We start from the raw sequence: 72,089 nt of genomic DNA, 5'->3' as shown, positions 1-72,089 counted from the left end.
GTGACCATAATATGGTTGAGTTCTTCATTAGGATGGAGAGTGACATAATTAATTCAGAAACAAGGGTCCTGAACTTAAAGAAAGGTAACTTTGAGGGTATGAGACGTGAATTGGCCAAGATAGACTGGCAATTGATTCTTAAAGGGTTGACGGTGGATATGCAATGGAAGGCATTTAAAGGCTGCATGGATGAACTACAACAATTGTTCATCCCAGTTTGGCAAAAGAATAAATCAGGGAAGGTAGTGCATCTGTGGATAACAAGGGAAATAAGGGATAGTATCAAAACAAAAGATGAAATAAAAATTAGCCAGAAAAAGCAGCCTACCAGAGGACTGGGAGAAATTCAGAGTCCAGCAGAGGAGGACAAAGGGCTTAATAAGGAAAGGGAAAATAGATTATGAAAGAAAACTGGCAGGGAACATAAAAACTGACTGCAAAAGTTTTTATAGATATGTGAAGAGAAAAAGATTAATTAAAACAAATGTAGGTCCGTTGCAGTCAGAAACAGGTGAATTGATCATGGGGAACAAGGACATGGCAGACCAATTGAATAACTACTTTGGTTCTGTCTTCACTATGGAAGACATGAATAATCTGCCGGAAATAGCAGGGGACCGGGGCTCAAATGAGATGGTGGAACTGATGGAAATCCAGGTTAGCCGGGAAGTGGTGTTAGCTAAATTGAATGGATTAAAAGCCAATAAATCCCCAGGGCCAGATAGGCTCCATCCCTGCATACTTAAGGAAGTAGCCCCAGAAATAGTGGATGCATTAGTGATAATCTTTCAAAACTCTTTATATTCTGGAGTAATTCCTGAGGATTGGAGGGTAGCTAATGTAACCCCACTTTATAAAAAGGGAGGGAGAGAGAAAACGGGGAATTACAGATCAGTTAGTCTAACATCGGTAGTGGGGAAAATGCTAGAATCAGTTATTAAAGATGGGATAGCAGCACATTTGGAAAGTGGTGAAATCATTGGACAAAGTCAGCATGGATTTATGAAAGATAAATCATGTCTGACGAATCTTATAGAATTTTTCGAGGATGTAACTAGTAGAGTGGATAAGTGAGAACCAGTGGTTGTGATATATCTGTACTTTCAGAAGGCTTTTGACAAGGTCCCACTAAAGAGATTAGTACACAAACTTAAAAAACAAAACGAGTCATGGTATACCAGTCATTGAAAGTAGGCATGCAGGTGCAGCAGGCAGGGAAGAAAGCGAATGGTATGTTAGCATTCATAGCAAAAGGATTTGAGTATAGGAGCAGGGAGGTTCTACTGCAGTTGTACAGGGTCTTGGTGAGACCACACCTGGAGTATTGCGTACAGTTTTGGTCTCCAAATCTGAGGAAGGACATTCTTGCCATAGAGGGAGTACAGAGAAGGTTCACCAGACTGATTCCTGGGATGTCAGGACTTTCATATGAAGAAAGACTGGATAGACTCGGCTTGTTCTCGCTAGAATTTAGCAGATTGAGGTGGGATCTTATAGAAACCTACAAAATTCTTAAGGGGTTGGACAGGCTAGATGCAGGAAGAATGTTCCCGATGTTGGGGAAGTCCAGAACAAGGGGTCACAGTTTAAGGATAAAGGGGAAATCTTTTAGGACTGAGTTGAGAAAAACATTTTTCACACAGAGAGTGGTGAATCTCTGGAATTCTCTGCCACAGAATGTAGTTGAGGCCAGTTCATTGGCTATATTTAAGAGGGAGATAGATGTGGCCCTTGTGGCTAAAGGGATCAGGGGGTATGGAGAAAAATCAGGTACAGGATACTGAGTTGGATGATCAGCCATGATCATATTGAATGGCAGTGCAGGCTCGAAGGGCCGAATGGCCTACTCCTGCACCTATTTTTTATGTTTCTATGTTTCCATGTTTCTATGCAAGCAAGGGGTACTTGAAGTTAGCGAAGTCAATGTTCATACCACTGGGGTGTAAGCTGCCGAAGCAAAATATGAGGTGCTGTTCCTCCAATTTGCACTGGGCCTCACTCTGGCAATGGTGGATGCTCAGGCAGGAAGGTCAGTGTGGGAATGGGAAGGGGAGTTAAAGTGTTTAGCAACCGGGAGATCAGGTAGGTTAAGGTGGACTGAGTGGAGGTGTTCAACAAAACGATCGCCGAGCCTGCGCTTGGTCTCACCGATGTACAGGAGTCCACACCTGGAACAGCAGATACAGTAGATGAGGTTGGAGGAGGTGAGAGTGAACCTCTGCCTCACCTGATAAACCTGTCACGGACCTTGGACGGAGTTGAGGGGGAGGTATAGGGGACAGGTGTTGCATCTTCTGCGGTTGCAGGGGAAAGTACCTGGGGAGGGGGTGGTTTGGGTGGGAAACGGTGAGTTGATTACTAGGTTACTAGGGAAATTGATGAGGGTAAAGTGGTGGATGTTGTCTACATGGACTTCAGTAAGGCCTTTGACAAGGTTCTGCATGGAAGGTTGGTTAAGAAGGTTCAATTGTTGGGTATTAATGGTGGTTAGCAAGATGGATTCAACAGTGGCTGAATGGGAGATACTAGAGAGTAATGGTGGGTAACTGTTTGTCAGGTTGGAGGCTGGTGACTAGTGGGGTGCCTCAGTGATCTGTGTTGGGTCCACTGTTGTTTGTCATATACATCAATGATCTGGATGATGGTGTGGTAAATTGGATTTGTAAGTATGCAGATGATACTAAGATAGCTGGTGTTGTGGATAATGAAGTAGATTTTCAAAGTCTACAGAGAGATTTAGGCTATTTGGAAGTGTGAGCTGAAAGATGGCAGATGGAGTTTAATGCTGATAAGTATGAGGTGCTACATCTTGGCAGGACAAATCAAAATAGGGCGTACATGGTAAATGGTAGCGAATTGAGGAATGCAGTTGAACAGAGGGATCTGGGAATAACTGTGCACAGTTCCCTGAAGGTGGAATCTCATGTAGATAGGGTGGTAAGGAAAGCTTTTGGTGTGCTGGCCTTTATAAATCAGAACATTGAGTATAGAAGTTGGGATGTAATGTTAAAATTGTACAAGGCATTGGTGAGGCCAATTCTGGAATATGGTGTACAATTTTGGTCGCCAAATTATAGGAAAGATGTCAACAAAATAGAGAGAGTACAGAGGAGATTTACTAGAATGTTGCCTGGGTTTCAGCAACTAAGTTACAGAGAAAGGTTGACCAAAGTAGGTCTTTATTCTTTGGAGCGCAGAAGGTTAAAGGGGGAATTGATAGAGGTCTTTAAAATTATGAGAGGGATAGGCAGATTTGACGTGGATAAGCTTTTTCCATTGAGAGTAGGGAAGATTCAAACAGGAGGACATGATTTGAGAATTAAGGGACAAACGTTTAGGGGTAACATGAGGGGGAACTTCATTACTCAGAGAGTGGTGGCTGTGTGGAATGAGCTTCCAGTGGAAGTAGTGGAGGCAGGTTCAATTTTATCATTTAAAAATAAATTGGATAGTTATATGGAGGGGAAAGGAATGGAGGGTTATGGTCTGAGTGCAAGTAGATGGGACTAGAGGAGAATAAGTGTTCGGCACGGACTAGAAGGGCCGAGATGGCCTGTTTCCGTGCTGTAATTGGTATATTGTTATATGGTTGATCAGGGAGTTGCGGAGGTAACGGTCTCTGCGGAAAGCGGAAAGGGGTGCAGATGGCAACATGTGACTAGTGGTGAGATCCTGTGTGTGGTGGTGATTATGTGCTGTATGCGATGGATGATGGGGTGAAAGGGGGGACAGTCCCTGTAGCGGCTGGGGGAGTGGGAGCAAGGGCAGAGCTGCAGGGTACCGAGGGGTTCCTAATGAGGGCCTCATCTTGGGCTCAGATGTGGCGTAGACGGAGGAATTAGGAGTAGGGGATAGAGCAGGGGTGGGGAACCACGGCCTTAAGGCTGAATGCGGCCTTCTAGGCCTTTAAGTGAGGCCTTTTGAATGAATCCAAATTATGTAGAACAAATCCTTTTATTTTTATTAATATTTTTATTCATCTTTTATTATTTTTATTTTAATCTTAAAATGAATGTGTTTAAAATACCAAAGAATAAAAGAAGATTCACCAAAATAATCCTCCCCGACTAGTGAGTGTATGTACAGACGGTGCACCTTCCATGACAGGAAAACGTGAAGGGTTTATTGCACAGATAAAAAAGGTATTATCAGATCCTGCTGATCTCATTTCATTTCATTGTATCTTACATCAGCAAAATCTCTGTGCTAAATCTACTATTTTAAGTGACACTTTGCAACAAGTTATGTATTGTTAACTCTATTCGTGCAAATGCAACCCGGCATGGTCAGTTTCATAATATGCTAAAGTTGGACGATGAGGCATTTGTGTGGATTTGTCGTATCATTGTAAAGTGCGTTGGATATCGCTGGGACAGGTGTTAGCAAAATGGTTATCTTAGCGAGAACAGATAGTTACATTTCATGAAGAACAGAATCAGCAATGTGAATTATTGAAAGAAGATTTCTATAGAAATACTGCATTTCTGTGTGATATCATGTCAAAGCAAAATGACTTGAATGTTTCTTTGCAAAATAAAACTAAGTATATTTATATGTGGCAAAAAATCCAAGCATTTTAAAAAAAAAACCTGTTTTCAAAACTCTTCTTCTTCAAGATGAAATTTCGGATGAACTTTTTCCACCGTTAGCGAAGGTCATTGATGAGCAGGAGGTTTCATGCGAATCATGTGAAGAATATGCAGCTGTTATAGACTTATTAATTAAAGAAATACAATGAAAGATTTACTGACTTTGAGAATCATGACCACACTCAAATTGGCATTTCAACCTCACCTAGTTGATGTCTCCAAGGCTCCTAAAGAACTACAGATGGAATTGATTGAGCTCTCTGAAGATGACATTTTAAAGTCCTTATTTGACGCTAAGAAAGATCTAGGAAAAAATGCAATAGAATACCCACGTCTTCGGCAACATGCATGAAAAATGCTTTCTTGAATGCAACATGAAAAGGTTCCCCACCGCTGGGATAGAGTGTTTACAAGAAAAAGCAGGGTGGGGAGAAGTGTAGTCTAGATAGTTGTGGGGGTCAGTGGGTTTATAATAGATGTCAGTCGATACTCTATCTCCTGTGATGGAGACGGTGTGATCAAGAAACGGTATGTGTGTGTGTGAAGTGTGTGTTTGTGTGAAGTGTGTGATGTGTGAAGCATGTGAAGTGTGCAAGTGTGATATGTGAATGTGTGTGTGTTTGCGTGAAGTGTGCGTGTGGTCACCGGCAATGGAATAAATACATCACGGGGGGGGGGGGGCAAATTTGGGCACGTTTCTAATTGCGATGTTCCCGCCTTTTGTTCCAGATAAACTGCAACGTTTGACGGGGGGGGGTGGGGGGGGTTGGACACGGGAGGGGTTTGGACACGTTTCTAAATGCGAGATCTGTTTCACATAAACTGCGACTTCGGAGCGGAAACGAAACTGCAGCCGAGAAAACAAATATTTCCGAGAAAGGGAGGGTGTTCCCTGTACAGACAAGCAAGGTTTAGCAAGATAGCAACACACCAACACACACACACACCCCCCACCGTCAACCCCCCCCCCAACCCACACACACCCACACACACAAACACAAACACACCCACACCCCCCCCCCCCAACCCCCCCCCCACACACACACACACACACATAGAAACATAGAAAATTGGTGCAGGAGTAGGCCATTCGGCCCTTCGAGATCAATGTGATCATGGCTGATCATCCAACTCAGTATCCTGTACCTGCCTTCTCTCCATACCCCCTGATCCCTTTAGCCACAAGGGTCACATCTAAATCCCTCTTAAATATAGCCACCCAGAAATTTGCCTAGGTCCTGGACTTTCTCACCGCCAGGCCCCAGGTAGTCAAGATGGGAGGAAATACATCAAAGTCCCTCACCCTAAGCACAGGATCGCCCCAGGGTTGCGTCCTCAGCCCCCTATTGTACTCCCTGTACACACATGACTGTGTGGCTAGGTTCAGCTCCAACTCAATAATTAAGTTTGCTGATGACACTGTGGTGGTGGGCCTGGTCTCAGACAACGATGAGAAGACCTACCGGGAGGAGGTGGCTGATCTAGCACTCTGGTGCCAGGATAACAGCCTCCTCTTGAACATCAAAAAAACGAAGGAGCTGATCATGGACTTTAGGAGGGCACATCATCCGAGGACGTACACTCCATTGAGGATAAATGGGGATACTGTGGATAGGGTGAACTGTTTTAAATATCTGGGAGTCCACATCTCCGAGGATATGACATGGGCATCACATGCCTCAGCACTCGTGAGTAAGGCGAGGCAGCACCTTTACCACCTCAGGCAATTGAGGAAATTCAGAGTGTCTCCGAGGATCCTCCAGTGCTTCTACGCAGCGGCGGTGGAAAGCATCTTGTCCGGGAACATTACCATCTGGTTTGGGAATTGCTCTGCCAAGGACAAGAAGGCTCTGCAGAGAGTAGTGTGTTCGGCCGAACGCACTATGGGAACTTCACTCACCCCCCGGCAGGAATTATACATCAGGAGGTGCAACTCCAGAGCCAACAATATCATGAGAGACCCCTTCCACCCCTGCAACGGACTGTTCCAGCTGCTACGGTCAGGCAAACGCCTCCGTTGCCATGCGGTGAGACTGGAGAGGTTGAGGAGTTTCTTCCCAGAGGCCATTCGGACTGTAAACGCCTTTCTCACCAGGGACTAACTCTACTGAACGTTTTTCCTTCCATTATTTATTATGTATAAGAATATGTGTGTTATGATTGTGTTTATAGTTTGTTTGGTTGTTTGGATGTTTGTCTTTTTGCACAAAAGTCCGCGAGCATTGCCACTTTCATTTCACTGCACATCTCGTATGTGTATGTGACAAATAAACTTGACTTGACTTGAACTGGCCTCAACTACCTTCTGTGGCAGAGAATTCCACAAATTCACCACTCTCTGTGTGAAAAATGTTCTTCTCCTCTCGGTCCTAAAATACTTCCTCATTATCCTTAAACTGTGACCCCTTGTTCTGGACTTCCCCAACATCGGGAACAATCTTCCTGCATCTAGCCTGTCCAACCCCTTAAGAATTTTGTAAGTTTCTATAAGATCCCCCATCAATGTTCTAAATTCTAGTGAGTACAAGCCGAGTCTACCCAGATTTATCTTCATAAGAATGACCTGCCATCCCAGGAAACAGCCTGGTGAACCTTCTCTGTACTCCCTCTATGGCAAGAATGTCTTTCCTCAGATTAGGAGACCAAAACTGTACGCAATACTCCAGGTGTGGTCTCACCAAGATCCTGTACAACTGCAGTGGAACCTCCCTGCTCCTTTCTCAAATCATTTTTCTATGAATGCTAACATACCATTCGCTTTCTTCACTGCCTGCTGCACCTGCATGCCTACTTTCAATGACTGGTGTATCATGACACCCGGGTCTCGTTGCATCTCCCCTTTTCCTAATCGGCTACCATTCAGATAATAGTCTACTTTCCTGTTCATGCCACCAAAGTGGATAACCTCACATTTATCCACATTATACTGCATCTGCCATGCATTTGCCCACACACCCAGCCTATCCAAGTCACCTTGCAGCCTCGTAGCACCCTCCTCACAGCTAACACTGCCCCCCAGCTTCGTGTCATCCGCAAACTTGGAGATGTTGCATTCAATTCCCTCGTCCAAATCATTAATATATATTGTAAATGGTTGGGGTCCCAGCACTGAGCCTTGTGGTACCACACTAGTCACTGCCTGCCATTCTGAAAAGGACCCGTTTACTCCTACACTTTGCTTCCTGTCTGCCAGCAAGTTCTCTATCCACATCAATACTGAACCCCAATAACGTGTGCTTGAAGTTCGTATACTAATCTCTCAGGTGGGACCTTGTCGAAAGCCTTCTGTAAGTCCAGATATAACAACCACTGGTTCTCCCTTATCTCACACACACACACACACACACACACACACACACACACACACACACACACACACACACACACACACACACACACACACACACACACACACACACACACACACACACACACACACACACATACACACACACACACACACACACACACACACACACAAAACTGCTGCCCTGGTCGATCAAACCCAGTGAACACTTTTGCCAACTCTCACTTCAATTCATCCCGTTAATGAAAACCAAGTGCACTGGAGATCTGAAATAAAAATCACATCAAACGCTGGAAACGTTCAGCAGCCCAGGCAGCCAATGGATCCTCGAGCTGAAACACTTCACTCACATTTGATAACTTAGAGATAGACACAAAAAGCTGGAGTAACTCAGCGGGACAGGCAGCATCTCTGGAGAGAGATAACTCAGAAACTGATAACTGATTCTCTCCGCGGCTGCTGCCTGCCTCACTGAGTGTTTTGAACAGTTTCCAGTGCCGCTGCTCCGATTCTGCTCCTTACCTACTTCGGTTCAGGAGGAGACTCCGTCAGTGAACGTCCGCTGTGTGTCTGGACTTTCCCTCTCCGCGTGTCAAGTACTTGGATGGATTGCTGCACGTTATCCAATAAGGTTCAAGATGTGTGTGAGCTCACTTGTTGCAGGGTGACTTTACTCTTTACCCGCCGGCGTGTTCGCTGATGGACAGTTGTGAAAACCCACGCAGGTCACAGGGAGAACTCCGTGCGGACAGCACCCGTAGTCGGGATCGAACCCAGGTCTCTGGTGCTGCGCCGAGTGACTCTACTCTTTACCCGGGAGCTGTGAGGCTGAGACAGCGCGGAAACATAAAGCGCCAGGGGACAGTTCTACAATGGTATATATTGGTTGGATTTGAGGTAATTAACTACAGGGTGAGGCTGCACAACATGGATTGTTTACTCCGGAATTTTGGATGTTGAGCTGGATGGGAATGTCAAATACTAGATGTCATAGCTTAAAGGTGAATGAGAAGGTGAAAGTTTAAAGGAGACGTGTAGAGAACGTGGTGAATGTGTAGAACATGCTGCCTGGGGTGGTGATTGGGGTAGATAACAGCAGTGAGACGTTTAGATAGGCACGTGGATATCAGGGAGTGAAGGGAGATGGGATATAAGGGAAATAAGTGTTGGTCTTGGCAACATAATTGGCCAAAGGGCCTGTTCTAGTGCTGTACTGTTTTCTGTTCTATGTTGTATAAACTGTTTTCACTGACTGGTGACTCCTGGCATGCGGCCATTTTCCTGCAGTAGACCTTGGTTGCCAGGAGGTCGTGCTGTGTGGCAGTGGTGGGTTGGTACAATGGTCCATGGCCAACCAGATATTTGGTGTGATGCCCGGTCTTTCATATCTTTCAGTGAAAGCGTATCGACTGCACCTCCACCCTTGTATAGTATACACCTTGCTCCAGGAGTGAAAGTCAGATTCAGATGAGGTTATTGCCAAACACACATGGGATCATGATGTTGCTGGTATTTGTGAAGCTTATGGAGTAACCAACAAATATTGCAAACTGAAACAATACAACACATACTCAAGTGCAATAACTGAGTGAGGTAGAACTACACAAAACACAGAGTGTTGGAGTAACTCAGTGAGTCAGGCAGCATCTGTGCAGCGAATGAACAGGTGATATTTTCAGTCAGGACTCCGACGAAGGGTCTTGACCCAAAACGTTACCCATTCCTTCTCTCCGGAGATGCTGCCTGGCCCGCTGAGTTACTCCAGATTTTTGTGTGTCTCTCTTCCTCAGACTGATGGATGGCAGGCAGAATGCTGGAAAAGAGAGGTGGGGACAGGACGAACCTGGCAGATCAGGTAGGTCTGGATCTAGGTAGAGCATCACTCAGCACTCCTGCATGTGTGACCAAGGCAGTAACTGAAGAAGTACTTGCTGTAAAAGCCACCAGGAATGCAGTCAAATAATAAACAAGAAGTGAATATCATCAACAACCACCAAGATCCAACAAACTCTGAGGCTGGCACCATTGTTTGTCTGAAGATAGGCACAAAATGCTAGAGTAACTCAGCGGGACAGGCAGCATCTCTGGAGGAAAGAATAGCTGACGTATCTGGTCGAAACGAAGGTCTCGACCTGAAACGTCACCCATTCCTTCTCTCCAGAGGTGCTGCATGTCCCGCTGAATTACTCCAGTTTTTAGTGACTATCTTCGGTTTAAACCAGCATCTTGCAGTTCCATTCTGTACCATCGTTTGTCTGACTACCACCAAAACATTGTGTTTTCCTGCAATGGGTCATGATTGCCAGGAGGGGGTGCTGTTTGACAGTGGAAGGTCGGTTGGAATGGCCATTGCCTTCCACACGTTTGGTGTGATGCCCATTGCTTCGTACCTTTCAATGAGAAAGTCAACTAAGACTTGGATTCTCTCTCCAAATGTTTACATACAGCAGTTCCTCGGCTGGCCTGTAGAGACTTCGGTTTTTGGAGCAAAGGTCAGAAACAGACTGGGATGAGAGGCGCTAGAAATTGCAGATGGCAGAACCTAAGCAACACACGAAGTGCTGGACGAAGTCTGCAGATCAGTCAATGTCTGTGGTGGGAATGACAGATGAACCTTCAGATCATGATCCTTCATCGATTCAGATGCGTTTATGGGCATATACACCAGGGTGCAATGACATCCCTCATTTGCACCAAACTCATATCTGTTAGTCACATTCCCTGTCTTTATCCCCTTGAACCTTTCCTATCCATGTACCTGTCCCACGTAAGTGTCTTTTAAATGTTGTTATATTACCTGCCTCAACTTCCTCCTCCAGCAACTCGTTCCATATATCAACCACACTCTGACTGAAAAAGTTGCCCCTCAGGTTCCTATTACATCTTACTGATGAGAGTGTCTCATGTTGATGCTTTTGGTGGTGGGGAGCAGTGTCCATGATGGACTGGGCTGGGTCCACCGCTCTCTCCAGCCTCTTGCGTTTCAGTGCATTGGAATTGCCGAACCAGGCCATGATACAACCAGTCAGGTTACTGTCTCCAGTGATGTGTAAAACTCGTTGAGAGCATCATTGACATCAAATCTCAACTTCTCGGAAAGTAGACACACTGGCCTGCCTTCGTTGTGATTAGGTAAACGGTGTGGTGATAAACCTTTAGGAAATCATACAAAGGTCCACGTGACTTCTTAACTACTTGTTGGACCAGCTGACTGACTGTGTAGGAAGGAACTGCAGATGCTGATTTACACCAAAGATAGACACAAAATGTTGGAGTAACTCAGCATATTGACTTTTCTATCTTCTAAACCTCTGCTTTCCCTCTCTCTCCATCCCTCCCCATCCTAATTCTCCGACCAGTTTGACTGTTATTAAATGTGATTCCATTTTATCTTTGTATGCTTCATTGTCTCCTTCCCCTCAGCTGAATTAATCTGTTCCAGTTTACAGGATCTCAGTTCCCTATGATGTCTCGGTTTCACACCTTTCCCTTCCATATCTCTGTGCCTCTCTTTCCCTTGACTTTCTCAGTCTGAGGAAGGGTCTCGAACTGAAACATCACCCATTCCTTCTGTCCAGAGATGATGCCAGTTCCGCTGAGTTACTCCAGCATTTTGTGTCTGATCTTCGGACCAGCAAACGAGCTTTGTGACTCATGGATCCCTCCGAACTTTACTCATTTGCAGTTTCCCTCCATTTAGATGAACAGCCTTGGGTGGAGAAATGTAATTTTGTCTCTGCCCTGAAAACCTGATCCTTTCCTTGGAGAGCTCCCTCATTCTAGACACCCAGTCAGGAGAAGCTGCGGTTCTGCCATGCTGTGATGTTTGATGATTGCAGTAAATCACACACACATGCATAGACACATGGACGTTGTTGTTGATCTCTGCATCAACTCCAACACTTGCCATGTACTTTACTGAATTATGTTGTACTGGGTCTAAATGGTTGTTTCACCTTTACAGTAAGCCGGAAATCCCACTTTACTGCCATCTCAACAATGAAGCAGTACTCGCTTCCATCTATCTTGCTCATGGTGGGATGGGTCTGACCTCCACATTCATCTCCTTCGATTCACAGCCTTATCTCCACTGGGGACGCCATATGATGGCAGCCTCTGCCTACAGTCTGTCTGTTTTTCCATCTTTTTAGTTATTTTTAGTCAGTTTATAAAGTATGTGTTGGAATATATTTTTATATGGGGGGGGGGTAGGGTCATGGGGAAACCGTTTCTCAGTCACTTACTGGCGAGGATGTGACTATTCTCCGAGTCGCATCATTGCCTGCTCCCCCCCTCCCCCCTCCCCCCCCCCCCCCCTCTCGCAGCCTACCAACTGGATTGCCGCGGCCTTTCCTGCCGAAGACTGGGCCAGAGCATCAGCAGCTGCGCAGCACTGGATTCACCACAGAGCGGGCGATGCCTCACCTGGATCGCTGTTTGAAGCTCCGGAGTGTTGGGCCTGCTGCTTCAACAGCTGTGGTTTGTGGAGCTCAGCCACGGGAGGGGGCGCTGACTTCAACATCGGGGAGTCCTGGGAACCCTTTGCCGAGGGCCGCCAGCGTGAATCTCCACCCAGCTCGGCCTGTGGACTTCGGAAGCCCCGGTCTCTGGTAGGTAGTGGCCGATTTGGAAGTACAAGCCGCTGAGGGTGTTCTTCCCTTCCCACGTCGGAGTTCCATCATCCCTGCGAGGGGGCCTGATCACCGGGCTGCCCGTAGCAGCGACCGCGGAGGGCTCTGGAGGCCCCGACCACTGGTGAACATCAAAGAGGTGGTTGACTGAACTTTGGGCCTTCCCTCACAGTGGGAAACTTTGATTCCGCTGTGTGGAGATGTCCATGTTAAAGACCATCGTGTTCTGTGTTCGTTTTTATTCACATGTTGACCACAAATTTCACTTTTGGTCCTTTGACAATAAATGTCTGTTGTCTTGTCCCTTGTCTCTATCTTTAAGTATTTCTGCATCAACTGTTCTATCCTTTGACAGTGAGAATAACACTGCTGACATAAACAACTCAACATTCACAGACTTCCTGTAGAAACTGCAACATCCTTCAACATCTTTTACCTCCTGCTCAGGATTTTGGGTAAATCGCTATTTTGAGGAGTAGATCAGGTGGATGCACAGAGTCTCTTACCCAGAGTAGGGGAATCGAGGACAAGAGAACATAGGTTCAAGGTGAAGGCGGAAAGATTTAATAGGAATCTGGTGGGTAACTTTTTCACACCGTGGTGGGTGTATGGAACGAGCTGCCAGAGGAGGTAGCTGAGGCTGGGACAATCCCAATGTTTAAGAAACAGTTAGACAGGTACACGGATAGGACAGGTTTGGAGGGATATGAACCAAGCGCAGGCAGGTGGGACTAGTATCGAATGGGACATGTTAGCCGGTGTAGACAAGTTGGGCTGAAGGGCCTGTGTATCACTTTGACTCTATGAGTACAGGATGCTGAGGGGTAATCTCACACAGATATGTAAAACCATAAGGGGGATAGGATGAATGTACAGAGTATTCCCCCCCCCACCCCCACCCCCACCAGAGCTGAGCGGACAAAAATGTGAGGTGTACAAGTTGAACCAGACATAGACATGGGTTTAAGGTGAGAGGGAAAAGATTTAATAGGAACACGATGGTAACTTTTTCCACACAATGGTGGGTACATCTACCAGAGGAAATAGTTGAGTCAAGTATGTTTTAAAGATATTTGGACAGGTAGATTATAGAAATATAGAAAATAGGTGCAGGAGGAGGCCATTCAGCCCCTCGAGCCAGCACCTCCATACATTGTGATCATGGCTGATCATTCCCAATCAATAACCTGTGCCTGCCTTCTCCCCATATCCCTTGACTCCACTAGACCCTAGTGCTCTATCTAACTCTCTCTTAAATCCATCCAGTGATTTGGCCTCCACTGCCCTCTGTGGCAGGGAATTCTACAAATTCACAACTCTGGGTGAAAAAGTTTTTTTCTCACCTCTGTCTTAAATGGCCTCCCCTTTATTCTAAGACTGTGGCCCCAGAGGAAAAGTTTAGCAGGATATGAGCAAATGGGGCTAGCTTAGAAGGGCTAGCAGGTTGGCTGACAATAGGTGCAGGAGGAGGTCATTCGGCCCTTCGAGCCAGCACCACCATTCAATGTGATCATGGCTGATCATCCCCAATCAGTACCCCGTTCCTGCCTTCTCCCCATATCCCCCGACTCCGCTATTTTTAAGAGCCCTATCTAGCTCTCTCCTGAAAGCATCCAGGGAACAATTGGTATAGATGAGTTGGGCCAAGGGGTTTCTCTCCATGATGTATGCTCCATGACAGAAGTAGTGTGGTTGAGAAAGCATGGTGTGTGACTACGTATCACCTCTGCATCACAATAGCAACACCCCTGCACTGAATACGCTGAGCATTACTTTTCATTGTAAACATTGGTTGTTTTGCTGAAAGCCGGGTGAATCAGATTAGGTGTGATCTCTCTGAAACTGCACGGTTTAGCCATCTGACCTACTTAGAGATGCAAATGAATGATATCATAGTGGAACATAATTCAGCACCAAGGTTCACTTTTAATCTGCAGTCATTAAATACTCAACCATTTTCCTCTCACCTTCCAGCCCACCAGCCTCTGCATTCAGCAGATCCTCCTTCACAAGTTCCATCCACCCCAACCAGGTTTCACCATCAAACCCATGATCTCCTCCCCTCACCTGTGTGACCCGGGGGTCTATTCTTCAGTCACTGTTTACTACTCCCCATCCCACGGCGCTTCACCTTGCACCCACAGGTGATGCAACACCTGCCCCTTTCATCTCTTCCCTTCCCACCATCCAGTCACCTCATTTTTCTCCAGTGAGTTAGCACTTGATGAACTATGTTCCATCCACAGGAGTGTTACCAAGTTCCCTGTTCCCTGCCGATTTACTTCACAATCCCGCTCCCATCCTAGTCGTCCCACCTGTGTCTCCTGCACTGTTAAGGTGATCCCAGCATAAACTCAGGGAACAACACCTCACCTTGCAGCCTTCTGGGCTCAGACTGGAATTCTCCAACTTTAGGTAACTTTTACATTGAAAATAGGTGCAGGAGTAAGACATTCGTCCCTTCGAGCCTGCACCACCATTCAATATGATCATGGCTGATCATCCAACTCAGTATCCTGTACCTGCCTTCTCTCCATACCCCCCGATCCCTTTAGCCACAAGGGCCACATCTAACTCCCTCTTAAATATAGCCAATGAACTGGCCTCAACTACCTTCTGTGGCAGAGAGTTCCACAGATTCACCACTCTCTTTTGTTCTGTTTGTATTAGGACTGGGCATCTTTATAAACCAGCATCTGCAGTTCCTGCTAACATGTTTGTCAGGCGACTCATTTGCATTCATTTGCACAGACTGACCCACCAGGAATGTCCCACTCAACCAGATATACGACACCACACAGATCTTTACATCATTCCTACACCGCACAGATACAATGACTATCAGAGCATAATTTGCCCAGAAAAGGAAAAAAGAATGAATCTATAAGTTCATCCGCCAAGTATTCCTTCTTAGGGCCCCTTCGGTCGTAGCTGACCATGGGTGTCTCCAGAGTGCTACTCCCTATATGGAAGACGCCTGTGCGTGACTTTGTTTAACGAGGGGAGACTGGTGCACAGACAGCCACCCCACGGTCCTTGACAGATCTGGGTCAGGATCCAGTGGCATGGAGTCCAAGACGATTGGAGACACTTTTCTGCTGCAGCCTTCATCCGCCTTCCCAGCCGTTGTGACGCTCCATAATGTCAGCCATCATCCTCCACAGGAGGACAAGTATTCACATACAAGGAATTTGCCTTGGTGCTCCACACGCAAGTGGTAACATGACATACAGTGACAGTTAGGAATGACACATAAAACATTAATAATAAAACATTATTGATTAACGGTCAAGAGTTCCACTACTTTATTGGTTTTAAATTGATAAATACATATTTTACAAATGTACACTGGAGTTTGCAGATCAGAAGTTTGGAGATAAGGATCGATTGATGTTAAGCTTCAGGTGGGGCAAACTTTGACATTACTTTCAACTCGACACAAAGGATGTTTGCAACGAGAGAAATTAATCCAATGCAACGTTGCAGCTTTGAAAGCTTCCTTCTTGCGCTGGTTTCAGCTCTGCACAATGCTGCAACTTCCCATGAACCACTCCAGCAGCACACAATGTCTCAGTCTTACACAGCTCATATTGGACTACATTGTTCCAAGCATCACCAGGGCTGCATCCGGCCCTCAACGTCTGCACACACACACCGTTTCCACGCGATACAGCCGATGGCACATCTCAGCGACGGCCTACATCATGTCTGGAAGAGAGGCAACACAGTTTACTAGTAGCACGCTCCTTACAAGCAAAGCCAATCAGCAGTGGGGAAGGGCAAGAGTTCACTTCCCTTTAGTCTTGAGATACAGCGTGGAGACTAGAGAGCGGTCCTGACCTACCAGCTACCTCAATGGATACCCTCAAACTATCTTTAATCGGACTACATCTTGTACTAAACGTTATTCTATTCATCCTGTGTCTGTACACTGTGGACGGCTTGATCATGCTGACTGCATAGCTCTCAAAAATATAGTGTTTCACTGTATTTCACTGTACCTTGGTACAAGTGACAAGAAAGTAAACTAAACGGGCCCTGAGGCCCACCAAGTTTGCACCAACCAATGATCACCATTCACTAGTTCCATCCTATACACTAGGGGTAATTTACTGCAGTTGTACTGTAGTCTTTTTTTACTGCAGTCTTGGTGAGACCACACCTGGAGTATTGCATATAGTTTTGGTCACCTAATCTGAGGAAAGACATTCTTGCCATAGAGGAAGTACAGAGAAGGTTCACCAGACTGATTCCTGGGATGTCAGGACTTTCATATGAAGAAAGACTGGATAAACTCGGTTTGTACTCGCTAGAATTTAGAAGATTGAGGGGGGATCTTATAGAAACGTACAAAATTCTAAAGGGGTTGGACAGGTTAGATGCAGGAAGATTGTTCCCGATGTTGGGGAAGTCCAGAACAAGGGGTCACAGTTTAAGGATAAGGGGGAAATCTTTTAGGACCGAGATGAGGAAATCATTTTGTACACAGAGAGTGGTGAATCTGTGGAATTCTCTGCCACAGAACGTATTTGAGGTCAGTTCGTTGGCTATATTTAAGAGGGAGTTAGATGTGGACCTTGTGGCCAAAGGGATCAGGGAGTATGGAGAGAAGGCAGGTAAAGGATACTGAGTTGGATGATCAGCCATGATCATATTGAATGGCGGTGCAGGCTCGAAGGGCCGAATGGCCTACTCCTGCACCTATTTTCTACGTTTCTATGTTTACAGAAACTAATTAACCCACAAACCTCAGTTCAGTTCAGTTCCTGCTCGTCTTTAGAGTGTGGGAGGGAACCGGAGCAACTGGAGAAAATGCATATGTGCACAAGAAGAACGTACAAACTCCGTACAGACAGCGCTCGTTGTCAGGATCAAACCCAGGTCTCTCGCACTGCAAGGCAGCAACTCTACCGCTGCACCGCTGTTTGTTAACTGCAGTAGAATCATTACTATTTTGTTTAAAAATGTGGTTTGCAAAGTGACATCATCTGTCCTTTCCAAAAATGCTTGGCTGGTCTTGCCCAAAAACAATGAAACCTCACCGGACAGAGTTGCAGAACAGTTAACTGCATTAGATATCAAATTGTTCCATCCAATCCTTTAGCTCATTACAATCTTGAGTTTAGAGATTATGGATCAGGATTTCTGGATTAAAGATCACCATTTTTAAACAGTGAATCAGTGAAGGTACTTCAGTGTACACAGAGAGATTTGTTGAGATTTTGTACCCAGACTAATAACAGATTACACACCTCCAACCCCAATGCGTTACATTCCCCACTTAAGGGGTTGGACAGGCTCGATGCAGGAAGGTTGTTCCCGATGTTGGGGAAGTCCAGAACAAGGGGTCACAGTTTAAAGATAAGGGGGAAATCTTTTAGGACCGAGATGAGGAAAACTTTTTTCACACAGAGAGTGGTGAATCTCTGGAATTCTCTGCCGCAGAATGTAGTTGAGGCCAGTTCATTGGCTATATTTAAGAGGGAGTTAGATGTGGCCCTTATGGCTAAAGGGATCAGGGGATATGGAGAGAAGGCAGGTACAGGATACGGAATTGGATGATCAGCCATGATCATATTGAATGGCGGTGCAGGCTCGAAGGGCCGAATGGCCTACTCCTGCACCTATTTTCTATGTTTCTATGTTTCTATTCCTGTTCAGTGATGATACGAGGGCAGGCATGGAAACCGCTACATTGGCTCAGAGTTGCAACGCTTTCTGTATTAAACATGTGAACTAGATTACTGTGTGAAGTCAGATGACTTCGATTCAGTGGCGCAGCGGGTGGAGCTGCTGCCTCGCAGCGTCAGAGACGCGCGTTTGATCCCAGCCTCGGGTGCTGTCTGTGCGGAGTTTGCACGATCTCCCTGTCACAACGTGATTTCCCTACAAGTTCCTCCAGTTTCTCCCACATCTACAAGACATGTGGGTTTGTAGGTTAATTAGCCTGTAAATTGCTCTTGACGTGTAGGGACTGGATGTGAACGTGGGATAACATAGAACTAGTGGCCACCCAATTGGCGAGTTTAGAAGAATTTAGGAGGTTAAAATTGTCATGTTGAAGACCTCCTTCGACTAAGTAGAAGACTAGCTTCGTGAAAATTGGACACCGAATAGTGGAGAGTGAAGTCGACCTCCTTCGATCTCCTTCGCCCTCCCATCGACTATGTTGAAGACTATCTACGACTACCTTCGAATAACATGCCGACCTACTACGACCTACTTTGACTAAACCCGTGAGTAAAAAAATATTGTTTTTTTCCATGATGACCTTTTTTTACTCACGGCCATTTGTCAGCATGTTGAAAAAATACGCCGCGACCTAGCTGAGGCCTCGAGTATGCGGGGACTACTCTCAAGCATGAAGGAGAGTTACAAAGACCTCTTAGGACCTCGTGTCGATCATGCTGCGCTCATGAATCGAGGGAAAACACTTCTAAACTCGCCAATTAGGTCGCAGTGGGACAACCCCTTTAAGATAGAGCTCTTAAAGATAGTGGAGTCAGGGGATATGGGGAGAAGGCAGGAAGAGGGTACTGATTGGGAATGATCAACCATGATCACATTGAATGGCGGTGCTGGCTCGAAGGGCCAAACATTTTGTCTATTGTCTAGTGTGAACGGTTGTTCGATGGTCGGTGTGGACTTGGTGAGCTGAAAGTCCCGTTTCCATGCTGTATCTCTAAACTAAACAGCACGAAACTGAACAGCACTTCCCCTTGCTCAAGCAAACTAAATACTTTATTGCCAAGATAATAGTGTCAATATGTAGTTACTGTTATAACGTAGGGAACACTGAAACCTATTTATACACAGCCCGCTCCCTCTAAACAGTGATATTGTACACCCACACAACCTGCTCAGTGACACAAGAAAGCTGGAATCTGGAGCAAAACGCGAAGCGCTGGATGAACTCAGTGGGGAAGGCAGCATCTGTGGAAGCTAAACTAAGGAAATGGACAGGACAACATCAAGTTTCAGGTCAGGACTCTTCAGCCGGCTTGGAACACTAACATTGCCTGGAACAGGTTATTAAAGGGAACCGTTGTAGCCTTTATCCTGTATCTGTACACTGTGGACGGCTCAATGGTAATCATGTTGATTTGAGAATTAAGGGACAGAAGTTTAGGGGTAACATGAGGGGGAACTTCTTTACTCAGAGAGTGGTAGCTGTGTGGAATGAGCTTCCAGTGGAAGTGGTGGAGGCAGGTTCGATTTTATCATTTAGAAATAAATTGAATAGGTTCATGGATGGGAAAGGAATGGAGGGTTATGGTCTGAGTGCAGGTAGATGGGACTAGGGGAGAATAAGTGTTCGGCACGGAATTGAAGGGCTGAGATGGCCTGTTTCCGTGCTGTAATTGTTATATGGTTATATGGTTATATGTAGTCTTTCCGCTGACTGGATAGCATGCAACAAAAAAAGCTTTTCACCGGGCCTCGGTACACGTGACAAGCATCGAAACCAAAGTCGACCTTTCTTTAAATATTATCGCAGGTGGTCGCTGCAGATTCTGCCTGATGGGGTTTGGTACTGATGTTGTTGGCCCTAAACTACCCTGCGGCATCAACAGACACAAGCAAGCTTCCTGGCCAATGTGTCTCTGTGAACGGATACGAGTGAAACGGATGTTGTGGGGATGACAACTTCACAGTTTAGTGAGCACATTCACAACTGTGCTTCCTGCACTGTTACAGCAAGCACTGCTCCAGAACACATGGTCGTGGCTACAACACATTCTGGTCACCCACAGATGGCTTTTTTTAAACATTCTTTGTTTAATAATGGGATATGTGGAAACCACAAACAAGGACGACATTTACTGCCCACCCCCATTTCCTCGTGAACAATGTGGTTGCTAGCACATGCAACAACTGTATTCATAAGTGATAGGAGCAGAATTAGGCCATTGGGCCCAACAAGTCTACTCTGCCATTCAATCATGGCTGATCTATCTCTCTCTCTCCTAACCCCATTCTCCTGCCTTCTCCCCATAACCCCTGGCACCCACATAAATCAAGAATCTGTCTATCTCTGCCTTAAAATATCCACTGACAGCCTCCACAGCCATCTGCAGCAAAGAATTCCACAGATTCACCACCCTCTGACTAAAGAAGTTTCTCCTCATCTCCTTCTTATAGGAACATCCTTTAATTGTGAGGCTACGACCTCTAGCCTCCGAGACACTCTCACTTGTGTAAACATCCACTATCCAAGTCCTTCACTATTCATGTCTCAGCCAGAGGTAGAATGGACAGGTGATCTCCCCGCCCTAGAACACCGGTTCTCCAACGATGAGACAGTTCCAACGATGAGATCCCAAAGTTTGAGAAACATTTAGACAGGTACATGGATAGGTCAGGTCTAGAAGGTTATGGACCAAACGTAGGCAGGTGGGACTAGTGTAGATGGGCCATGTTTTTCGATGTGGGCCAGTTGGGCCAAATGGCCCATTTCCACGCTGTTAGACAACAGTTTTATGTTGTCATTATGAATACATTACAATTCCATTAATCTGGCACGTTTAGGACTTTATTCTTTATTGTGAGATGTACCTCAGTACAGTGAAACGCTTTTTGTTGCATGCTATCCAGTCATCAACAAGACTGCACCTGATTAGAATCAAGCTGTCCACAGTGTAGAGATATAGGATAAAGGGAATAACATTTAGTGCAAGATAGAGTTCAGTACAGTCTGATTACAGATAGTCCCGAGGTCTCCAGTGAGGGAGATGGGAGGTCAGGACCACTCTCTCGTTAGTGATAGGATGGTGCAGATGCCTGATAACAGCTGGGAAGAAACTGTCCCTGAATCTGGAGGTGTGCGTTTTCACATTTCTATACCTCTCACCTGATGGTGTAGGGGAGACGAGGGAGTGGCCAGGGTGAGTGACTGGTAGTGGTTTATGACTGGCTGATTTTACAGACCACAGTTTAGTTTATAGACTATTAGTTTAGATTTGTCACGTGTACCGAGATACAATGAACATATTTTGTTTGTGCCATACAGTCAAGGAAAACTCTACACAAATACCATCAAGCCATCCTCAGTGCAGAAGCTATCCCCATTAATATTCCAACACACATTTTATTCACTTTTTGATGTTGTTACAGTCAGATGATAAAATTTCCAACATGACCAGCAAGTTTCAAGGGAACACAGGAAACCGAACTGGCTGGTTCAAGAGAGAGGGAGATATGGGGGTTGGTGTGGTAGAGAGTACAAGGGACAAGTACCCTGGAGGGCAGAGGGAACAGTGGAACAAAGACCCTGATGTGGTTGAGGATGTAGGGAACAAGGGACCTGGAAGTTAGAGGATACAAGGGAACAAGGACCATGATTAGCTAGATCTTTAGGATTATTGACTGATCAGGTAGAGGATTATTAGCATTTACTGTACTAGCTTATATAATAATCAGATTCGTCATTGAATTCATTCTCCACAAGTGGCAAAGCAGGATTTGAAGTTAAGTCTCTGGTCTGGATTATCACCACAGCCACAAATATCCCAATCATAGAAGCATAGAAACATAGACAATAGGTGCAGGAGTAGGCCATTTGGCCCTTTGAGCCTGCACCGCCATTCAATATGATCATCCAACTCAGTATCCTGTACCTGCCTTCTCTCCACACCCCTTGATCCTTTTAGCCACAAGGGCCACATCTAACTCCCTCTTAAATATAGCCAATGAACTGGCCTCAACTACATTCTGTGGCAGAGAATTCCAGAGATTCACCACTCTGTAAAAAATGTTTTTCTCATCTCAGTCCTAAAATATTTCACCTTTATCCTAAAACTGTGACCCCTTGTTCTGGACATCCCCAACATTGGGAACAATTTTCCTGCATCTAGCCTGTCCAACCCCTTAAGAATTTAGTAAGTTTCTATAAGATCCAACCTCAATCTTCTAAATTCTAGCGAGTACAAGCCGAGTCTATCCAGTCTTTCTTCATATGAAAGTCCTGACATCCCAGGAATCAGTCAGGTTAACATTCTCTGACTCCCTCTATGGCAAGAATGTCCTTCCTCAGATTAGGAGACCAAAACTGTACGCAATACTCCAGGTGTGGTCTCACCAAGGCCCTGTACAGCTGCAGTAGAACCTCCCTGCTCCTATACTCAAATACTTTTACTATGAATGCTAACATACCATTCTCTTTCTTCACTGCCTGCTGCACCTGCATGCCTACTTTCAATGACTGGTGTATCATGACACCCAGGTCTCGTTGCATCTCCCCTTTTCCTAATCGGCCACCATTCAGGTAATAGTCTACTTTCCTGTTTTTGCCACCAAAGTGGATAACCTCACATTTATCCACATTATACTGCATCTGCCATGCATTTGCCCACTCATCCAGCCTATCCAATTCATCTTGCAGCCTCCTAGCATCCTCCTCACAGCTAACACTGCCCCCCAGCTTAGTGTCATCCGCAAACTTGGAGATGTTGCATTCAATTCCCTCGTCCAAATCATTGATATATATTGTAAATAGCTGGGGTTCCAGCACTGAGCCTTGCGGTACCCCACTAGTCACTGGCTGCCATTCTGAAAAGGACTTGTTTACTCCTACTCTTTGCTTCCTGTCTGCCAGCCAGTTCTCTATCCACATCAATACTGAACCCCCAATACCGTGTGCTTTAAGTTTGTATACTAATCTCTTATGTGGGACCTTGTCGAAAGCTTCTGAAAGTCCAGATATAACACATCCACTGGTTCTTCCTTATCCACTCTACTAGTTACATCCTCGAAAAATTCTATAAGATTCGTCAGACATGATTTACCTTTCATAAATTCATGCTGACTTTGTCCAATGATTTAACCACTTTCCAAATGTGTTGCTATCCCATCTTTAATAACTGACTCTAGCAGTTTCCCCACTACCGATGTTAGACTAACTGGTCTGTAATTCCCCGTTTTCTCTCCCTCCCTTTTTAAAAAGTGGGATTACATTAGCTACCCTCCAATCCTCAGGAACCACTCCAGAATCTAAAGAGCTACTTCCTTAAGTATTCTGGGATGCAGCCTATCTGGCCCTGGGGATTTATTGGCCTTTAATCCATTCAATTTACCTAATACCACTTTCCGTCTAACCTGGATTTCACTCAGTTCCTCCATCTCATTTGACCCCCGGTCCCCTGCTATTTCCGGCAGATTAATTAAGTCTTCCTTAGTGAAGACAGAACCAAAGTAGTTATTCAATTGGTCGGCCATGTCTTTGTTCCCCATGATCAATTCGCCTGTTTCTGACTGCAAGGCACCTACATTTGTTTTAACTAATCTCTTTCTCTTCACATATCTATAAAAACTTTTGCAGTCAGTTTATGTTCCCTGCCAGTATTCTTTCATAATCTATTTACCCTTTCCTAATTAAGCCCTTTGTCTTCCTCTGCTGGACTCTGAATTTCTCCCAGTCCTCTGGTAGGCTGCTTTTTCTGGCTAATTTATATACTTCATCTTTTACAATCTTAAGGCAAGAACTGATAAAGGGTCTTCAATCTGAAATACCAAGAATTTCTCGCTGCACGGTTGCTGCCTGACCTGCTGAGTGTTCCCAGTATTTTCAGTATTTATTATGGGAATAAAGAACATAACTTTAAATAATCTCTGCAGAAGGAGCATCAGGGATCAACTTAGTAATGTAGAAAATAGGTGCAGGAGTCGGCCCTTTGAGCCAGCACTGCCATTCAATATGGTCATGGCTTCCGGTGGGCGGCGCGACTCTCGTCAGCAGCGGCCTCTGCAGTCCGTCTGCGTTTTTTATTATTTTATGTCTATGTTTTTATGTAGTTTTTGTTATTTTTTGTTGGGGTATGTGTGTGGGGGGGGTGGGGGTGGTGTGGGGGGGGGGTGTGGGTAACTTTTAAATCTCTCCCTGCACGGGAGACCCGACCTTTTCTTTGTCGGGTCTCCGTTGTCGTTGGGGCTGCAACGAGGAGCGGCCTCCAACAGGAAGACCGGGGGCTCTGGTGCCGACTACTCACCTCACCGTCGCAGAGCTGGCCGAGTCCAGAGCGGGTGGAGCTGTGGTGGACGCTGCTGCGGCCCGACCTCCGGAGATTCGGAGGCTGCAACTGCGGGTTTGGCGGACTGCGACACCGGGAGCCCACGGGTCCCTGGAGGGAGTCCGCTTTTCAGGGCTTCCGCAACGGCGACTTCTCCCGCCCGAGTTGCGGGGTTGAAGAGCTCCTGGAGCGGGGCCTACATCACCGCCCCGCGCGGCTTGGAATGGCCGCGGGAGTTTGCGAGCGCACGCCGGGGGCTCTAACACCAAGACCCGGTGCGCGACCTTGCATCACCCGACGTGGCTTTAATGGCCACGGGACAATTCGCCATCGCCCGCCGGGGCTTTGACTTTGACTCTGACATCGGGGGGGAGAGTGCAGTGGAGAGATAAGTTTTTTTGGCCTTCCATCACAGCGATGTGATGGATGTTTATGTAAATTATGTTGTGTCTTATGTCTATTTGTTTGTAATGTATGGCTGCAGAAACGGCATTTCGTTTGGACCTCAAGGGGTCCAAATGACAATAAATTGAATTGTATTGTATTGTATTCAAATCTACTCTGCAGATTGGAGTATGGGAAATGATTCTGCAATATTTCTTGGACAAGAGGAATTGCCTTTAAACATGTAGCTTGGCTGGGCTCTGGGAACTAACCAACCAACAACCAATTCATCCAAGCTAATCAAGGACTGATCACTGGTTAAAGGATCTCTGGAACAACAAACTCAAAGAGAAGAGGCAGCATCTCACTTCAGTCATTATACCACAACTCAGTTAGAGAACACTTTTTGCAGATAGAGGGATACCCAATTGGTAACAGTCAATACTTTACTGTTGGCGTATTATTAAATATTTTAAACAATTAGGTACCTGCTAATGTCTGATCCAGGTCTGCAATAAAATCCTCCAGATCTTTTGTGTCTCCAAGTTTGGCTTCAGAAAAAAAAAAGGAATTAATTCACGTTGCTACAACATCAATTACACCTTCCTATATTTGCACGGCGTCTTTCAGATAAATACTTTGCAGGGGGGGTAAACAAGAACTAGGTGTACAGTAAGAATGCACAAAGACTTCCTAAGCACGGTTACAGACACGCCAGCCCTTTCCCACACGTAGCCCGAGATTCTGCCCTTCAGAACACAACTGCTGTTCCCTCCAATTCAAGCATCGTCCTGACTTACAGATACATCTTCAACGTCATGGAATGACATAGACACGTAGACAATAGGTGCAGGAGTAGGCAATTCAGCCCTTCGAGCCAGTACCGCCATTCAATGTGATCATGGCTGATCATCCACAATCAGTACCCTGTTCCTGCCTTCTCTCCATATCCCTTGATTCTACTATCCCTAAGAACTATATCTAACTCAGTTTTTATTGCATTTCGTGAATCGGCCTCCACTGCCTTCTGGGGCAGAGAATTCCATAAATTCACAACTCCGTGTGAAAAAGTTTTTCCTTATCTCAGTTCTAAATGGCCTGCCCCTTATTCTTAATAATGGGTAATTCTTATTCTGGCCCCTGGTTCTGGACTCCCCCAACATCGGGAACATGTTTCCAATTCCTTAATAATTTTATATTTTACTGCTTCGTTTTTTTACGTACTTACTTAAACACTTACTCAGAATTAGCTTTCTGACTAATCAGTTGGAGCAACAAGAGTCAAAGGTGTTTAATAGTCATATGTAACAAAAGCAGAATGATGCCATTCTTACTTGCAGCAGCTTAACAGGCCTGTAAACACAGTACTCATAGATAACATTAAATAACAATCAAAACCCCCAATATTATTGGGAAAAGCCTGATGTCCACAGTAAACACCTCACAGATCACAGTGGTTAAAAAAAGACCAACTTTGAATGAATGATCAGCCAAATGTTGGCACTCCAGCGATGTGCTGCTGTGTTTGGTGGGGACAGATACGATAGTGGCATTATCGTATAGAGGCTTGTAGATAGACACATTGATATGCAGGGCATGGAGGGACATGGATCACAGGCAGGCAGAGGAGATTAGTGTATCTTGGCATCAGGGTCAGCAGAGACATTGTGGGCTGAAGGGCCTGGTCCTGTGCTGTTCTATATTCTAGATGCAGCAGATGTTACAAGGAGCCCGTTGTTCATGAGGGCCACAGACATGGAACTCGATGCCCTGTGTTTCCACCCTCCCTCCTGCAAACTCACAACGGCAAAATATGAGAAGAATATTCCATGCAAGCAGCAAATTCCAGGACTAAGCTGTAAATAACCAGTCTGCAATAGACTAATTCATCAGCGGGGAATGTTTCTGTGGGCTGTGACCAAAGTTCCAGTGCCATATGTTGCTACTTGTGGGTGAACAAAACAGTTAAACCAGTTGACCACACAAATACAACAAGTACAACACTTTCAGTTCAACGTTCCTCATGCAATTTTGGCAACATTGACATTGGCCAATATTCTCCTGTTCTCTGCAAGAATCCGCACTTTCCCAAATATCTTACAACAAGAGGGAATAGGTTTAAAGGTGAGAGGGGTAAAGTTTATAGGAGATGTGCTGGTAAGATTATTTTTTTCACGCGGAGACGGTGATAGGTTTTCACTGATCTCGATACACGTGACAATAAACTAAACTAACATGTAAACTGGGTGCCAGGAACACACAGCCAGAGATGGTGGTGGAGGTTGTAGATGCTCGTGTTTAAGAGGCTTTTAGATATCGACAATAGGTGCAGGAGTAGGCCATTCGGCCCTTTGAGCCAGCACCGCCATTCTATGTGATCATGGCTGATCATCCCCAATCAATACCCCGTTCCTGCCTTCTCCCCATATCCCCTGGCTCTGCTATCTTTAAGAGCCCTATCTAGCTCTCTTGAAAGTATCCAGAGAACCGGCCTCCACCGCCCTCTGAGGCAGAGAATTCCACAGACTCACAACTCTCTGTGCGAAAAAGTATTGTCTCCGTTCTAAATGGCTTACCCCTTTTTCTTAAACTGTCGCCCCTGGTTCTGGACTCCCCCAACATTGTGAACATGTTTCCTGCCTCTTGCATGTCCAAACCCTTAATAATCGTATATGTTTCAATAAGATACCCTCTCATCCTTCTAAACTCTAGAGTACACAAGCTTGGCCACTCCTTGCGATCAACATATGACAGTCTCACACATGCATGTACAAGGGGGGATATGAACATATGCAGGTGGATGTTACATCATCATGGCAACATGTTCAGTACAAACACCGAGGGCCAAAGGGCCAGTTCCTGTGTTGTTTTATCTCTGTGTTCTATAGACTCGGATCCTTCAATTGGTGCTGGATCATTTATTTACATCTACATTGCCCGATTTCTCTCTGGAATATTGAAACATTTATGCCGCAATCTGTCCCAACCAAAAACAATACTTTGGAATGCAGCTGTACAAAACATTAGTTAAGCCACATTTAGAGTATTGTGTACAGGTCTGGTCCATTACAGGAAGCATGTGGAAGCTTTGGAGAGGGTGCAGAAGTTCACCAGGATGTTGTCTGGAATGGAGAATATTAGCTGTAAGGATGAATCTTGTGGCTGATATAGTCATGGAATCATACAGTCATAGAAACAGGCCCTTTGGCCCAACTTTCCCACACTGGCCAACATGTCCCATCTACACTAGTACCACCCACCTGCGTTTGACCCATATCTCTCCAAACCTGTCAATTCCCCAAAGATGGCTGTGTGGACAATTGTGATAAGAAAAGGAATAACTGATGCTGGTTTACAAAACAAAACACAAAGTGCTGGAGCAACTCAGCAGGTCAGGCAGCATCACTGGAGGACAAGGATAAGTGATGTTCCAGGTCAGAACCCTTCTTCATCGGTTGTGTCTTTTTTTGAACGGCTGTGATTATTGAATCATGATGCCTTCAGTTAATCTAAGGCCTCCCATTGACCACTTTACTACCGTGTAACAATGTTTCATGTCCCCACTGAAGGTGATCAAGAGTAATAGTAGGATTAATCATGTACGAATGTGGACACTACCTTTGGTTGTTGCTGTGTCCACGGAGTTCAGCTTCTCAACGCTGCAGCTCAAGCTGCTACCAGCAGATGATGCCGTGCCTGTCAACAGAAAGGGGAGGCTGTTACTTTGGGCAACTTCATCTCAGGTTCCATATACACATGAACAGTCACCTCAATCCACAGGGTGAGCAACAGCAAGGATGGAGGTCTAGAGCGAGGACAATTATTGGTTCATTCTCCAACGTACACCACAATCTGGTTCTTCCTCTCAGTTTAATTGGGCAACAAGGGGTTACTGCGAGAAGGCAGGAGAATGGGGTTGAGAGGGAAAGACAGATCGGCCACGATTAATGGCAGAGTAGGCTTGATGGGCCGAATGGCCTAATTGTGCACCTTGAACCTATGAATATGAATTAGCCCTTCTCAATATTGTTCGTGACAAAATGCCCCAGTCAGTTTACCCGACCTTGAGTATCACAATAACGGTCACAGAGGTCACAGTGTCCAACACCACGACCACAATAGAGGCTGCCCATTCAGTTCTGACATGGATAGAGACTACTATGAGGAAGACAGAAGAATCGGAGCGTGGATGTTCTTAAAGCCTTCCAAAGCACACCCTTCCTGACCAATGAACAGTCAAACTAGAGAAGCAACATCCAAAGTGTTGCACGAGTAGGCCATTCAGCCATTTGAGCCAGTGCCGCCATTCAATATGACATACATATTGAACAATAGACAATAGGTGCAGGAGTAGGCCATTCAGCCCTTCGAGCCAGCACCACTCGAACGTAGGAACATATGGGAGCTAGCTAAAATGGTCAAGCAAGTAGATAGGACAATGTCTGTTACCCAGGGTAGGGGAAAATCAAGAATCAGAGGACAGAGGTTTAGGCTGAAAGGAGAAAGATTTAATAGAAACCTGGAGGGGCAACATTTTCACTGGTGGTGGTTAGATGGAACGAGCTGCCAGAGGAGGAAGTTGAGGCAGATATAATAATAGCATTTAAAAGTCACTTGTGCAGGCACATGCAAGGGAAAGTTTGAGTGATATGGAGCAAATGCAAGCAAATGGGAGTAGCCTAGGTGTGGCATCTTGCTTGACACAGATGTGATGGGCCAAATGGCCTGTAGGACTATGACTCTAAGACCCACCAAACAGCCCAGATCATTAAAAGCTTCATCTGTGACAGATGGTTCAGATCCTACTTTAGACTCCACATAACTGGAGTGGAAGCAGCTCACATCATCTCAGGGAAGGGTCACAGGGAGAGTGAGGCAGAGGCAGAGAGAAGACTCTACAATGACCGCAGATCATTTTACAATGTCTCAGAACTGTGGAAAGTTTTTTCCCCACACTGCATATTGAAAGTGAGGATGATTCATACAGACTGACCACATCACAAAGTGATACTGATGGTGAATACACTCAAGGCATGAGAAAGTCACACATGGTTTTTCCCTTCTCGTGAATGGTAATGAAATTAACCTGCTGAGGAACCATGTTGATGACAATGATGTTTAGTTAACACCGGATAAAACTGATTCCTGCCACAAGTTTTTAAACCCAATTTCAACACAAGCTGCAAAGTTCTCATTGTAACTTAAAATGGATTCAATAAAACATTACACCATCATTACAGTGTCAAAATAAATGTCACATGAGCAGCACAGTGTATAGGATCCAAATGGTGCGATTTATGTGCAGAATCTAAACCAAGTTTGGGTAATTTTAACATCATTTGCTAAGGAGGAAATCTAAGAAATTGGGTGTGTCGCGATTTTAAACTTTACTCGGTGATGTCAGCTGGTGGTAAAACTGAGTTAACCACAAAATGGTGATGTATCAGATCATAGACACAAAACGCTGGAGTAACTCAGCGGGTCAGACAGCATCTGAGATAGCGGAGTCAGGGGATATGGGGAGAAGGCAGGAACGGGGTACTGATTGGGATGATCAGCCATGATCACATTGAATGGTGGTGCTGGCTTGAAGGGCCAAATGGCCCACTCCTGCACCTATTATCTATTGTCTATCTCTAGAGAAAAGAAATAGGTGTTTTTTTGGATCGAGACCATTCTTCAGACTATTCCTTTTCTTCAGAGATGCTGTCTGAATCGTTGAATTACTCCAGCTTTTTGTGTCCATCTTTGGTTTAAATCAGCATCTGCAGTTCCTTCCTGCACATGTATCTGATCATGTCAGTTCCCAATGGGCAGGTTGGAGTGAAATCCCTGCACCCATCCACTCTCATCACCAATGTCACTGCAATAACACGGAATCCTTGCCTCCTCCAGCGAGTTTGACTGGAGGCCAAACAGAAAAAAAGTATCCAAGTTGCAATTGATGGCAGTGTTTAATGTGATGAAGCCCAGTTTAACAGAAGGCACTCAGTCCTTCATAGTCAAAGGTACTTGAGGAAGAAAGCCTGAACCTGAGGGACAGCCTTTCCTCTCAGCGGATAGGTTGGTATGTGGAAACCAAGCAGCCAGGGGAGGTACTATAACAGCATTTAAAAGGCACTTGGATAGGGAAGATTTAGGGAGATACATATCAAACATAGGCAACTGGGACTAGCTTAGATGGGGCATCTTGCTCAGTATGGACAAGTTGGGATGAAGGTCCTGTTTGAATCCGTTACACTACAACTCAGACAATCTCCTACTGCCTGTCCAGGTAAACCAGTGATGGGCCACAAAGGCTAAACTGTTCAAGAACACACATTCCCCGGGAGTCTATGTTTCTCAACTATGTCTGCATCTCAATGTGAACCAATGTACAACTCACTGCCCAGCAAATCTCACACCTCATCCCTTCCCACTACACTTCCCACCATTCATGACAGAGTTCCTGTCACCTTCTGCCTTACCCCACACAAGATTCATTTGTAGTTTTGCAGATATTAACAATGCAAATATTGCACGCCAACCTGGTAACAATTCGGGAACCACATTAGTCTCATCTTGATGGTTCATGTGTGAATTAACAATTCCGTACTGACTGTAAACGTCTCTATATTGTCTTTGCAATGACTGCATGTGTGTTGGTATCAACATAGCAGTGATCCCACAGCACAATGCAAACCATAAGACATTGGAGCAGAATCAGGCCATTCGGCCCCTCAAGTCTGCTCTGCTATTCAATCATGGCTGATCTATCTCTCACTCTCAACCTAAACCTCCTGTCTATATCTCCACTTTAAACATGCCCAATGATACCTCCACCACTGTCTGTGGCAAAGAATTCCACAGAATCACCAACCTCTGGCTACAAAAATTCCTCTTCATCTCCATTTCCAAAGGTGCGTCCTTTCATTCTGAGCCTGTGCCCTCTGGTCTTAGACTCTCCTGCTGGCGGAAACATCCTCTCCATGTTCACTCCGTCTAGTCTTGTCCAATGGTCGCGCGGACTGGAATAACAAACTACGAACTATCTTGAACCAAACTTGTTTGGACTTTATCTTGCACTTTGTGGAATGAATCACTGATGGTGATGAGTCAGAGTATAGAAGTGAGATTGACCGATTGACCAAATGGTGCCAGCACAATAACCTGGCTCTCAACACCAGCAAAACCAAGGAACTGATTGTGGACTTGGGAAGGGGTAGGATCCCGTTTATATCAACGATGGTGGAAAGGATCAAGAACTACAAATTCCTGGGCGTGCATATTTCCGAAGATCTTTCCTGGTCCCAGCACACTGATGCAATCATAAAGAAGGCACATCAGCACCTCTACTTCCTGAGAAGTTTACAGAGAGTCGGTATGGCAAGGAGGACTGTCTCGAACTTCTACAGGTGCACAGTAGAGAGCATGCTGACCGGTTGCATCGTGGCTTGGTTCGGTAACTTGAATGTCCAGGAGCTGAAAAGAATGCAGAAAGTTGTGACCACTGCCCAGTCCATCATCGGCTCTGACCTCCCCGCCATTGATGGGATCTATCACAGTTGTTGCCTCAAAAAGGCTGCCAGCAACATCAAGGACCCACACCATCCTCGCCACACACTCATTTCTCCGCTGCCATCAGGTAGAAGGTACAGGAGCCTGAAATCTGGTACATTCCCCACAGCCACCAGACTATTAAACTCGACATCAAACAAACTCTGAACAATAACAGCCTATTGCACTTTATCTGTTTATTTATTGTGTATATATATGGTCTATAAACACACTGAACTTTTATCTCCTGTTCTATATTATGTTTACATATTCTGTTGTGCTGCAGCAAGCAAGAATTTCATTGTCCTATCTGGGACACATGGTAATAAAACTCTTGACGACTAAATATTGTACCCTTTATCCGCACACTGTGGACAGCTTGATGGTAATTATGTATAGTCTCTTCTTAGAAACATAGAAAATAGGTGCAGGAGTAGGCCATTCGGCCCTTCGAGCCTGCACCACCATTCAATATGTCATGGCTGATCATCCAACTCAGTATCCTGTACCTGCCTTCTCTCCATATCCCCTGATCCCCCTAGCCACAAGGGCAACATCTAACTCCTTCTTAAATATAGCCAATGAACTGGCCTCAACTACCTTCTGTGGCAGAGAATTCCAGAGATTCACCACTCTCTGTGTGAAAAATGTTTTCCTCATCTCGGTCCTAAAAGATTTCCCCATTTTCCTTAAACTGTGACCCCTTGTTCTGGACTTCCCCAACATCGGGAACAATCTTCCTGCATCTAGCCTGTCCAACCCCTTAAGAATTTTGTAAGTTTCTATAAGATCCCCCCTCAATCGTCTAAATTCTAGCGAGTACAAACCGAGTCTATCCAGTCCTTCTTCATATGAAAGTCCTGACATCCCAGGAATCAGTCTGGTGAACCTTCTCTGTACTCCCGCTATGGCAAGAATGTCCTTCCTCAGATTAGGAAGCCAAAATTGTACGCAATACTCCAGGTGTGGTTTCACCAAGACCCTGTACAACTGCAGTAGAACCTCCCTGCTCCTATACTCAAATCCTTTTGCTATGAAAAGCTATCCTTTGACTGGATAGCTGCAACAAAACACTTTCTATCTTGGAACTCTAAACTAAACGAATCTGCCATTTGGCCCGTTCTGAAATCAGAACAAACCCAACTGAGAGGGACCAGCAGAGTATGACTCAGCCCCAGTCCCCACACCCATCACATGAGGCAATGGAGAGGTTAGTCACCACACAAAGTGCATCACTCACTCTCTGGGTCATCGATCCCACTATCCCGGGCAGTCATCGCACCCAGCCTCTTCTTCCGATTCAAATGTTCCACATATTCAGTGCCAGCCTTTGCGGAGCAGGACAGATCATCGATGACCACATTGAATTCATTGAGAACAGCATCAAATTCATCCTCGTTCCACACTGAAAGCAAGCAGAAAAAAAATCATGTTCCCACAAGTTACTTGGTGAAGTGCAGCAGTCGTGTTGCAAGAACACCACACGAGACCACTATACACAGAAGGAGCCGACACCAGGAACTACAGATGCTGAAATATCATCTAGAAGAGGCACGGAACTCGCTATCAAATCATGGATGGGACCGGAGTATAGGGGGGACATCATTCACACACACGCGCACGAGGCTTCAGAGGATCAGTCCAGCGCTAAATGCAGCTCAAATCTGCCTGTCTCGGCGGGTAAACTTACAGCCCTGCCTGGGCTGACGGGCGCTGCTTCTCCGCACTGGCCATATTTCCCGCAAGCCCAGGCAGGTTAACCTGGCTGGACAGGCAGAGTTGAGCGGTGGGCCTGGGGGTACAGCTCGCGTCTGACTCCCGACCTCTCTGGCCACCCGTGGGGGGGGGGGGGGGGGGGGGGGGGGGGGGGGGGCACTCGGGTGGGGACAGGACAGCGCCGGAGACCCGGCCTTGATCAATCCTGGCTGCGGATGAAGCGCAGGTTTGTGCCAAGTCTACCTCCTCCAATCACCGCACTCTATCCTCAGTCCCACCCCCCACACTCCTCCAATCATCGCGCTGACTCATCATGTCCTGCTCCCATTGCCTGCTGACCGATGTCTCTCTCATCCAATCGGCTCCCTCGATCAGCAGTCCTACCTCCACTGTCTGTCGGAAAGCGGAGATTTAAAAATCCGGATGACAAAAACTTGGGGGGATGTCCCCCACCTCTCAAAACATGGGGGGGGGGGGGGGGGTTGGGGGACATGTCCCCTCTGCCCCCCCCCGGGTTTTACGCCCCTGATCTAGAACATCAAGTGTTGGAGGAACTCAGCAGACCAGGCGGCATCTCTGGATGGAGACAGACACAACATGCTGGAGTAACTTAATGGGACAGGCAGCATCTCCGGATAGAAGGAATGGGCGAGACCCTTCTTTAGAATGAGCGTCAGGGGAGAGGGAGTTACAGAGATAAGGAAGTGTAAGAGATCAATAGAAATGGAGATCAAGGAAAATGTAGAATAGACCATTGTTAGCTTGGAAAATGGAACAAAGCAAACAGGGATAGAATGTCATCATGGGGACAGTAAGACTGGTTGGAGAACTGGGGAAAGGGAGGCATGGAGAGAGGGAAAGCAAGAGTTACTTGAAGTTAGAGAAGTCAATGTTTGGGGTGTAAGCTGCCAAAGCTAAATATGAAGTGTTGTTCCTCCAATGTGCGCTGGGCCTCACTCTGACAGTGGAGGAGGCCCAGGACAGAAAGGTCAGTGTGGGAATGGGAGAGGGAGTTAGAGTGTTTAGCAACCGGGAGTTCAGGTAAGTTTAGGCGGACTGAGCGGAGGTGTTCATCAAAACGATTGCCAGGCCAGCGCTTGGTCTCGCCGATATATGGCAGTCTGTGTGTGGATGTAGTTACTGCCTGACCCAGAGTACTCCATTAGGAGCAAGCCTCTGCTCCAACACTCAGAACTTTATAAACCGTAGAAAGCATTTAATCGTGATGCATCACAGCATGATTTGTGAACAGCGCCATCCAAGACAACAAGAACTTGCAGAGTTGCAGACACAGCCCGGACCATCACACAAACCAACCTCCCTTACATTGACTCAACCAGCAGCAGTATAATCAAGGACGAGTCTCACCGCAGTCACTCCCTCTCCTGTCCCCCATCAGGCAAGATAATGACAGGGAGAATCAACGTGGGTGGGGGGGCTGATAGGCAAGTGTGGCAGAGATAAGTACCAACAGCAGAAAGAGGGGAGAATAAGATGAACGAGGTTGCTGACCTGGGACACAGAGGCTGAATGGATTTCTTCTGTGTCCTTATATTGCCTGAACAATGACCAATTCCTGACCCTGGTTCAGAATTAGCACTGTCAGCTCGCAGACACAGAGAATCCTATTCCACGGACATCAACTTGAGCACATCATCCTGGGCTGAAGGAGTGTTGTGAACATATCGAAACAGAGTTGGAATTAATGGGTCCCTTTCAGAATGGCAGGTAGTGACTAGTGGGGTGCCACAAGTATCAGTGCTGGGACCGCTGCTATTTACAATATATATTAATGATTTAGATGAAGGAATTAAAAGTAACATCAGCAAATATGCAGATGACACCAAGCTGGGTGGCAGTGTGAGCTGCGATGAGGATGCAGGGTGACTTGGATAGGTTGGGTGAGTGCACAGATGCATGGCAGATGCAGTACACTATGGACAAATGTGAGGTTATCCAATTTGGTGGCAAGAACAAGAGACCGATTATTATCCGAATGGTGTCAGATTAGAAAAAGGGAAAGTGTAACGAGACCTGGTGTCCTTGTACATCAGTCGCTGAAAGTAAGCATGCAGGTATAGCATGCAGTGAAGAAAGCTAATGGCATGTTGGCCTTCATAACGAGAGGATTCGAGTATAGGAGAAATAGGTTCTTCTGCAGCTGTACAGGGCCTTGGTGAGACCACACCTGGAGTATTGTGTGTAGGTTTGGTCTCCTAATTTGAGGAAGGACATTCTTGCTATTGAGGGAGTGCAGTGCAGGTTCACAAGGTTAAATCCCGGGATGGCGGGACTGTAGTTTGATGAAAGAATGGAACGACTGGGCTTGTATTCACTGGTATTTAGAAGGATGAGAGGGTATCTTATAGGAACATTTAAAATTAGTAAGGGATTGGACACGGTAGATGCAGGAAAAAGGTTCCCGATGTTGGGAGAGTCCAGAACCAGGGGCCACCGTTTAAGAATAATGGGTAAGCCATTTAGAACAGAGATGAGGAAAAAACGTTATCACCCAGAGTTGTGAATTTGTGGAATTCTCTGCCTCAGAAGTCAGTGGGGGCAGATTTCACTGGATGCACTCGAAAGAGAATAAGATAGAGCTCTTAGGGCTAGTAGAATCAAGGGATATGGGGAAAAGGCAGGAACGGGGGAGTAATTTGAGAGTTAACCTGGACCAACCCTCCTCTTTGAAACAGGCACCACACGCCCCAAGGCCTCCACCCCATCCCCGTCCCACGGCTGAACACTCCCGGGGGCGCGCGGTCTCCACCAGAAACATCAACCATCATCCCTTCGCTCCAGAGATGCTGCCTGTCCCGCTCTGTTACTCCAGCATTTTGTGTTTATCTCCCAACATCAGTCTAAAGTTCCAGCTATTTGGAACCTTGCTTTAAAATATTAATAACCAGCATATATATCGCTGACATCCGGAGCCAGGATGGAGTTCTGTACATCAGTGAATCATATATATTCTCACCAGTCTGGAGAAGGGTCCCGCCCGACGCCTTCTCATAGAAACATAGAAAAATAGGTGCAGAAGTAGGCCATTCGGCCCTTCGAGGCATTCAATATGATCATGCCTGATCATCCAAAATCAGTTCTCCGTTCCTGCTTTCTCCCCATATCTCATGATACATTTAGCTCAAAAAGCTGAAACAAACTCTTGAAAACGTTAAATGAATTATGGCAGAGAATTCCACAGATTCACAACTCTCTGGGTGAAGAAGGCTTTTCCTCTTCTCAGTCCTAAGAATCGGCTATTCTAAGAATTCTATATGTTTCTATAAGATCACCTCTCATCCTTCAACATTCCATATTAGCCTTGTGAACCTACGCTGCACTCTATCAATAATACAGTTTACACCCCCTAATAACCTGCCGCGGGTCCCGGGGCTGAGCGCGTCTCTTCGGACGAGGGTTCACCGAGCGGCTCCACGCTGAGGCACCGCCCGTTACGGGTACCGGCCACTCTGGTAACCCAGCGTGTCATAGCCAGCAGACCCGGTGTCAGGCAGTCTCCGTGCTGCTCCCAGAGCCCATGCAGCCCCCCCCCACCCGGGGTCCCAGCGCGAACACCATCCAGCGCTAATTCCACCCGGCCCCAGCGCTAATCTCCGAGCGCCAGTCACAGCCTGGACCTTCAGCCGTAGCGCCAGGTGCCCGTGCTCCTTCTCCCAGCCTGTGCCGACAGTGTCACTCTCACTCCCGCGACCATGCAGTGCCGTTCCCTGGGCCTGGTCCAGTGTCCCCCTCGCCAGATCCAGTGTCCCCCTCGCCAGATCCAGTGCCCCCCTCGCCAAATCCAGAGCCCCCCCTCGCCAGATCCAGTGTCCCCCTCGCCAGATCCAGTGTCACCCTCGCCAGACCCAGAGCCCCCCTCGCCAGATCCAGTGTCACACTCGCCAGATCCAGAGCCCCCCTCGCCAGATCCAGAGCCCCCCTCGCCAGATCCAGAGCCCCCTCGCCAGATCCAGTGTCCCCCTCGCCAGATCCAGTGTCCCCCTCGCCAGACCCAGAGCCCCCCTCGCCAGCACCCGCACCGCCCTGCAAGCCGATTGCCTCACCTGCAGTGCCTGCCTGTGTTGAGCTCATGGCTACGTCTGTCCGCCGCTCAGCCCTGCGTTGCTTTATCCCCCTCACATCCCGCCCCAACCCTGCACCCGCCAATCACAGGCCGGATTCGCATGATGGGCCACCCCGACAACCAATGAGGGCGGAAACATGCTGCCCAGTGACGTCACTGCGGGGGACTCCCCATGCGTCACGGGATTTGTAAGAACTAATTCTTTGTAAAAAAAACCTTAAGGGAATGGAATAAACTAGACAACAATATAGTCAAATCACCTTCACTAGGTAGTTATAAGGGGGCACTAACAGCACGTTAGTGAGTACAACACATCCAAATTGGCGATATGCAGAGTACTGCACTGCCGACTACAAATTCGGAAGGTTCAGAAGGTTCAGAAGGTTGGAGCGTCGCAGGCTGAGGGGTGATCTTACAGAAGTGTACAAGATCATGATGGAAATAGATAAGAGTATCTATGCCCAGAGTATTTCATCCAGAACAAGGGGACCTTGGTTTAAGGTGAGGAGGAGGAGGAGGAGGGAGGGATGGGGAGGATGGGGAGGAGGGGGGGGGAGAGCTTTAATAGGAAACTGAGGAGGAATCTTTTCATTCAAAGGATGGTGGGTATTTGGTACAGTCTGCCAGAGGAGGTAGTTGAGGCAGTTACTATCACCATGTTGAAGAAACAAGAGTCAAGTCAAGTGCATTTATGTCTTGAACCCGGGGGTCGCGGTTTTAAGGCTCTCCTATCCTTCGTCCCAATGGTAGGAGTGAAATGAGCATAGGTGGCAGGGTGATGTACTCAAGAGAGAGTTAGATAGAGCTCTTAGGGCTAACGGAACAAAGGGATATGGGGAGAAAGCAGGGTACTGATTTAGCATGATCAGCCATGATCATATTGAATGATGGTGCTGGCTCGAAGTGCCAAATGGCCTACTCCTGCACGTATTCTCTATGTTTGTATGAGCTTCTACCTCACAGCACCAGAGATCTGTGTTGGATCCTGTCCTCCGGTGATATATGTGTATATACCTCCCATCCACACTGACCTTTCTGCCCTGGGCATCCTCCACTGTCAGAGTGAGGCCCACGCAAATTGGAGGAACAGCACCTTTTATTTCGCTTGTGCAGCTTACCCCGACGGTGTGAATGTTGTGTGCTCTGGTCGCCACTTGGCTCCCTGAAAGTGGAGGGACTAAAACGAGATGATTATTTACAGACGGTAGACAGAAATGCTGGAGAAACTCAGCGGGTGAGGCAGCATCTATGGAGCGAGGGAATAGGTGACGATTCGTGTGGAGAAAGAAGGGTCTCGACCCGAAACGTCACCTATTTCCTTCGCTCCATAGATGCTGCCTCACCCGCTGAGTTTCTCCTGCATTTCTGTCTACCTTCGATTTTTCCAGCATCTGCAGTTCCTTCTTTAACCGATTATTTACAGATGGTGAATGAGAAGAATTTGTGAGAGAATGGGGAAGTGGGATAGGAGGGGAATGTTACAGTTACAAAATGCCGTGACAGCTGGTAATATGAAATGAGGAAAGAAATGGCGAAACTTCCAGCAGATCAGCTGGCATCTGTGGTGAGAGAAACTGTAAATGATTCAAGTTGACGTCCCTTCATCACAAAAACGCGAAAGCTTGTCTCAGGGAGAGATTTATTCCCGGAAGAGATGAGACTGCAAGGTGGAAGAGAGCGGGACTGGGATGTAAAGAAGAATAAATGGTAGTGGGCCGAGCTACAGTGAAGTGTTTCTCTTGCATGCTATCCAGTCAGCAAAAAAGACAATTAGATTACAATCGAGCCACTGCAGTGTATAGATACATGATAAGGGAATAACGTTTAGTGCAAGGTTAAGCCAGCAAAGTCCGCTCAATGATAGTCCAAGGGTCACCAATGAGATAGATGGTAAAGACATAGACACAGTCTCTGGGAAACACCTATCCTTTATCGGACAGCATTTGTTTTCTCAGCTTCTATGGGGCATCTGCCCAATAACACCTGCCATCAATTTACTCTCCCGAGCTCCGGACTGATCATGTTTGGAATTTACCCGCCCCAATTTAATATCTAGCTATTTACAAACTTCTGATTTTACAAATGTTGGCATTGACTCTTTACATTACAAGGTTCATTGTTGCTATGCTGACTAGAGTCATAGAGTGATACAGTGTTAAAACAGGCTCTTCGGCCCAACTTGCCCACACCAGCCAACAATGTCCCAGCTACACTAGGCCCATCTGCCTGCGCTTGGTCCAAATCCCTCCAAACGTGTCATATCCATGTACCTGTCTAACTGTTTCTTAAATGATGGGACAATTCCAGCCTCAACTACCTCCTCTGGCAGCTTGTTCCATACTCCCACCATCCTTTGTGTGAAAAAGTTACCCTTCAGATTCCTATTAAATTTTTTCCACTTCACGGTAAACTTATGTCCTCTGGTTCTCGATTCCCCTACTCTGGGCAAGAGACTCTGCACATCTATCCGATCTATGCCTTGAATGCTTTTGTACACCTCTATAAGATCTCCCTTCATCCTCCTGCGCTCTATGGAATAGAGACCCAGCCTACTCAACCTATCCCGATATCTCACACCCTCTAGTCCTGGCAACATCCGAGGAAATCTTTTCTGAACCCTTTCAAGCTTTGACAATAGTTTTCCAATAACATGATGCCCAGAACTGCACACAACCTTCTCCAATGTTTTGTGACTTCACCCCTCTGAGACAGCACAGTATAGGACACTTCCCAATGACCACACTCAGTCAAGATGTCAAGCCCCAGATGCTGTGCTCTCCAATGTCCTGGTCAGCCCGGCATTGAAGCCAAGATCCTTACAGTCAACGCGCAAGTAGAGTGTTATCTATCTGCATTGGATTGGAGGCATTGACAACACAGCTTTCAACAGGACATCTAACTCAGTCCCAAAGACCCAAAGTGCTGGATAGTAACTCAACGGGTCAGGCAGCATCTCTGGAGGAAAAGGATGGGCGACGTTTCGGGTCAGGACCTTCTTCAGACTGAAAGTAGGGGGAGGAGGGAGAAGGTGAGGAGCTGGGGGTGAGAAACGTCCAGAGCCAACCAGTGCCGGCTACAAATGACCTCAGGCAGGGAGGTGACCAGGTTGGCCCATTGTTTGGTAGGGAAAGTGTGATCTCAAGAGGCATAGAATGGGGTGGGATGGTGGAGATGGTTAAATGACTGGTGGAGGGGAACGCAGGTAGAAGTAACTTCAATTTAGAGAATTCAACATTCATACTGCTGAATTGTAAGCTACCCAAGCAACATTTGAGGTGCTGTTTCTCCAATAAATATCAGTTCCACATCTCTACTGCTTCCACTTGTCTCATTGAGTGACTTTCTCTTCTTACTTCCTTTTAAAATTCTTGTAAAACCTATTATATTCCAATTTATCTTTCTTACTGCGGAACCTTCCCATTCAATTTCTAAATGACTGGTTTTCTGATATTTAACTGATATTTAAAATGCGTCAGATCATAAACCTTACAATCACTGTTGACATTTATAAGTAATCTTTTAGTCTAATTATAATATTATTTTACCATTCAACCATGTTTTTTCCCATTTCATCCTTTAGACTTTAGAGATACAGCATGGAAACATGCCCATAGTCCCACCAAGTCCATGCCAACCAATGTGATCATCCCTTACACTAGCATATTCCTTAAGAACATGTATGTTATAGGAAAATCAATATTTATTTATTTAAATATTTGTGGGTTACCGCAAAGCTCGGTGCTGGGACCGCAGTTATTTACAATATATATAAATGTTTTTGATGAAGGGATTAAAAATAACATTAGAAAGTTTGCAGATGACACAAAGCTGGGTGGCAGTGTGAACTGTGAGGAGGATGCTATGAGAATGCAGGGTGACTTGGACAGGTTGGATGAGTGGGCAGATGCATGGCAGATGCAGTTTAATGTGGATAAATGTGAGGTTATCCACTTTGGGGGAAAAAACAGGAAGGCAGATTATTATCTAAATGGTGTGGTTGGGAAAGGGGGCAGTACAACGGGATCTGGGGGTCCTTGTTCATCAGTCAATGAAAGTAAGCATGCAGGTTGAGCAGGAAGTGAAGAAAGCGAATGTCATGTTGGCCTTCATAATGAGAGGAGTTGAGTATAGGAGCAAAGAGTACAGGGCACTGGTCAGACCACACCTGAGGTATTATGTGCAGATTTGGTCTCCAAACTTGAGGAAGGTCATTCTTGCTATTGAGGGAGTGCAGTGTAGGTTCCCAAAGTTAATTCCTGGAATGGCGGGACTGTCATAAGTTGATAGATTGTAGTGGCTGGGCTTGTACACTCTGGAATTTAGAAGGATGAGAGGGTATCTTATTGAAACATACAAGATTTTTAATGGTTTGGGCATGCTAGAGGCAGGAAACATGTTCCCAATGTTGGGGGAGTCCAGAACCAGGGGGGCATAGCTTAAGAATAAAGGGTAAGCCATTTAGAACAGAGATGATGACAAACTTTTTCACACAGAGAGTTGTGAGTGTGTAGAATTCTCTGCTTCAGAGGGTGGTGGAGGCCAGTTCTCTGGATGCTTTCAAGAAAGAGTTAGATTTCTTATGGATAGCGGAGTTAAGGGATCTGGAGAGAAGGCAAGAACGGGGTACAGATTGTGGATGGTGAGCCATGATTGCATTGAATGGTGGTGCTGGCTTGAAGGGCCGAATGGCCTGCAGTGGTTATTTGGCCGGTTTTGCATGTCATTGATGATGGCGTGTGCCTTTAAATTGTAGACTGCCCGTTATATTGTGGGCGGGATTTATGACGTGTTTTTGGGTGGATTTGGAGCTAAGATGCTTGCGCAGAAGTTTAGTTTTTAGTGTAGTTTGGAGCGAGTAGGGAGAAGGGTAACTCTTCGACCATGCGAGCCATAAAGGAGCATGCGAAGTGTAACGGAGACATGAGGAGTTTTCTAATGTTTAAAGTAATAAGCTGGAGTTCGATGAAGCTTGTAGTAACGAGTCGTAAGAAATTTGGATGTATCTATTTTCTATCAGCAATAAAGTTATAAATCTATTTTCTATCAGCAATAAAGCATTTATTCATCAAAAGACTGTGTTTTGAAGCCGTGTGTGAAGAAGCTCTGAAGGTCTCTGTGAGCCAGCTCGCATGCGTTTCGAAGACACCCCCTTAACCATGCTCATCATTTAGCGGCTAGCGAGTTAATTTCTAGAAAGATATGAAAATCTGCCGCAACATGGCCTACTCCTACACTTATTGTCTATGAATCTATGAAACATCAAAATGCAAAAAATGTATTTTGCCCAGTCACAGTGATGTCACTCAATTAGATGAAAGTATGAGACAGAGACATGGTAGACAGGTCGGGTGTGGAGGATCTGGAGAGGGTGATGGTGTAGTGGATGCATTAGTGTAAATTTTTCAAAACTCTTTATATTCTGGAGTAGTTCCTGAGGATTGGAGGGTAGCTAATGTAACCCCACTTTTTAAAAAGGGAGGAAGTGAGAAAACGGGGAATTACAAACCAGTTAGTCTAACGTCGGTAGTGGGGAAACTGCTAGAATCAGTTATTAAAGATGGGATAGCAGCACATTTGGAAAGTGGTGAAATCATTGGACAAAGTCAGCATGGATTTATGAAAGGTAAATCATGTCTGACGAATCTTATAGAATTTTTCGAGGATGTAACTAGTAGAGTGGATAAGGGAGAACCAGTGGATGTGTTATATCTGGACTTTCAGATGGCTTTCGACAAGGTCCCACATAAGAGATTAGTATACAAGCTTAAAGCACACGGTATTGGGGGTTCAGTATTGATGTGGATAGAGAACTGGCTGGCAGACAGGAAGCAAAGAGTAGGAGTAAACGGGTCCTTTTCAGAAAGGCAGGCAGTGACTAGTGGGGTACCGCAAGGCTCAGTGCTGGGACCCCAGCTATTTACGATATATATTAATGATTTGGACGAGGGAATTGAATGCAACATCTCCAAGTTTGCGGATGACACAAAGCTGGAGGGCAGTGTTAGCTGTGTGGAGCATGCTAGGAGGCTGCAAGGTGACTTGGATAGGCTGGGTGAGAGGGAAAATGCATGGCTGATGCAGTATAATGTGGATAAATGTGAGGTCATCCACTTTGGTGGCAAAAACAGGAAAATAGACTATTATCTGAATGGTGGCTGATTAGGAAAGGGGGAGATGCAACGAGACCTGGGTGTCATGGTACACCAGTCATTAAAAGTAGGCATGCAGGTGCAGCAGGCAGTGGGAGGTATCAAGGGGGGTAATAACGGCAGGGGTAGAGGAGGAAATAGAGCAGGGTATTAGTGGGGAAACGGAAAATCAAAATGTGACAGGAGGATCCAGAATGTGTGAAGATAAAGCTCTAGATGTAAAAGGGGCAAAAACGGAAAGGAAGGGTAGTAAAAATCATCTGAAAGTGCTTTATCTAAATGCACGGAGTATTCGAAATAAGATAAATGAATTAACGGTGCAATTAAGTATATATAGTTATGATATCGTGGCCATTACGGAGACATGGCTGCAAGGGGATCAGGACTGGGAGTTAAATATAGAGGGGTACTCGACAATTAGAAAAGATAGACAGGAAAGAAAGGGAGGAGGGGTGGCCCTTTTAATAAGGGAGGGAATAACGGCAATAGAGAGGAAGGATATTGCGTTGAAGGATCAGGATAGTGAAACAGCTTGGGTACAGATAGAGAATAACAAGGGGAAAAAAAACACTAGTGGGTGTAATTTATAGACCTCCAAATAGCTGTGACGCTGTTAGTCAGAACATAAATCTGCAAATAGTTGACGCATGTAAAAAGGGAACTGCTGTAATCATGGGGGACTTCAATTTTCATATTAATTGGGCAAACCAAACTGGGCAGGGTAGACTAGAGGAAGAGTTTATAGAATGTATTAGAGACGGGTTCCTAGAACAGTATGTCACAGAACCGACAAGGGGGGAGGCAATCTTGGATCTGGTCCTGTGTAATGAAGCAGGATTAATTAAAAATGTCATAGTTAGGGACTCGTTGGGAACAAGTGACCACAATATGGTCGAATTCCATATTCAAATAGAAGGGGAGCAGGTTGAAACTCAGGCTAGGGTGCTTAGTCTAAATAAGGGGGATTATGAAGGTATGAGGACTGAGCTGATCAAAGTTGACTGGGATAGCAGACTCAAGAATAAGACGGTACATGAGCCGTGGTGTACGTTTAAGGATCTACTGTATAACCTTCAAGAAAAATTTATTCCTATGAAGAAAAAAAGGGGTAAGGGTAAGAACAGTCAGCCATGGCTCAGTAAAACTATAAAGGATAGTATTCGGCTGAAGGCAAGGGCATATAAGGTAGCCAGAGATAGTGGGAGGGTAGAGGATTGGGAAGCATTTAAAGGTCAGCAAAAAATAACTAAGAGATTAATTAAGACGGGGAAAATAGACTATGAAAGGAATTTAGCGAACAACATAAAAACTAATAGTAAGAGTTTTTATAGCTATATAAAAAGAAAAAGGGTGGCTAAGGTGAACGTTGGTCCATTGGAGGGTGAGACTGGAGAGTTGTTGGTGGGGAACATGGAAATGGCAAAGGCATTAAACGAGTATTTTGTATCAGTCTTCACCATAGAAGACACAAAAAATATTCCAACGCTGGATAAACAGGGGGCGGTAGGAATGGAGGAGCTAAATACTATTAAGATCACCAAGGAGGTGGTATTAGGGAAATTAATGAGACTGAAGGAGGATAAATCCCCTGGGCCTGATGGATTACATCCAAGGGTCTTGAGGGAGATAGCGGTGGGGATTGTGGATGCATTGGTGATAATTTTCCAAAACTCCCTGGAGGCAGGAACGGTCCCAGTGGATTGGAAAATGGCCAATGTAACACCTATATTTTAAAAAGGAAGTAAACAGAAGGCGGGTAACTATAGACCGGTTAGTCTAACATCGGTGGTGGGTAAAATGTTAGAGACAATTATTAAAGAAACACTAACGGGGCACTTGGATAAACATGACTTCATCGGACAGAACCAGCATGGTTTTGTGAGGGGGAAGTCCTGTTTAACGAATCTGCTCGAATTCTTTGAGGAAGTAACAACCCGGGTGGATAAAGGGGAACCGGTGGATGTGGTATACTTGGACTTCCAAAAGGCTTTTGACAAGGTGCCACATAAGAGACTATTGCTAAAAAAAAATAATTATGGGATTGGGGGTAATATATTAGCATGGGTAGAGGATTGGCTAACAAATAGGAAGCAGAGAGTGGGGATAAATGGTTCATACTCGGGATGGCAACCGGTAACTAGCGGGGTTCCGCAAGGGTCGGTGCTGGGACCCCAGTTGTTCACAATTTATATAAATGATTTGGAGGAGGGAACCAAGTGTAATATATCAAAATTTGCGGACGATACAAAAATGGGAGGAAAAGTAGGGGATGAGGAGGATAGGAAGAGTCTGCAAAAGGATATAGATAAGCTAGGTGAGTGGGCAACAACTTGGCAGATGAAATTTAATACTAATAAATGTGAAGTCATTCACTTTGGGGAAAAAAAATGATAGGGCAAGTTATTTTCTAAATGAGGAGGAGCTGCGTTGTAATGCAACGCAAAGGGATCTAGGGGTAGTAGTACATGAATCACTAAAAGTTAGTATGCAGGTGCAGCAAGCAATCAGGAAGGCCAATGGAGTTTTGGCCTTTATTGCTAGGGGGATTGAGTATAAAAACACGGAGGTCTTGCTGCAGCTGTACACAGTATTAGTGAGACCACATTTGGAATACTGTGTACAGTTCTGGGGTCCATACTTAAGAAAGGATGTACTAGCCCTGGAGGCAGTGCAGCGAAGGTTTACAAGATTAATTCCTGCAATGAGGGGATTGACATATGAGGAAAGGTTAAGTAGGCTGGAACTCTACTCTTTGGAGTTTAGAAGAATGAGAGGCGATCTCATTGAAACATATAAGATCGTGAGGGGCCTTGATCGGGTGGATGCACCGAGGATGTTCCCAATGATCGGGGAAACTAGAACTAGGGGACATAGTTGCAGAATAAGGGGGGGCTCTTTTAAAACTGAGATGAGGAAGAACTTCTTCACCCAGAGGGTGGTTAATTTATGGAATTCACTGCCCCAGGGAGCAGTGGAAGCAGAAACGTTAAATATATTTAAGTCTAAAATAGATGGTTTTTTAGCTGCCAAGGGGATAAGGGGCTACGGGGAGAGGGCAGGGATATGGACCTAGGTATGGTTAGTATAGTAAGACCTGAGTGATCTCCTGGACAAGTGTCGATCGCCTGGATTGGGGTCGGAGAGGAATTTCCCGGATTTTTTTCCCGAATTGGACCTGGGTTTTTATCCGTTTTTTTGCCTCCCCCAGGAGATCACGCGGTTCTTGGGGTGGAGAGGGGTGATAGCGGTATAAAGGGGAGGGTAGTGTCTTGTGTTCTGTGTCTTGTGTCTACTGTTTGTGGGTAAGGGTGTCTGTTTAGTGTTCAGCCATGAGCGAATGGCGGTGCGGGCTCGACGGACCTGGTGGTCTACTCTCGCACCTACTTTCTATGTTTCTATAAGAAGGCGAATGGTATGTTAGCATTCATAGCAAAAGGATTTGAGTATAGGAGCAGGGAGGTTCTACTGCAGTTGTACAGGGTCTTGGTGAGACCACACCTGGAGTATTGCGTACAGTTTTGGTCTCCTAATCTGAGGAAGGACATTCTTGCCATAGAGGGAGTACAGAGAAGGTTCACCAGACTGATTCCTGGGATGTCAGGACTTTCATATGAAGAAAGACTGGATAGACTCAGTTTGTACTCGTTAGAATTTAGAAGATTGAGGGGGGATCTTATAGAAACTTAGAAAATTCTTAAGGGTTTGGACAGGCTAGATGCAGGAAGATTGTTCCCGATGTTGGGGAAGTCCAGAACAAGGGGTCACAGTTTAAGGATAAGGGGGAAATCTTTTAGGACCGAGATGAGAAAAACATTTTTCACACAGAGAGTGGTGAATCTCTGGAATTCTCTGCCACAGTAGGTAGTTGAGGCCAGTTCATTGACTATATTTAAGAGGGAGTTAGATGTGGCCCTTGTGGCTAAAGGGATCAGGGGGTATGGAGAGAAGGCAGGTACAGGATACTGAGTTGGATGATCAGCCATGATCATATTGAATAGCGGTGCAGGCTCGAAGGGCTGAATGGCCTACTCCTGCACCTATTTTCTATGTTTCTATGTTTCTAAAATCAGTGGGTCCGGCAACATCTCTTGGAGAAAATCGAAGTGAAGTTTTGGGCCGGGACCCTTCTTCAGATAAACTTGGATTATTTTCTCTAGTCTGGTGGGGGTTGAGGGGAGACCTGTTAGGAGTCTATCAGATTATGAGAAGCATGGCTAGGGTAGTCAGGCAATACCTGTTGGAAAGGTAGGATTACCCGATGGTTGTAGGAAAATAACTGTTCCTCAACCTGGTGGTGTGGGACTTCAGGCTTCTGTACCTCCTGCCCGGTGGTAGCGGTGAGAAGAGGGCAGGGCCTGGATGCTGAGGATCCTTGATGATAGATGGGGGCAAGTGGGGGAGGGAGTTGAACGGGAGTGGGAGAAGAAGGGAATGGGGGATGGTCAGATGGAAGGAGGGAGAAAGCTGGTCCCTGAGGAGGAGGTGAGAGTGAAGGTATGGAGGGAGGGCTGATTGGCGTGAGGACATTTGGAGAAAGGGGGAAGAGTGAGATGGGTGAACTTTGGGTAGGAGGGAGGGATGGGATATCGGGTTAGGAATACACCACCATTATAATGCTGAGTGAGGCTCTACCTAGAGCTTCTCAGCGTACTACATCCAGATCCAGATCCAGATAGAAACTTGAGGTGGCGCCTGGTGTAGATGTTTCTGAAGGTGGGGTGGGCTGGACCCCTGATAGACCGGGCTGAGTTCACCACTCTCAGCTTCTTGCATTACTCTGCATTAGAATTGCCATAGCAGGCTGTGGACCAACTGCTCAGGATACCTCAGGTATAAGGGGTTAAGGATGGAAGGAAGGTAAAGAAAATGTCATCTGAGGAAGGGTCTCGACCCGAAATGTCACCTATACCTTTTCACCAGAGATACTGCCTGAACCGCTGAGTTGCTCCAGCATTATGTGTCTATCTGCTCACCCTCTTCCCTGCTCTCCGACAGAATCTCCTCCTCAATTTCCCTCCTGGGATGAATAAAGTTCTATCGTATTGTATTGTATCTAAACTTTAGATAGGCAGTAATTTCCAATCTTCTCTCTCCCCCTGCTGGAGCCTCTGTGTCACTCACGGAGATCACACCAACTCCATCTCTCTATCGCCCTCCTGTGGCTCTGGTCTGTCCACTGTGCTGCTCAGACCATCTCAATACTGAAAGGCCCAGATTCCCTTAATCCTGTATCTGTACATTGTGGACGGCCTGATTGTAATCATGTATAGTCTCTCCACTGACGAGATAGCACGCATCAAAAAGCTTTTGCCTGCACCTCGCTACACGTGACAATAAACTAAACTTAACTTTTGAAGAGGTTACTCGGGAAATTGATGAGGGTAAAGCAGTGGATGTTGTATATATGGACTTCAGTAAGGCCTTTGACAAGGTTCCTCACGGAAGGTTGGTTAAGAAGGTTCAATTGTTGGGTATTAATGGTGGAGTAGCAAGATGGATTCAACAGTGGCTGAATGGGAGATGCCAGAGAGTAATGGTGGATGGTTGTTTGTCAGGTTGGAGGCCAGTGACTAGTGGGGTGCCACAGGGATCTGTGTTGGGTCCACTGTTGTTTGTCATGTACATCAATGATCTGGATGATGGTGTGGTAAATTGGATTAGTAAGTATGCAGATGATACTAAGATAGGTGGTGTTGTGGATAATGAAGTAGATTTTCAAAGTCTACAGAGAGATTTATGCCAGTTGGAAGATTGGGCTGAAAGATGGCAGATGGAGTTTAATGCTGATAAGTGTGAGGTACTACATCTTGGCAGGACAAATCAAAATAGGACGTACATGGTAAATGGTAGGGAATTGAAGATTGCAGGTGAACAGAGGGATCTGGGAATAACTGTGCACAGTTCCCTGAAAGTGGAATCTCATGTAGATAGGGTGGTAAAGAAAGCTTTTGGTGTGCTGGCCTTTATAAATCAGAGCATTGAGTATAGAAGTTGGGATGTAATGTTAAAATTGTACAAGGCATTGGTGAGGCCAATTCTGGAGTATGGTGTACAATTTTGGTCGCCTAATTATAGGAAGGATGTCAACAAAATAGAGAGAGTACAGAGGAGATTTACTAGAATGTTGCCTGGGTTTCAGCAACTAAGTTACAGAGAAAGGTTGAACAAGTTAGGGCTTTATTCTTTGGAGCGCAGAAGGTTAAGGGGGGACTTGAATGAGGTCTTTAAAATGATAAGAGGGATAGACAGAGTTGACGTGGATAAGCTTTTCCCACTGAGAGTAGGGAAGATTCAAACAAAGGGACATGACTTGAGAATTAAGGGACAGAAGTTTAGGGGTAACATGAGGGGGAACCTCTTTACTCAGAGAGTGGTGGCTGTGTGGAATGAGCTTCCAGTGAAGGTGGTGGAGGCAGGTTCGTTTTTATCATTTAAAAATAAATTGGATAGTTATATGGACGGGAAAGGAATGGAGGGTTATGGTCTGAGCGCAGGTATATGGGACTAGGGGAGAATACGTGTTCGGCACGGACTAGAAGTGTCGAGATGGCCTGTTTCCGTGCTGTAATTGTTATATGGTTAACTAAACTAACTGAACTTCCGCCTTGTGTATGATTGAGAACTGAAGGAGAAGGAGGAATGTAACCAGAACACAACACAGCCAAGTCTTTGTGGGAAATACTTGTGTGATGCATCTTCATCCACTTCTGATGTCAGCTGTTAAAAACCATGTGCCACATTTTTATTTAAGAAACTGGGTTTTTCGGGCATTGAACTAGATATGAGGCCACATGGGTTTGCTCCGAGATGTTAAGGGAAAAGAGTAGCAAAGTCAAATGTGGGTCCCTTGAAGGCAGACATGGGTGAAATTATTATGGGCAACAAGGAAATGGCAGAAGAGTTGAATAGGCACTTCAGATCTGTCTTCACGAAGTAAGACACAAACAATCTCCCAGATGTACTGGAGGACAGAGGATCTAAGGGGATAGAGGAACTGAAAGAAATTTTCATTAGGTGAGAAATAGTATTGGGTAGGCTAATGGGACTGAAGGATGATAATTCCCCTGGGCCTGATGGTCTGCATCCCAGGGTCCTCAGGGAGGTGGCTCTAGAAATAGTGGACGCATTGGTGCTCATTTTCCAATGTTCAATAGATTCAGGATCAGTTCCTGTGGATTGGAGGATAGCTAATGTTATCCCACTTTTCAAGAAAGGAGCGAGAGAGAAAACGGGGAATTGTATATGCGGGAAGAAATACGGGATATTTAAAAACGGAACTGTGTACGATGAATGAAAACTGGTGGCTGATGGTCGGTGGTTATCCTGGACCAAGGTCTCTTTCCATTCTGCGTATCACTGCGATGTGTTGATGTGGGGACAGATGACACTGTTGTGTTACAGGAGGAGGAGCCATCTTGGGGAACGGCTGCTAACCAGCAGCCGTCCGTTTAATTCGCTTTTTAAAAAGTTTTTATTAAGTCCTGTGTTTCGTCCGTTGGTGAAATTGACTTTTTAATGTGGGGGGTAGGGGGCAATTTTACTTCTAGGTCCCTACCTGGTCGGTGAGGCAGCTTTCCCTCCGGGCTGCCCGTCGACCCATCCTCGTGGCCTACCTGCGGGCTTGGAGCGCCGTTTCCTGGCGGGGACCGCCCAGCACCTCGGCCTCGGTGGCGGCACAGCGCTGGAGCGCTATCGTGGAGCTGAGCGGGCAATGCCTTGCCTGGGTCGCCGCGCTGGATAGACGCGCTGGAGCTCCGGTGAGCTGTGACCGCCGAGTTCAACACCTCCGGGCTGCGGGTCTGCGGAGCGGAGCGGGCGGCGCCGACTTCAACATCGGGAGCATGGGAGCTCCAAACCGGCGCGGCCTTGTCGGCTTCGGAAGCCGCAGTCTCCAGCTAGGAAGCGGCCGTTCCAGGTGGCCCAGCCGCTGAGTGGACTCTCCCGACACCGGGGCAAGACCACCCGGTGAGAACGGCCAGGAACATTGGGCCTCCGTAGAGGCAATAGCGGTGGCCTCAATAGGCCTGACTTTGGGGTGAACTTGGGATGGGGACTGGACATTGTGCCTTCCCCCACAGTGGTATCCATTGTGGGGGGATGATTTTTTTTGTCTGTAAGTAATCCTGTTAGTCTTTGTCCAAGATGGCTGTCGTGAAGGGAGAGTGGACGCTGGATCGGTTTAGCTGCCGCTGCTCTCTCTTCACACTGTGTATTTGATTTTTTGTTTTTGGACTGAATTCTGTTTTTAATTTGTGTTTCTGTGATAACCATATAACCATATAACAATTACAGCACGGAAACAGGCCATCTCGACCCTTCTAGTCCGTGCCGAACAGATAATCTCCCCTAGTCCCATATACCTGCGCTCAGACCATAACCCTCCATTCCTTTCCCATCCATATAACTATCCAATTTATTTTCAAATGATAAAAACGAACCTGCCTCCACCACCTTCACTGGAAGCTCATTCCACACAGGTACCACTCTCTGAGTAAAGAAGTTCCCCCTCATGTTACCCCTAAACTTCAGTCCCTTAATTCTCAAGTCATGTCCCCTTGTTTGAATCTTCCCTACTCTCAGTGGGAAAAGCTTTTCCACGTCAACTCTGTCTATCCCTCTCATCATTTTAAAAACCTCTATCAAGTCCCCCCTTAACCTTCTGTGCTCCAAAGAATAAAGCCCTAACTTGTTCAACCTTTCTCTGTAACTTAGTTGCTGAAACCCAGGCAACATTCTAGTAAATCTCCTCTGTACCCTCTCTATTTTGTTGACATCCTTCCTATAATTAGGCGACCAAAATTGTGCACCATACTCCAGAATTGGCCTCACCAATGCCTTGTACAATTTTAACATTACATCCCAACTTCTATACTCAATGCTCTGATTTATAAAGGCCAGCACACCAAAAGCTTTCTTAACCACCCTATCTACATGAGATTCCACTTTCAGGGAAATGTGCACAGTTATTCCCAGATCCCTCTATTCACCTACATTCTTCAATTCCCTAACATTTACCATGTACGTCCTATTTTGATTTGTCCTGCCAAGATGTAGCACCTCACACTTATCAGCATTAAACTCCATCTGCCTTCTTTCAGCCCACTCTTCCAACTGGCATAAATCTCTCTGTAGACTTTGAAACTCTACTTCATTACCCGCAACCCCACCTATCTTAGTATCATCTGCATACTTACTAATCCAATTTACCACACCATCGTCCAGATCATTGATGTACATGACAAACAACAGTGGACCCAACACAGATCCCTGTGGCACCCCACTCGTCACTGGCCTCCAACCTGACAAACAACCATCCACCATTACTCTCTGGCATCTCCCATTCAGCCACTGTTGAATCCATCTTGCTACTCCACCATTAATACCCAACCATTGAACCTTCTTAACCAACCTTCCATGAGGGACCTTGTCAAAGGCCTTACTGAAGTCCATATACACAACATCCACTGCTTTACCCTCATCAATTTCCCGAAGTAACATCTTCAAAAAATTCAAGAAGATTAGTTAAACATGACCTTCCAGGCACAAATCCATGTTGACTGTTCCTAATCAGACCCTGTTTATCCAGATGCTTATATATATTATCTCTAAGTATTCTTTCCATTAATTTGCCCACCACTGACGTCAAACTAACAGGTCTATAATTGCTAGGTTTACTCTTAGACCCCTTTTTAAACAATGGAACAACATGCGCAGTACGCCAATCCACCGGCACTATTCCCGTTTCTAATGACATTTGAAATATTTCTGCCATAGCCCCTGCTATTTCTACACTAACTTCCCTCAATGTCCTAGGGAATATCCTGTCCGGACCTGGAGACTTATCCACTTTTATATTTCTCAAAAGTGTCAGTACTTCCTTTTCTTTGATCCTCATAATTTCCATAGCTACTCTACTTGTTTCCCTTACCTCACATAATTCAATATCCTTCTCCTTGGTGAATACCGAAGAAAAGAAACTGTTCAATATCTCCCCCATCTCTTTTGGCTCTGCAGATAGTTGGCCACTCTGACTCTCTAATGGACCAATTTTATCCCTCGTTATCCTTTTGCTATTAATATAGCGGTAGAAACCCTTCGGATTTACTTTTACCTTACTTGCCAAAGCAACCTCATATCTTCTTTTAGCTTTTCTAATTTCTTTCTTAAGATTCTTTTTACATTCTTTATACTCCTCAAGCACCTCATTTACTCCATGCTGCCTATAACTATTGTAGATCTCCTTCTTTTTCCGAACCAAGTGTCCAATTTCCCTTGAAAACCATGGCTCTTTACAATTTTTATGATTTCCTTTCAACCGAACAGGGACATAAAGATTCTGTACTCTTAAAATTTCACATTTAAATGTACTCCATTTCTCTTCCACATCTTTCCCATAAAACAAACTGTCCCAATTTACTCCTTTTAAATCCTTTCGCATCTCCTCAAAGTTAGCCTTTCTCCAATCAAAAATCTCAATTATTTATGTCTTTATTATTTATTTTATTCTGATTATATGTTTTTTATTCCTGTTAATCTCTGTAAGGTGTCCTTGAGATTTTTTAAAGGCGCCCAAAAATAAAATTTATTATTATTATTTACATGTCGCAAGTATGTTTACAATTGTGCCCAGCGAGTAAAATGACGATGCACATTGTGGAACTGAATGCAGAAGGCGGGGAGAAGCCGTTTCTATTTGGTGAGTTGTGAAGGATGTTGTCCTGGGACCAAGGCAGTGGAAGGGATTCAGCAGAAGGTATTAAAACATCCAAATTAAATGGCATCGTAAACCGATACGAGCAAATAAAAATGGACAGAAAGTGGTGGAGCAACACAGCCGGGCAAACAGCAGAAGAAGATAGACACACAATGCTTTAGTAACTCGTCAGCGGGTCAGGCAGCATCTCTGGAGAGAAGGAGAAGGAGAAGAGGAGGGAAGAGACTGGAGACCTAAGACTTTTGCCTCCATCACAGTGAGGAGATGTTGGGTGGACTCACTGTGGTGGATGTTAATATGTGTTTATTGTTGTTTTTTATTGTATTGTATTGTATGTATGACTGCTTCAATTTCGTTCAGACTTCGGTCTGAATGACAATAAAAGGCTATCTAATCTAATCTATCTAATCTAATATCAGGCAGCATCTCTGGAGAGAAGGAAAGGGTGACGATTCGGGTCGAGACTCTTCTTCTGTAGAAGTCTTCTAATTCCTTGACCCGAAACGTTACCTATCCATGTTCTCCACAGATGCTGCCTGACCCGCTGAGTTGCTCCAGCACTCTGTGAAACGTCACCTATCCATGTCCTCCACAGATGCTGCCTGACCCGCTGAGTTACTCCAGCACTCTGTGAAACGTCACCTATCCATGTTCTCCACAGATGCTGCCTGACCCGCTGAGTTACTCCAGCACTCTGTGAAACGTCGCCTATCCATGTTCTCCACAGATGCTGCCTGACCCGCTGAGTTACTCCAGCACTGTGTGAAACGTCACCTATCCATGTTCTCCACAGATGCTGCCTGACCCGCTGAGTTACTCCAGCACTGTGTAACCTTCTTTGTTTTTACAAATAGGAAGTTATTTGGCTAAAACTAGGCATGGGAAGATAGAACCGGTCATGCTACAGATCCATATGAACTAATCGTTGACCTGAGCTCCCCTTCACATCCAAAATGCTCCATAATAACTGGCAATGGTTTTGGATGTAAAGGGATGGTACTGTGTAGCAAGTGACCCCAGCTCTCCAGTGAGGGGTATGTTTTATCCTTCTGCTCATTATTACTGGATGGGCTTTAAGTTTAAGGTCAATGCCTCGGAAATAAACAAAACACGGGGTGGAGTTTACTCAAGGTGAGAATGTTTCAGGAGTGCAGGCAAGTGTAACACGAGTCGGGGAAAGACCACAATTACAGGTGCTTCCTGTCAGTAGAAAACAACATGAAACTGGCAACACAATTCCTGTCCCCCCTCAGTCAGTGAGAGGCACACTCCACGCTGATATTACAGATTATTATACACCATGTCGATATCTATAAAGTATCTTCATGGTCGTGTATCTGGATCGATCGGTTTTACCCGGTGCGGGTCATTAATAGTGAATATTTACCATTTCTTCAAGCGTTTCACTGGTCGCAGGATGTTTCATGAAACCCCTGGCTAGCTGCCACGGCAGAGTTGCAAAGATTATATCAGAGCTGCTGCTGCTGAGAATCATTTCCGCACGTCATTGCCCACACAAGCAGCATCACTGTAGGGAAATATAAACTGAATACTTCAGTCAGTAACAGACAAGATGTGTAAGAAGGAACTGCAGATGCCGGTTTAAACCAAAGATAGAAACAAAAAGCTGGAGAAACTCAGTGGGACAGGCAGCATCTCCGGAGAGAAGGAATGGGTGACGTTTATGTGTGATGGGTGGGGTCTGAAGAAGGGTCTCGACCGTGAAACTCCAGAGATGCTGCCTGTCCAGCTGAGTTACTCCAGCATTGTTGTGTCTAATAACTGACAGGAACTTGACAGACCCAGCACCTTACATGACAAAGTTTAATGGACACAGTACACTCGAGGTACTCAGCGGCAACTTCTCTGGAGAACACAGATAGGTGACGTTTCCGATCGAGGTCCTTCTACTGACAAAAGTTTAGTTTAGTTTATGTTAATAATGAAACACAGAATCAGGCTCCTCGTCCCACCGAGTTCACTGATCACCCGGTCACATTGGTCTATATAATCTCACTTTCTCATCCTTCCCCTACTCACAAGATGCAATTCAAACGTGTCATTCTATAAAACTAATCTGATCAGTGGTCAGCCTGGATTCGGTGGGTCAAAGGTCATGTCTCCAGTCTGCATTACTAAACTAAACTAAACTAAACTAAACTAAACTAAACTAAACTAAACTAAACTAAACTAAACTAAACTAAACTAAACTAAACTAAACTAAACTAAATAACTATTGTCACGTGCGTTGCTGGGTCAGTAACATGAACTATCCTCAAGATTTCTTCATTAACTGCTCCGATCTCGAGCCTTCATTTTATCTCCGGGGTAAGACAGGGGATAAATTGTCATTGAGGAATTTGCACATAGAAACATAGAAATTAGGTGCAGGAGTAGGCCATTCGGCCCTTCGAGCCTGCACCGCCATTCAATATGATCATGGCTGATCATCCAACTCAGTATCCCGTACCTGCCTTATCTCCATACCCTCTGATCCCCTTAGCCACAAGGGCCACATCTAACTCCCTCTTAAATATAGCCAATGAACTGGCCTCAACTACCCTCTGTGGCAGAGAGTTCCAGAGATTCACCACACTCTGTGTGAAAAAAAGTTCTTCTCATCTCGGTTTTAAAGGATTTCCCCCTTATCCTTAAGCTGTGACCCCTTGTCCTGGACTTCCCCAACATCGGGAGCAATCTTCCTGCATCTAGCCTGTCCAGTCCCTTAAGAATTTTGTACGTTTCTATAAGATCCCCTCTCAATCTCCTAAATTCTAGATAGTATAAACCAAGTCTATCCAGTCTTTCTTCATAAGACAGTCCTGACATCCCAGGAATCAGTCTGGTGAACCTTCTCTGCACTCCCTCTATGGCAATAATGTCCTTCCTCAGATTTGGAGACCAAAACTGTACGCAATACTCCAGGTGTGGTCTCACCAAGACCCTGTACAACTGCAGTAGAACCTCCCTGCTCCTATACTCAAATCCTTTTGCTATGAAAGCTAACATACCATTCGCTTTCTTCACTGCCTGCTGCACCTGCATGCCTACTTTCAATGACTGGTGTACCATGACACCCAGGTCTCGCAGCAGCTCCCCTTTTCCTAGTCGGCCACCATTTAGATAATAGTCTGCTTTCCTGTTTTTGACACCAAAATGGATAACCTCACATTTATCCACATTTTACTGCATCTGCCAAACATTTGCCCACTCACCCAGCCTATCCAAGTCACCTTGCAGTCTCCTAGCATCCTCCTCACAGCTAACACTGCCCCCCAACATGTCCGGCTCAGTGCTGGAACCCCAGCTATTTACAATATATATTAATGATCTGGATGAGGGAATTGAAGGCAATATCTCCAAGTTTGCGGATGACACTAAGCTGGGGGTAGTGTTAGCTGTGAGGAGGATGCTAGGAGACTGCAAGGTGACTTGGATAGGCTGGGTGAGTGGGCAAATGTTTGGCAGATGCAGTATAATGTGGATAAATGTGAGGTTATCCATTATGAAGAAAGACTGGATAGACTTGGTTTATACTCTCTAGAATTTAGGAGATTGAGAGGGGATCTTATAGAAACTTACAAAATTCTTAAGGGGTTGGACAGGCTAGATGCAGGATGATTGCTCCCGATGTTGGGGAAGTCCAGGACAAGGGGTCACAGCTTAAGGATAAGGGGGAAATCCTTTAAAACCGAGATGAGAAGAACTTTTTTCACACAGAGAGTGGTGAATCTCTGGAACTCCCTGCCACAGAGGGTAGTCGAGGCCAGTTCATTAGCTATATTTAAGAGGGAGTTAGATGTGGCCCTTGTGGCTAAGGATCAGAGGGTATGGAGAGAAGGCAGGTACGGGATACTGAATTGGATGATCAGCCATGATCATATTGAATGGCGGTGCAGGCTCGAAGGGCCGAATGGCCTACTCCTGCACCTAATTCTATGTTTCTATGTTTCTATGACATGATCCTGTCTAATACCACCAATGCTGGCCTCGGCCCGATTCCGAACTTGGACTTGGACCCGCCATGTCCTTATCCATAACTATTTTAAAGCTAATATCGCCATGGTGGCTGGTTGCAAACGTCTCGCTCACCGATTCTTCAGTCACTTGCTATTCCCCGCTGGGGGAGGCTTTGCCCCGAATTTAACATCTGCAGTTGCAACGTTACCTGAGATTATTCTGAGGGATAGATTGAACATGCATTTGGACGGGCAAGCGCTGATTAGGGATAGTCAGCATGCTTTTGTACACTGGAGGCAGTGTCTCACAAATCTGATTGCGTTTTTTGTAGACGTGACCAAAAAGGTCGACGAGGGCAGAGCTGTAGATGTTGTGAACATGGACTTTAGTAAAGCGTTCGACAAGGTGCCACACGGTAGGCTGCTCTGGAAGGTTAAATCTCATGGGATCCAAGGAGAGATAGCTGAATGGATAGCAAATTAGCTCCACGGAAGGAAGCAGAGGGTGATGGTGGAAGGTTGCTTCTCAGACTGGAGGCCTGTGACTAGTGGTGTGCCACATGGTTCAGTACTGGACCCGTTACTGTTTGTCATCTGCATCAATGATTTGGATGAGAACATACAGGGCAAGATTACCAAGTTTGCTGAAGATACAAAAGTGGGTGGTTTTGCAGATAATGAAGATGGTTGTAAAATATTACAGCAGGATCTGGATCGATTGGCCAGGTGGGCTGAGGAATGGCCAGAGAGAGTATAGAAGTTGGGAGGTCTTGTTGCAGTTGCATGAGACGTTGGTGAGATCTCATTTAGAATATTGTGTTCAGTTCTGGGCAACATGTTACAGGGAGGATGCTGTCAAGCTTGAAAGGGTTCAGAGAAGAGTTGCCAGGATGAGAGGGTGTGAGCTATAGGGAGGGGTTCAGTAGGTTGGGTCTCTATTCCTTGGAACGCGGGAGGATGAGGGGTGATCTCAATGAAGTGCACAAAAGCATGACAGGAATAGATCGGGTAGATGCACAGAGTCTTGCCCAGAGTAGGGGAATTGAGGACCAGAGGACATAGGTTCAAGGTGAAGGGGAAAAAAATTAATAGGAATCTGAGGAGTAACGTTTTTACACAAAGGGTGGTGGGTGTATGGAACAAGCTGCCAGAGGAGGCAGTGAGGCTGGGACTATCCCAACTTTTAAGAAACAGTTAGACAGGTACATGGATAGGATAGGTTTGGATGGATATGGACAAAGTGCAGGCAGGTGGAACTAGTGTAGATGGGACATGTTGGCCAGTGTGGGCGTTGGCCCGAAGGGTTTGTTTCCACACTGTATCATTCTATGACTCTGGCTATGACTCTAACCTGTAGGCTCCCTACATATTGCCAAAGGTAGCTTCCCTTAACACACATATGACAAATCCCACCCGTCCCGGCCTTAGGCACTATCGCAGTCCCAGTATAAATAGGGAAAGTTAAAATCCCCCACAGTAACAGCCTATTATCTTTCCAGCTACCTGTCTGAAAACAGGGGAGAGTTACTACTGTCTCCTTAGTTAATAAAGCAACTTCTCCTCTTGTCGTCCCACCTCAATCTGAGAATAAACCAGAGGATAAGCATTGATGATTAACCTGGCCCACGACCTGTGGCTCGACACATAGATGATTAGTTTGTGTTTGGAAAAGGCTCATTTCCCCCTTGATATGCATGGAATCTCTCTAGATTATCCTTGATATTTTCTACCAGAGCTGTCTCATGTCCCCTTTTCACCCTTCTGGTTTCATTCTGAACAATGCTCCCCAATTCCCAATACTCCTCTGGGGATTAAATTAAACCCAAGAGCCTCTACTTGACCCACGTCTCCTGCTTGTTCATGACCAGAATCACAATTTACCTCCTCTTCCATAGACAATTTCAACCCATCTATCCCTGGGTACAACGGTAGTCGTAGTAAATATTAGGAGAGTTAAAATCCCCAACCAAGACAACTCTATTACACTTGCATCTGTCTGCAACCTCCAGACATGACCGATATTCTTATTTTTGTTTATTATTATTTGGAGGCCTAGAGTAAAATCTTAACATAGAAACATAGAAAATAGGTGCAGGAGTAGGCCATTCAGCCCTTCGAGTCTGCACTGCCATTCAATATCATCACGGCTGAACATCCAAAATCAGTACCCCGTTCCTGCTTTCTCCCCATACCCCTTGATTCCGTTAGCCCCAAGAGCTATATCTAACTCTCGCTTGAAAACATCCAGTGACTAGGCCACCACTGCCTTCACAAGCTGATCCATTTACTAGCTCCACCTACATAGGCTCAGTACATGAATCTCCAGTAATAACATCTCAGCCTATGGGTGTGATGTTTTCCCTATTCAATTAAGCAACCACTGCTCCTCATTTGTCCCCACCTCAGTCTGACCTGTAACACATGTAGCTTGGAACATTGCATTGCCACACCTGTCCCTCCCTTAACCAAGTTGCTGCAACAGCTGGACGTTGAAGTCGCAGGTACCTACCAGGGCCCTGAGTTCATCCGCCTCACCTGTCAGGACCCAATTTAATCAAACATCTTCAAATATTAATTGTTATGCTATTACATTTTATAAACATAGTGCGGTGGGCTGACTGGAGAATTCGTAGTTTGAAGAATTTAGGGAAACATTTGGTGATCAGGTGATAATTGGGGGCAGTGGGAGATGATGAATTGGCACAGAATGACCTTTCCAGACTGGCAGGAAAGGAAATGGGCCCAAGATGTCCATGTTTGGGCAGGTTCATGCCCATTGGTTGACTTAATAAGTCTGTAATTCACATCTGACCTTTGAGACAATCTATTGGTTGTTTGGGCGGAAGGGATAATTCCAGTGGAAAAGAAAGTTGTCAAAGCTGCCAAAACAGATCACTGGTGCGTGAGGAGATGTCAGAGAGATAGGTGTGAAATAACCTGCAAACAGCGCCCCTTGACTGTTCTGGTGCCATTGCCCCAACTGTTTGCCCGGAGATGCCGCTGCCGGTGTTGGCGTTGCTTCTACTGTATTGGAACTGTGAGTTATTACTCGTTAAACCTACTCGGTTATCGATCGCCAAGTTGATCAGTGTCAAGGGTTTCGGCCCGAAACGTCGCCTATTTCCTTCGCTCCAGTGTCAAGGGTTTCGGCCCGAAACGTCGCCTATTTCCTTCGCTCCATAGATGCTGCTGCACCCGCTGAGTTTCCCCAGCAATTTTGTGTACCTTTGATCAGTGTCAATGTTGTGTTGTAGAATTTATTGACATATTGAGGCGATGAAATATTGTCTGTCATCGCTGGGCCCACACTCTGAATTAGTAGAATGAGGTGTGAGACTAATAGAAAAATCTAACCTGCATTTTAGAAATGCGACGTAGGACAGTGGTGGATACATGAAGCGGAGGAACGGGCTTATTATATTCACGTTGGTAGCTATCTCAAAATGCACACACGGACATCAGAGTTTTATTCCGCGCATGCATTGTTTCAGTATGTTGGCTGTTTGTTTATTAATATTCATATTCACTATCAGCAAAACCGATTGCGATTGTTTGGAACCAGCTACATTCCCATTGTAGATTTTGGTGAAGCGAAATGTAATTTGCAGTGGAAAATACTGCAGATGCTGGTTTAAACCGAAGATAGACACAAAATGTTTGAGTAACTCAGCGGGACAGGCAGCATCTCTGGAGAGAAGGAATGGGTGACGATTCCGGTCGAGACCCTTCTTCAGACGGTCTTCTGCACGGTCTGAAAAAGAGCCTCGACCCGAAACGTCACCCATTCCTTCTCTCCAGAGATGCTGCCTGCCCCGCTGAGTTACTCCAGCATTTTGTGTCTATTTGAATTTAAGTTGCAATTGGAAATAGCTGGAATACCTGGAAGTAGCGAATACGTGGAAGTAGCTGCATTATTGATGTTTTCGCTTGAGGATCTTGCACCGCAGTTCCAAATGGATCATTAGCGAGCCTGTTCGAGAACAGTACCGTCATTATTGGAATGCGTTCAATCGAAGCGACTCAGGCAGACTGGCGCACAGACATAGGTTCACCTACTGAGCCGGCACAGATCTGTGGGTGCCTGACATATATCACTAACATCGCTGCTTGTGTACTGCATGGCACAAGTAACTGATTCACTTTAGGATTAGTTTTTAGTTCTTAGAGATACAGCATGGAATCAGGTCCTTCGGCCCATCGATCGCTGGTTCACACTAGTTCTATTATTCCACTCTCGCACCTGCTCCCCATTCACTAGGGGCGATTCTAGGGGGGCAATTAACCTACAACCCGCACGTCTTTGGGAAGTGGGAGATAACCGGAGGAAACCCACACTGTCAAATGGAGAATGTGCGAACACCACACTATTTCGGCATTGGAACAGGGTCATGGCGCTGTGAGGCAGCAACTCTAAGCTACGCCGATGTGCCGCCCCAGTTTAAATGGCTTATTCGCTGCAGTATTTTGTTTAATAATATGGTATAAAAATATAATAATTATGCAGAATGAACATAATATTGTGTACTGCCGCTCAATTCATATGATAACTAAATTTGCCAGAAGAGGGATTTTGCTTTGGTAACAATTGCCATCAGTTTATGACCCTTTACATCAATTATTTCCTTGAATATCTTTTCTCCTCATGAAACATTACCCCCCCCCCCCACCCCCTCCTCTCTTCCCCCATGCTGGGATGCAGCCCAATCTGTGGATGTAGACATAGAATTTAATGATCGACACGGGGATATGTTTAATATTCCTTCCACACTTTCTCTACCATGAATCGTGCAATATATAGAATACAGTATTTTTTTGAGATTAGAAATACAATCCTGTTTAATGTATTTTGCACACTTTTTGTAAGATTATTCCCATCTCAATCGTCTACTTTATCCGCATTTCAGTGTTTTTCCTAAAGGATGACATAGACCAGTTTCTGAGCCTTTGCAGTTTTCATTACATTAGATTGTTCATTAGATTCCTTGTCAAATGCGGCGTTTCCGAATGAGATGTGTTCTGGCCATCACTAGACTTACTTTATACCCTTCAGTTCCCTTCTATATCGGACCAATCTCCCGTTCAAAGGAATCGTCATTTATATTTTCCTGTAGCAATTTCACAAATTACATATTTTACAGTTATAATGGTTTTAAATGTGTTAATCGGCCCCATTTCATGCATTAGGGGCCAGCTGCTGACGCCTTTCCATTTGACGAGACGGCGTTTCTCTTCCCCGCACATAATTTTGCCAGTTTTTATGAAATCTTGACACCAGAATATTCTTGCACTGGCTTCAAATGATTGATTTTGTTCAATGTTGGCGCTCTTTATCCCTTCTCCATTTTTACTCGAACTCAACATCAACAGCTTTTTATCGCTGTGCGGAAGTTTATTGGGCAGTCGGGAGGATGAAGCATTGTCGTTGTCTTGAGCTTCTCACTCGGAAAGAACCATCCGAAGACGAGCATGTAATCATAGGTGAACCCTCTCTGCCCGTGGAAGCTGCAAACAATAAAACAAACTGTTTAGTGCCGAGTTACAGATATGTACCGAGCTATAGTGAAAAGCTTGTGTTGAGCGCTATCCAGACAAAGACAAGACTATACATGATTGCAATGAAGCCGTCCACTGATACTGATACAGGATAAAGGATACAACATTTCGTGCAAGTCCGATACAGTCCGTTTACAGATAGTTCAAACGTCTCCAGCGAGATATATGGGAGGTTAGGACCGCATTCACCCTCATGAGACGACGGCCCAGTTGCCTGATAACAGCTAGGAAGGAATTACCCCAGAATCTGGAATGTTGACTTTTCAATTCGGTCCTTACACGTCGGGTGTTTAATGAGCGTAGGAGCGAGTGTATCAGAGGCTGCAAGGTATGGGCTGTGTGAACCTGCAACCTCAGTTCAAGTTGCATCTGCTGCCGGCTGAGGCGCGAACATATTTCTGTCTCTGATATTGATCGCTGACACCGCTGTTTACACAGCACATGTTATCATGAAGTAAATCGGGTTAAAGTTCCTATTCACTATACAATATATATACTTATTTACTTACTTACTGCCTATTATGCCTCATGGCATGTAGGGCAGCAACGAAGCAACTCCTTGTTGATTCCTTCAGTTGCTGTTTCTGTAACATATTTGTTTTACGAGACAGGGTTGTTAGCCCTGTGCTCAACCTCCAACCTGGAGGACCAGTGGATCTCTCTTCGTCTCGCCTCGACCCTTCGACCTGTCCAGCATGGGAGACCCTAACAGGAGACGAATCTCCCGATGGCTTAGCTCTAGGGGTCACTGAGTCACACAAGCTCCCCGACCACGACAAGGTTGGAATCCAACGGGGAGTAATATGTATAGGCATTGCATTTAATATTATCTAAATATGAAGCTATTCCTCTTTTTAAAAATTCTCATTGCTGTTGACATCAATATTTAGCAAATAGTTGGACTAACTCTGGTGGCCAAAGATCCCAAAAGTAAAGTTGGATTTCCCAAGTTACCAATTTTTAAAGCAGGTTATTTTCACTGAAACACAAGACTTTTGTAATTGTGAAGGTTCATTTAGTTTTGACTGGTAAACTTTCACATATTGAATATAATGAAAAAGGCCGGCTGGATCTCAAATGTCTCGTCAAATGTCCCTGCAAATTAAACGGTTCAGCAGAATGTAAATTTCACAACAGAACCTTGGTGAAGATGAGATTACACAGGAGTAGTGTGGATGGGTGGTCAGTAGAGAGACGGATGGTTTAGCGGAGAAACAAATTATAAAGAGTTCAGCTCGATGACACTTCATTCGAACTTGGTCAGCATCTGTAATTTGTTTTGTTTTTCACGAATTGAGATTTACACTGTGGCGACACAGTGCCGCAGCTGGTAGAGCCGCCGCCTCACAGGGCCGAAGTTCCGAGTTCGATCCTGACTACGGATGCTGTCTGTGTGGAATGCCCCGACATCCCAAAGCCTTGAGGGGTTGCAGGAAATTTGGCTCTTGTAAAATGTGTGGGGAGTGTCCGCGAAAGTGGATGACAGAACTCGTGTGAACGGATTATCGATGGTCGGGGTGGGCTCAGAAGGCCGAAGAACCCGTTTTCATGCTGTGTCTTTTAATCAATTAAATGTCAATATTCTTGGTTCCATGGTCTTCTAGTAAATACGACATAGGGACTGGCAGGTAGCCAGTTTCACGAAGAACCGGAAATAGACACAAAAAGTTGGAATAACTCAGCTGGCCAGGCAGCATCTCTGGAGAGAAGGAATGGGTGGCCCTTCTTCAGACATGATAGACACGGCTTCGCTCTTCAATCTCCTTTTATTTAGCTTCTCTCGGTGTTTCTTGGTGCCCTTCCCTGTCCAGTACCTTGAGTTGTGCTTGAAATGATTCCACCAACACCATTCCATCACAATCTAATTACATTCAAGAGCAGAGTTCATGATGTGAAGGCTCGCTTACCAAAAACATATGAGCGCATGTTCTAGATTAATGTACAAAATACTTGAGCTGCACAGTTTTGCTGGTTGGTCGCTTGGAAAGTTTCACATGACTTAGTTCGATTAACTAAGAACACATTTGCACTTTATTTTCAGAACGCACTTTGGATTTAATATCGTGTTATACGGGCACACAAAAGTCATTCTGCCTTGTAATTCACAGAAGCGGGAGAGGAAATTAACACCGGTGTTATAGCAAAGCTAATTCACAAGTTGGTTATTATAAAATTATGATACTATTTGTAGGTTTAAATTCCCGACACATGGGTCAATGTCCATAATGACGGGAAGACACACAATGCAGTAACTCAGCGGGTGAGGCAGCATCTCTGGAGAAAAGGAATGGGCGACGTTACGGGTCGAGACCCTTCTTCAGACTGATGTCAGGGGGGGGGGGGGGGGGGGGGGTGGGGGTGGTGGGCAAAGATGGAATGTTGGCGGAGACAGTAAGACTGGTGGGAGAACTGGGAAGGGAAGGGAATAGAGAAGGGGAAAGCAAGGGCTATCTGAAGTTAGAGAAGTCAATGTTCATACCGCTGGGGTGTAAATTACCCAAGAATAATGTGAAGTGCTGTTCCTCCGATTTGCGCTGGGCCCCACTCTGACAATGGAGGAGGTCCAGGACAGAAAGGTCAGATTGGGAATGTGAGGGGGAGTTGAAGTGCTGAGCCACCGGGAGATCAGTTAGGTTTAGACGGACTGAGTGGAGGTGTTCAGCGAAACGATCGCCGAGCCTGCGCTTGGTCTCGCTGGTGTAGAGAAATTGACACCTGGATACTGTAGATGAGGTTGGAGGAGGTGCAAGTGAACCTCTGCCTCACCTGGAAAGAGTTTGGGTCCTTGGATGGAGTCGATGGAGGAGGTAAAGGGAGAGATGTTGCATCTCCTGCGGTTGCAGGGGAAAGTACCCGGGGCGAGGGTGGTTTGGGTGGGAAGGGACGAGTTGACCAGGGAGTTAACCTACTACCCTTTATCCATTTGCTGGTTCACTTCATTACACTTTCATCTACCTACAGCGGCTCTGAAAAAAAGCGAAGTCTCCCCATGAAGCTGCGGCCACTTTGGGATCACCCGTTGTCTGCAGAGGTGTCAACACGCACTAAAGACACTTTCAGTCGGACCCTGGTTGTAACTGCTTTGCTGCCCAGACTGAATGTTCCCTTTCATAAGACATCACATGTTCAAGGGTGTGGGAAGGAACTGCAGATGCTGGTTTAAACCGAAGATAGACACAAACGGCTGAAATAACGCAGAGGGATCGGGCAGCATCTCTGGGGAGAAGGAATGGGCGAGGTTTTGGGTCGAGGCCCTTCTGAAGAGGAGGCCCTTCGTACCCCGAAACATCGCCCATCCCTTCCATCCAGAGACGCTGCCTGTCCCGCTGAGTTACTCCAGCTTTTAGTGTCTATCGACGTGTTCAAGGGTCGCAGTTTCACGCCCTGTGCACCTGGATCAGAAACTCTCCGCATGAAATACATTGCCATACTCAGTTTGCTGTTTTTATGGTTTGTCATTTCATGGTCATTAGACCCAGTGAAATCTAATGTTTAAGAAAAAACTGCAGATGCTGGAAAAATCGAAGGTAGACAAAAATGCTGGAGAAACTCAGCAGGCGAGGCAGCATCTAGCGTCTGAGGAAAGGTCTCGACCCGAAACGTCGCCTTTTCCATCGTTCCTCGATGCTGCCTCGCCCGCTGAGTTTCTCCAGCATTTTTGTCAACCAGTGAAATCTAATTCTCGTTTTCCCCTTTCAGGGAGTCCCGGGGATGGCCAGGCCGACCCATCAGGTAATAAATGCTGCGTTATTTTCACGGTGAGGATGGGTGGGGAGCAGCGATCGCGCGATAACAAAGGCCCAAGTTTCAGTGAGAGGTCCCTGGTTGAACTTCCCTTCGCGCTGTTGTCGGGACCGGGTAACGTTCACGGTTCATTGCACCACTCGGCGTTGAGGTGGGCGCTCAGTGGGCGCGGTGTGAACCCCCACCTTGGGTATTTTGTCCTTCACCCTGAGGTTTGGAATCCCCCCTCACGCCTCCAGCCCAAAGACTCTCACTGACAGGCCGGACAGTGTCGTACACAACGCGCCGCAGAATGTGTCGGAAGGAACTGTAGATGCTGGTTTAAACCTAAGATAGACACAAGAAGCTGGAGTAACTCAGCGGGACAGGCAGCATCTCCAGAAAGAAGGAATGGGTGAAATATCGGGTCGAGGTCGCGGAACGTCACCCATTCCTTCTCTCCAGAGATGCTGCTGCCTGTCCCGCTGCGCTGTAGAATCTAGCAGCCTCGCCCATCACCCACTAGTTGATCCTGGGATACTGGTGGGGCAGCGCTGACCTGTCCACTCCTGGTTTCTCCATGACTGCGCGGATTCCGACCTTTCTGGGGTCTGGTCCCAGGCAAGATATCGCCAGTGAAGATCGCATGGCCCGCGTTGACTGCGGAATGAGGGGCGGGAGAGCGCAGGGTGACCGCGGGACGAATCCAGTGTAACCTGCGGTGCCGTGTTTTCTGCTGTTTTACAGAAAGTGTGAAGTTACGGCTGGTGAATGGCGGCAGTCGGTGCGCCGGACGACTGGAGATTCACTACATGAGACGATGGGGAACAGTGAGGGGTGATAACTGGGACTTGCGTGACGCCGCTGTGGTTTGCCGGGAGCTGGGCTGTGGGTCCGCGCTGGCAGCGCCGAGCAGGGCTCACTTTGGGGAAGGGTCCGGACCCATTGTGACGGGGAATGTTGAATGCAGCGGGAGCGAGAGTGCTCTACGGGAGTGTACATCAGCACAATGGGGTCGCTACTCCGTCCACACCCTTGATGCCGGCGTTGTCTGCACAGGTAAAACCTGCATTCTGTGTCTTCCCTCCAGGCGGGTTTGTTGGTTTCTGAAAAGTATCCGCAGGCAAATAACCCGGATTGCCCGACTTTGTGAAAATAATCCCAATGCTGCCGATGTTTTAGCGGATTGATGGGACGACAGATGCTGTCATTGTAATTTAAAGTACAGATATAGTGTAATATTTAGCATATTCCCCCCCCCCCCCCCCCCCCCCCCCCCCCCCACCCAACCCCCCCCCCCCCCCCCCACACCCCCACACCCCACACAGCAGCGATCACCAGGTCAGGCAGCATCTGTGGAAGGTGACAGAAAAATAACCCTTTACATGCATAACATTTCATCAGAATTGATGAAGGTATTACTCGCTTCAACGATGTCCTCCGGCAACTAGTTCCACAAACCGACCAGCCTTTGTGTATAAATATTGCCCCTCCAGGTTCCTATGAAATCTATCCCCTCCCTTCTTAAAACTCTGCCCTCTGGTTCTGGATTCCTCTAATCTGGGTGAAAAGATTGTGCATTCACCCTGTCAGTTCAACACATGATCATCTATATCTCTACAAGATCACCCCTTTAGTAATCTACTAATATTTGCTTCAACATTGTTCTCGGAAGTTAATTGCACAATCCTGTGACCTCATCCAATGAAACGATATTTTCTACCAGATGACAATTTATAGCGACATGAATCATTTCTTGTTTCACACCCCCTCTCTGATCATGCCAATACTCCAAGCGCTCATTTCGGGCGATGGGTTTTGTGTTTATTTGTTGTGTTTATTTGTATAGAATTTACAATAAATATATTGGGAAGGGAGTGCAACGTGTGTTTATAAGATTGAAAACACTGTTTCCTACTGATTTACAGGATCTCGGAAACCCAGATTGGGGGGAGGAAGTGGTCCCTGTGGAGGGAGGCTGGAGATCTTCACGAATGGAATTTGGAGTTCATTGTGTGGAGATATGTCCTGGTCAATACCAACTGGTGACCGTGTCTGTGAAGAACTGGGTTGTGGGAGCAGAATAGAAGTTTCCCTCTCAACCCACTTCGGAAATGGTTCGGGACCTGTTGTTGGTCAGCGTGGGTGTGGACACAAACGGGACGTTGAAATCATCTGTTCAGGTACAGGCCTTGAACATTTAAAAACAAATGTCTAACCAATGAAAGGTCCACTCTCGTTGTCTGCGGGGAAACAGACAAGAAGGATTCACTTCCTGGTAAAATGGAAGATAACAAAACCAGAGTTTGGCTTATTTTGTCTGTTACCGGATGTGCAGCACAATTTCAATCACTGGTTCAGGGGAGGGTTATTGTCGAATATGCAACTGCACAGTGAGGTTCTTCCTGCATTCCTCACAAATGCAGGCGCCGCCATTATTGACACCATTATTCAGTCCAATGTTGTACCTTTGCTCTGTGCAGCTTTGTGTTGTACCTCGGTACACTTTAAATAATAAACCGAAATCTAAACATAACTTAACTGACGTATGGTAAACAAAATATGGATAAATTGAAATGGAATCATTTGTATTCCTGATACTTTCATGTGTAAACAGCATAAACACGGTAAACATGAAGGGGGGAGGGGAATGGTTATAAGTAAATTCACTGTGAACTTTCAGCGATGTGGTGAGATTTACTTCCACTGAAAGGCCGACATGTTTGCCTTTGTTACTGGCGATGCTGCAGACAGCGTTGGCCCATAGACCTGATGCTGAGAAATATTGTTCACTGGACCACGTGTTGATTTTAACTGTTCGCTTCAGTTTTCATTATTTATGGCATTTACGTCCTATCAGTAAATATGTATCGTTGTACAGTTAAATTGATTAATCTGTTACAGAATGCAAATTATTTAAATATATTTTCAGCGCTTCTGTCTGAGCATCATTTTACAAACAGTGGCAAATAGATTTTTTCCACATAGGTTTCCATCTGAATATGAGATTCCCAAGCGAAGGGGTGTGGTGGGGTTGGCTGGTGGCATATAATTATAGTGACATGCATTTTACAATCACGGTGGTTTTCACAATATAGATTACAAGAATCTGAGACTCGTATCAGGGGATGGTCGATGCTCCGGACGGATAGAAATCCAACAAGGACCTGCGTGGGGCACGTTGTGCGACGATCACTTTGATTTGGAAGACGCCGCCGTTGTGTGTGAACACCTGGAGTGCGGAGTAGTGACGGCAATCCACAGAAGAGCTCACTTTGGGAAAGGAAGCGGGCAAACCTGGAAACAGAAGTACATGTGCAGGGGGAACGAGTCACGGCTCTGGGATTGCCCCATTTCATCCGGTCAACCGTTCCGCTGCTCACATGCAAATGACGTCGGTGTCACCTGTTCAGGTGGGTCCTGGTGAAAGAGCAATAGTCAAATCTAATATATTTTCAAAATTATATGGAACACAATATGGAGGACAGGTTGTCTTTTTAATAAAGACGTGAAGATGGCAGCCTGCAGTAATAACATGTGATTCATTCAAGGCCATAAAGAAGCCAAGATTGGAAAAAATAGCTGACGCTGCAGAGATAAGTAATAACTTGTTGTTGGATGAGCTTGGTTTGGACCCAGCTTTTCCTGTATTCTGAAAGGCTACAGAATCTTTCAATCGTGCCATATGCATACTTGGTAGGTGTGTTTTATTGATAAGAAAAATGTATAACTAAACTAA

General features: G+C 45.8%; 1 protein-coding gene across 1 annotated transcript; it reads right to left on the bottom strand.

Annotated features, from left to right (window-relative positions):
- Positions 1 to 15,808: 15,808 nt before the first annotated feature.
- On the bottom strand, positions 15,809 to 38,267 carry LOC116979263 (regulator of cell cycle RGCC-like). The gene is made up of 5 exons (XM_033030874.1): positions 38,233 to 38,267; positions 33,693 to 33,857; positions 28,535 to 28,612; positions 25,405 to 25,467; positions 15,809 to 16,235 (listed from the first exon to the last, which is right to left on the bottom strand). Exons 1-5 carry the CDS (start codon positions 38,258 to 38,260, stop codon positions 16,225 to 16,227), a joined length of 345 nt encoding a protein of 114 aa, XP_032886765.1. The 5' UTR covers positions 38,261 to 38,267; the 3' UTR covers positions 15,809 to 16,224.
- Positions 38,268 to 72,089: the final 33,822 nt, after the last annotated feature.

The sequence above is a fragment of the Amblyraja radiata genome, chromosome 12, assembly GCF_010909765.2.
Source record: "Amblyraja radiata isolate CabotCenter1 chromosome 12, sAmbRad1.1.pri, whole genome shotgun sequence".
NCBI lineage: Eukaryota > Metazoa > Chordata > Chondrichthyes > Rajiformes > Rajidae > Amblyraja > Amblyraja radiata.
Note: the sequence above shows the minus strand (reverse complement) of the source record. Positions and strands in the feature narration are given on the sequence as shown.

What these genes read in the sequence shown, in the direction of transcription:
- LOC116979263 (XM_033030874.1), bottom strand. Translation starts at nt 38,260, where the DNA reads ATGAGCTCAACACAGGCAGGCACTGCAG. An exon ending in TGGGATCGATGACCCAGAGA is followed by an intron (nt 28,613 to 33,692) that starts GTGAGTGATGCA and finishes TTCTGTTGACAG; the next exon opens with GCACGGCATCATCTGCTGGT. An exon ending in GGACACAGCAACAACCAAAG is followed by an intron (nt 25,468 to 28,534) that starts GTAGTGTCCACA and finishes TTTTTTCTGAAG; the next exon opens with CCAAACTTGGAGACACAAAA.